The sequence below is a fragment of the Nansenia antarctica genome (assembly GCF_963989245.1).
Source record: "Nansenia antarctica genome assembly, chromosome: 3".
NCBI classification, from domain to species: Eukaryota; Metazoa; Chordata; class Actinopteri; order Argentiniformes; family Microstomatidae; genus Nansenia; species Nansenia antarctica.
The window spans coordinates 81,763,505-81,834,909 of record NC_137688.1 but is presented as its reverse complement, the minus strand read 5'-3'; the positions used below and the strand labels follow the sequence as shown (position 1 = coordinate 81,834,909).

At 47.3% G+C, this 71,405-nt stretch overlaps 3 protein-coding genes and 4 pseudogenes across 7 annotated transcripts; 2 read left to right on the top strand and 5 right to left on the bottom strand.

Moving 5' to 3' along the window:
• Nucleotides 1-4,649: 4,649 nt before the first annotated feature.
• LOC308154500 (uncharacterized protein) lies at nt 4,650-7,834 on the top strand (the record flags this gene model as incomplete). Its single annotated transcript, XM_080527650.1, has 3 exons — nt 4,650-5,531; nt 5,749-6,465; nt 6,683-7,834. The coding sequence occupies 3 exons, from the start codon at nt 4,650-4,652 to the stop codon at nt 7,832-7,834; spliced, it is 2,751 nt and encodes a 916-aa protein (XP_080383776.1).
• Nucleotides 7,835-17,993: 10,159 nt separating this feature from the next.
• Nucleotides 17,994-18,485, bottom strand: LOC308154665 (transcription factor MafG-like; the record flags this gene model as incomplete). The annotated part of the gene is made up of 1 exon (XM_080527841.1): nt 17,994-18,485. One exon carries the CDS (start codon nt 18,483-18,485, stop codon nt 17,994-17,996), a length of 492 nt encoding a protein of 163 aa, XP_080383967.1.
• A 2,429-nt stretch (nt 18,486-20,914) lies between these two features.
• LOC308154499 (protein regulator of cytokinesis 1-like) lies at nt 20,915-46,806 on the bottom strand (annotated as a pseudogene). The gene is made up of 4 exons: nt 46,365-46,806; nt 45,785-46,018; nt 44,872-45,652; nt 20,915-20,987 (listed from the first exon to the last, which is right to left on the bottom strand). The product of its transcript is annotated as a protein regulator of cytokinesis 1-like (transcript).
• Nucleotides 21,015-22,901, bottom strand: LOC308153175 (protein regulator of cytokinesis 1-like; annotated as a pseudogene). The gene is made up of 5 exons: nt 22,464-22,901; nt 21,911-22,065; nt 21,566-21,736; nt 21,146-21,523; nt 21,015-21,059 (listed from the first exon to the last, which is right to left on the bottom strand). The product of its transcript is annotated as a protein regulator of cytokinesis 1-like (transcript).
• On the bottom strand, nt 23,021-31,414 carry LOC308153173 (polyadenylate-binding protein 1A-like; annotated as a pseudogene). The gene is made up of 6 exons: nt 31,317-31,414; nt 28,444-28,636; nt 26,405-26,583; nt 25,888-26,266; nt 25,501-25,771; nt 23,021-23,026 (listed from the first exon to the last, which is right to left on the bottom strand). The product of its transcript is annotated as a polyadenylate-binding protein 1A-like (transcript).
• On the top strand, nt 33,718-35,729 carry LOC308153172 (leucine-rich repeat-containing protein 28-like; the record flags this gene model as incomplete). Its single annotated transcript, XM_080526260.1, has 2 exons — nt 33,718-34,666; nt 34,884-35,729. Exons 1-2 carry the CDS (start codon nt 33,785-33,787, stop codon nt 35,727-35,729), a joined length of 1,728 nt encoding a protein of 575 aa, XP_080382386.1. The 5' UTR covers nt 33,718-33,784.
• A 3,912-nt stretch (nt 46,807-50,718) lies between the features above and the next one.
• Nucleotides 50,719-53,754, bottom strand: LOC308154497 (protein regulator of cytokinesis 1-like; annotated as a pseudogene). Its single transcript has 3 exons — nt 53,331-53,754; nt 52,995-53,140; nt 50,719-51,393 (listed from the first exon to the last, which is right to left on the bottom strand). The product of its transcript is annotated as a protein regulator of cytokinesis 1-like (transcript).
• Between the last annotated feature and the right edge of the window lie 17,651 nt (nt 53,755-71,405).

Here is a 71,405-nt window from a genome sequence, read left to right as displayed (position 1 = left end):
TGGGGTATGTCGAGCCATATGCAGCAGGTTGCTGAAGCAAAAAATCAGAATGCCAGATGTGGACGAGGCCCTGGAGATCGCACAGCGCAATTATGAGGCACACAAAATACCCCAGGTCTACGCTGCGATCGACGGGTCGCACATACCAATTCGTGGTCCGAGTGAAGGCTATCGTGATTACGTAAACAGGAAGGGGTGGACATCAATCTGCCTTCAGGTTGTATCTGATGATCGATTAATTATCAGGGACATCAACGTGGGAACGCCTGGATGCGCGCATGATGCTGCTGTGTTTGCAACATCACAGCTGTTTCTAAGGTAAAACTCCAAATCTTATACGCGAAGTGACGCGAAGTTGCGAAAAAACCGTTTCCATTACACTTTTTCGAAATACTTCAATATCGAAACGTTTCAAATACCACCTCCTGAGAGCGTGAAAACTTTTTATCGATAATTGGGAGGTTTTTCGAAAATGTGCTGTTTCCATTACCAGTAATTCTTTTCGATATGTCGGTTTTGCGAAATTCTAGGGTGTATGGAAACGCAGCTACAGATAACAATGTTTATTTTTAAAAATCTTTTACAAGTAACATAACATAACAACATAAGTAGCACACAAGTAGCAACACAACACAACAGCAACACAAGTAGCAACTGGAAGTGGGGCTGCGTTGGAAGGTGGGGGCGGCGCCCTAGCGCCCTTTATTGGCCAGCCGCCACTGGTCAGAGTCTTCGTCCGTCTGGTAGTACCCACTCAAGCCAGAAAGACCATCACTACACTGTTTACATATAATATATATTGCTGAATCCTTTTCTTCGCAGCAGTTGTGTTGCACCCTCTGGCCCACTAACTTCTCAGGTTGTTTTATGTAGTCACAGATGTTCTCTTTCTGTGTTTCTGTCTGTCTTTTCTTCCTTGATGCACTCAATTTCTCAGACAACTTCCTTTTCTCTTTAACAAGTCTTGTCATGGCTTCTTCTTGTGTCCAATAAGTTAGAGCAGGCTGCAGATCAGGGGGCGCATTTTTTGCGCCCCGACCGAGAAATAGGAGACAGCCAATTGGAGCGCTGCTACAGCTCACGTGTAAGCCAAAAGTATTTGGACTGCCATAGACTGCCATTCGGCCGGCGCCCCGACTCCTCCCCTATGTATTTTCACAGTGAATTTTACACACACACAGATAACAATGTTTATTTTTAAAAATCTTTTACAAGTAACATAACATAACAACATAAGTAGCACACAAGTAGCAACACAACACAACAGCAACACAAGTAGCAACTGGAAGTGGGGCTGCGTTGGAAGGTGGCGGCGGCGCCCTAGCGCCCTTTATTGGCCAGCCGCCACTGGTCAGAGTCTTCGTCCGTCTGGTAGTACCCACTCAAGCCAGAAAGACCATCACTACACTGTTTACATATAATATATATTGCTGAATCCTTTTCTTCGCAGCAGTTGTGTTGCACCCTCTGGCCCACTAACTTCTCAGGTTGTTTTATGTAGTCACAGATGTTCTCTTTCTGTGTTTCTGTCTGTCTTTTCTTCCTTGATGCACTAAATTTCTCGGACAACTTCCTTTTCTCTTCAACAAGTCTTGTCATGGCTTCTTCTTGTGTCCTATAAGTTAGAGCAGGCTGCAGATCAGTTTCATTTTCTTCCTCTGCTTCTGCACTTTCCAACTGGTTTATGTGCAGAACCTCTGCTAAATTTGAGGTCAACTCCTCCAAAGAGAAGACGTGAACTTTTCCATCCCTGGTCAGTTTGTTGGAAAATGTTAAACGTTGGTTATTGCGTATTGGCTAAGACCATAACGATCGGACTACACACTGAACGGAGGAATCATACGCTGTCAGACATGGTTCATGTTATCAAGGAAGCAACGTTTATTGTGGAAATGGTCACATATATAGGATCAGCTGGCTCAATCATTCATGTCACACAGCTGGTGTCAATCAACCAATTATGCCCCACTCACACTGGGATAGGGATGACTGGAGAGCACACTCATGTCAACACCCCCACTTGCTCTCACCTGACCAAGATGGAGAGAAAAATAAACAAATCAATAACAATCAGTAGCCTACAATTTCCATAACACTCTTTGGGGGTTGTCATTCCATCAATCAAACAAACAAAAGCTGGCACTGATATTGTTCCTCTCCTGTGAAACAAGAATATACATCATCATCATCATTTACAAACAGTCTTCAGTTTTTCACTGGTATTCTCTTATAACACTTTGAAAAAATAAAGCAAGAAAACCAAAAAAAAATTGACCGCTTGGTCATTACTCACACTGATGTGGTTTCTCTCCCAAACATAACCTTTGTGAACCTAACCAATTTGTCCTTAGTTACTGGTTTGGTAAACACATCAGCCACCATTTGATCTGTGGGACAATATTGCAAACAGATCTGTCCATTCTGTACTGTAGACCTGATGAAATGGTACTTTATATCTATGTGTTTGGATCTTTGTCTGCGGACTGGGTTCTTAGCTAATGCAATCGTTCCCTGATTGTCCTCATGGACAATGGGTGGTGCATACTTACATGCATCCATATGTGTCAACAGTTGAGTCAGGTGTAAACACTCTTGGGTGGTTGCAGCTAATGCCATGTACTCCGCCTCACATGTGGACAACGCCACCGTTGGTTGCTTTTTGGTCTTCCATGAGACCAATGGACCATTCTCATGTAGACTAACACAGTAACCTGTTGTGCTACGACGGTCTGTGACATCTGCTGCCCAGTCAGCATCACTGAAAGCCTGTAATCTCAAATCAGAGTTACACCTTTTGTAACACAACACTTTATCACTGGTGCCCTTTAAGAACCTCAATACATGTTTGGCAGTGGCCCAATGCTCCTCGGTTGGTTTGGTAAAATACTGGGACAGTTTACTCACTATGAAACAAAGATCTGGCCTAGTACACATAGTCAGGTAGATGAGGCTACCGACCACCTCTCTGTACCGAGTGACATCACTCATTAATCCTGCCCCTTCAGTGTAATTGAGTGTCTGCTCACAAGGCGTCGATCTGGGTTTACAGTTCTGCATGTCAAACCTCTCTAGCATGTTCTTTACACACTGCTTTTGTAACATTGTTACACATCCATCACACTGTTCAAAATCGATTCCCAGGAAATGTGTCAATTTGCCCATATCTTTCATCTGAAATTTCTTTGAGAGCACTGAGAGGACTTTGGGGGGGGGGGGGGGGGGTCACAATATGGCGGCAAACGCTAGGGGGCTATTATTTTAATATTTTATTTAGTATTCTATGGTATTATTTTCATAAGCTGACCACTTCGAATTCGAGGTTTCCGGCACAGCAATTCCATAGTAAAATATTTTAACTTGTGTTTGTCTGTTGCCAGGCCGGCCTGGGCCTAGGCCTTGGAGAGAAGGGGGAAAGAGCCCCCCACAGCCCATAGAGTGGAAGCCCCCTGTGATCCATACCCACAGAGCCGCCCCTGGTCATGGACCCACCCCACACGCCCCCAAGGCACAGAGGCCTTTTGTGACTTATATTCCCTGGACCCTTAAAGGGCCCGGCAGAGACCTGAGTTGGATTTTTATTTCCCTGTATTGCTTATTCTTTAGTAAATGTGCCGTCAAGGCTAAACTGCTCCCTGTCGTCGGTGTCTGTTCCTACCTTGTTGTGCTCATCATACCTGGTCCTACATGGTGGTCACCACATATGGTGGCAGAGTGCGGGCGACTAGAACCCACTACCGGAGCACATCCATGGTAGAGACGGCCGAGCATACAAAGAAAATATCAGGAGAAGGACTTGCGAGCCGCATGTTCATGTTCAAACCTTCCAACCGTCCATGAGAAGTTCAAAGATGTTCAAACCTTCCAACCATCCAGGAGAAGGACTCGCGAGCCGCATGTTCATGTTCAAACCTTCCAACCGTCCATGATCGTCGTTCATTCAGTTACCCAATCAGCACTCGGCAGCACCTGCCCCCAAGCCCCCTGGCCCTCCCCCCACCGCCCCAAAGCCCGCCCTCTCCTTCCTCCCACCCCCAGAGATGGGAGACAAGCCCCCCCCCCCCCCCGGGCAGAGGAGCTCAAAGCCAGAGCCACAAACCGACAGGCCAACCACAACCCTGCAGCATCCGCTCCGGCCCTTGTCGCGCAGCAGCCCGCTAAGGGCCCGGCCGTGGCCGCTCCGTTTGGCGTCGCCCCTAAACCTTCCGCTGCCACCTACCCCTCCCCCCCCTCCTCCCCTCGCCCCTCCAACCACCACAGTGGCTCCCCCAGCCTTCAATCACACAAAGGGCTCTTCTCCCATTGGCAGACCGGAGAATGTGAACCCACCCCCTCCTGCTCCTGTGGCCCCTCCTACTCCTGTGGCCCCTCCTCAGCCCAAGGCGATGACATCACCACCCTCTTCTTTCAGCCAGCCAATGAAATCTCCCCCGTCATCAAAGCCCTCACCCTCTGGCCCGTTCCGTATCCCCGGCGGGGGGGTGCCTCTCTCCATGAGGGAAGTGGAGGAGCTGGAGAGAATGACCCACGACTTCATCAAAGACATGGACACACACGCACCTGTCATCACCTCAGCACCTACAGGGGGCAACAATGTTATAGAAGGCAGAGTGACAGAGAAACCCCCCTTGGTAAGGGGCTTCTCCATAGAAATGGCCTCAGAACTCCATGAGACGATATGTATGGCCAAACAGGAACGCCACAAGAACCTGTTCCTTAACTACAGGAACCTCAACAACTTCCCTGTAGAACTCCTGAAGGATGAGGGTCTGCAGTTCTTGGAAAGGCTCTACATGGAGATGAACTCACTCACAACTCTGTCTGACAATCTTGCACAGAAGCTCCCAAACTTGATTGAGCTGTATCTACACTCCAATAACATAGCCACCATTCCTGAAGCTGTAGGAAACCTGGCCAAGCTCCAGTCATTGGACCTGAGTGACAACGCTCTGCAGGTCATCTGTCCTGAGATCGGCAGACTGAGGTCTCTACGGCACCTGAGGCTGGCCAACAACCAGCTCAAATTCCTTCCTCCAGAGGTCGGGGACCTCCGGGACCTGGAGACCCTGGACGTGTCCATGAACCTGCTGGCCTGCCTGCCGGAGCGGCTGCACCAGTGCCTGTCCCTGCAGTGCCTGACCCTGGACCGCAACCACCTGAGGGGCTTCCCCCGCCAGCTCTGTCAGCTGCACAGCCTCAACGAGCTCTCCATGGCCGCCAACCGCCTGGCCTCGCTGCCCCTGGACTTGGGTCGTTCGCGGGAGCTGCAGTTTGTCTTCGTCGAGAACAACGTCCACCTCAAAGGCCTTCCGTCATACCTGTACAACAAAGTGATCGGCTGCAGCGGGTGTGGTCTTTCGCCGCAGGTCTCTGACGGTACGCTGCTCTCCCTGGCCCTAGGCGAGGTCACTGTGCCTCTACCTGTCAAGGTCAAGTCCATAGGCTCAGAGGCAGAGCGCGTGGTCCCCCTGGAGGAGCTCGCCATGAGGGCCCTCTATGGCATATACCGCCAGCCCCTCAAGGCTGAGGAGAGGGCAAACACAGCTACCGCGAAGCATAGACATGGAGAGCCGAGTCTCCTGCCGCCCTTCCCGTGGCTCGCGAGCCGCATGTTCATGTTCAAACCTTCCAACCGTCCATGATCGTCGTTCATTCAGTTACCCAATCAGCACTCGGCAGCACCTGCCCCCAAGCCCCCTGGCCCTCCCCCCACCGCTCCAAAGCCCGCCCTCTCCTTCCTCCCACCCCCAGAGATGGGAGACAAGCCCCCCCCCCCCCCCCCTGGGCAGAGGAGCTCAAAGCCAGAGCCAGATTGAGCTGTATCTACACTCCAATAACATAGCCATCATTCCTGAAGCTGTAGGAAACCTGGCCAAGCTCCAGTCATTGGACCTGAGTGACAACGCTCTGCAGGTCATCTGTCCTGAGATCGGCAGACTGAGGTCTCTACGGCACCTGAGGCTGGCCAACAACCAGCTCAAATTCCTTCCTCCAGAGGTCGGGGACCTCCGGGACCTGGAGACCCTGGACGTGTCCATGAACCTGCTGGCCTGCCTGCCGGAGCGGCTGCACCAGTGCCTGTCCCTGCAGTGCCTGACCCTGGACCGCAACCACCTGAGGGGCTTCCCCCGCCAGCTCTGTCAGCTGCACAGCCTCAACGAGCTCTCCATGGCCGCCAACCGCCTGGCCTCGCTGCCCCTGGACTTGGGTCGTTCGCGGGAGCTGCAGTTTGTCTTCGTCGAGAACAACGTCCACCTCAAAGGCCTTCCGTCATACCTGTACAACAAAGTGATCGGCTGCAGCGGGTGTGGTCTTTCGCCGCAGGTCTCTGATGGTACGCTGCTCTCCCTGGCCCTAGGCGAGGTCACTGTGCCTCTACCTGTCAAGGTCAAGTCCATAGGCTCAGAGGCAGAGCGCGTGGTCCCCCTGGAGGAGCTTGCCATGAGGGCCCTCAAGGCTGAGGAGAGGGCAAACACAGCTACCGCAAAGCATAGACATGGAGAGCCGAGTCTCCTGCCGCCCTTCCCGTGGCTCGCGAGCCGCATGTTCATGTTCAAACCTTCCAACCGTCCATGATCGTCGTTCATTCAGTTACCCAATCAGCACTCGGCAGCACCTGCCCCCAAGCCCCCTGGCCCTCCCCCCACCGCTCCAAAGCCCGCCCTCTCCTTCCTCCCACCCCCAGAGATGGGAGACAAGCCCCCCCCCCCCCCCCTGGGCAGAGGAGCTCAAAGCCAGAGCCACAAACCGACAGGCCAACCACAACCCTGCAGCATCCGCTCTGGACCTTGTCGCGCAGCAGCCCGCTAAGGGCCCGGCCGTGGCCCCTAAGGGCGGTCTCCCCCCCGTCAGTCCAAGTGGGACCAGTTTCGGGGTCCGAGCGGTCACCACGGCGCCCACCGTGGCACCAAACCAGAACCAGAACCAGAACCACACCCCTGCTCCGTTTGGCGTCGCCCCTAAACCTTCCGCTGCCACCTACCCCCCCCCCCCTCCTCCTCCCCTCGCCCCTCCAACCACCACAGTGGCTCCCCCAGCCTTCAATCACACAAAGGGCTCTTCTCCCATTGGCAGACCGGAGAATGTGAACCCACCCCCTCCTGCTCCTGTGGCCCCTCCTACTCCTGTGGCCCCTCCTCAGCCCAAGGCGATGACATCACCACCCTCTTCTTTCAGCCAGCCAATGAAATCTCCCCCGACATCAAAGCCCTCACCCTCTGGCCCGTTCCGTATCCCCGGCGGGGGGGTGCCTCTCTCCATGAGGGAAGTGGAGGAGCTGGAGAGAATGACCCACGACTTCATAAAAGACATGGACACACACGCACCTGTCATCACCTCAGCACCTACAGGGGGCAACAATGGTATAGAACAATGGTATAGAAGGCCCCCCTTGGTAAGGGGCTTCTCCATAGAAATGGCCTCAGAACTCCATGAGACGATATGTATGGCCAAACAGGAACGCCACAAGAACCTGTTCCTTAACTACAGGAACCTCAACAACTTCCCTGTAGAACTCCTGAAGGATGAGGGTCTGCAGTTCTTGGAAAGGCTCTACATGGAGATGAACTCACTCACAACTCTGCCTGACAATCTTGCACAGAAGCTCCCAAACTTGAAACCCCCCTTGGTAAGGGGCTTCTCCATAGAAATGGCCTCAGACCTCCATGAGACGCTATGTATGGCCAAACAGGAACGCCACAAGAACCTGTTCCTTAACTACAGGAACCTCAACAACTTCCCTGTAGAACTCCTGAAGGATGAGGGTCTGCAGTTCTTGGAAAGGCTCTACATGGAGATGAACTCACTCACAACTCTCAAGTGTTTTGTGTTTTTTTGATGAAAAAAATAAATGAATAAACAGATTATAAAAAATAAAAAAAAGAGAGGAACTTACACAAAGAAGAAGGAAAACTCTCAACGGTCAAATTCAAAGGTGGCGTCTGCGCGGGGTTCTTTTCAACAAAAAAAAAACAGTCAACGGTTTCTTCTAAGAATACGTTTTTAGCATAGATAGATAGTAACAACTTCATCTAAGTGTTTAACTTGTGACTGGATCTTCTTCAAATTGGGTTTCTGGACGTCATGGACAAGGCAGTTGAGACCAGATTCGCTCATTTGTTGCGGCCGATCCGCGATCTCAAGGACAACTGGGCCATTGACGTCGCCTCGGAGCTGACGCTTTACCTAGAGGAGTTGGATGATATAACTATGACTTTTGACGGAGGGAGAACCACTCTGAACTTTGCAGAGGCAGCACTGGTCATCCAAGGCTCAACATGTATTTACAGCAAGAAGGTGGACCACCTGTACAACCTGGTGTTCCAAACGCTGGACTACATCTCCGACAGAGACAAGCGGAATAAAGAGGATGCTGCATCTGGAGAGGATGGTGCGAAGAAGACCAGAAAGACCAGAAAGCACATGGATGATACTGAGTTGGACTCCCTCGACCACGTCTCCACTATGGTCTCTCAGAACACGGACATGAAGGAGTCGACCACGAGAGTGGAGGAGTGGAGGTCTGCTGAGGGACGCGCTGACGGAGGGCAGGCCCTTCATCCCCATGACTCTGTTTGAGTCCAACGAGGGCGCAGGGCAAGCAGCAGGGGATGCTGGGATGGCTGTTGCCAGGGACGACGGTGACGAGCCTGACGGCGGGGAGGACTTCCTGCCCCTGGAGGACTTCCTGCCCCTGGAGGACCAGGGGATGGACCAGAGAGTGGAGGTGGCTCCTCTGGTCCCCGTGTCTCTGCTTCCTACTGAGCCCCTGGAGAAGCAGAAGCTGCCTCTCATCAGTCTGAGAGGCGACGTGCTGGGGGAGCTGTAAGGACTACCGGATGAACACGTTCACGCCAGACCCCCTGGGCATCATCCGTCTGAACCAGGGCTCCCTGCTCTGCTCCCTGCTGAGGGACGCAGACTGTTAAGTAACTATTCTTATGATTGTTACTCTCTTCGCACTAAGTATTAATAATATACTGAGAATGTAAGTCAGATTTTTTTAGAGTGAATGTCTCTTTAGCTTCCCCCCGTAGGGATTCATCCAAAATATATCAGTTAGGAAAACACAAAAACAGTTGATCATAGGAAAGGAATATTAAGAATATCCATGGAAGCTGAAAGTCTTCCCCTAACACGTTCCAGTGGCTACTGTGGAAGATGACACTAAGCTTCTCACTACGGCTGTGTTCGTAAATTTGCTCAGAGCAACCGGAGTGCACCCTGGGTCCAATGTCATAAAGGGACCGAGTGATTTGATTAGACAAGACGCATTCTTCTCACAGTCAGTGCTGATCAGATTTCCAGAGCGAATTTACGAACACAGCCCCAGTCTCTCACGTGCACTCTTAGTAGCTCACTGATGCATCTTAAGAGAGGTTTTAAAAACCACTTCCTGTTCATTAAGCCAATCAGGTGTAACGTCAGGGTCGTCAGGGTAGTCAGAGAACACAACCTTCCTGTTTGACCGGGGAAGAGACTAAAGGGAGCGACTTGGTGCTTTACTGTTTACTGACTAAAGAAATAGACCCTACAAAATGGCTGCCTGGGTCTTCAGTACAAAGACTGGTAACATGGTCACTCTAAAGGTTATGATACAACATCAATGTGGTTTACAGGTTTGTGACACCTCAGTGCTTTAAAGATACTATGCCAAATGTTAGCGTACCTCTCTCGGTCAATACAGTTATATCTGCTTATGAGACAGGATACAAGGTAAAAACTAAATGTGAAATTATTTGATGTTCCATGTTACTTGAATTACTTTTAGTTATCCAGTGGTATTTATTGTTAAGTTGTTGAGATACCTAAGTACTCTATGAAATGCATTAAACGATGCATGCATTATATGTTAGCCTCTCGAATCATTTTGAGAGTAATTGAGGATAGTAATGTTCTATCTCATAGTTCTAATGTAATGTTAATGATAGTAATGATATTGATAGTTAATATCAATATGATATTATATTGATATTATTAATATGATATGATTAATGATAGTAATGTTCTATCTGATAGTTCTAATGTTCAAATCATCTACTTGAACCTGTGGATGTGTAGCTTAAATGTACAGTCATCTTTTTTATTTTACTAGTAACTATTTTTGTATATTGTATTCATATATTTTCCCATCATTACTTCGATGCCTTGAGATGTGGAATGTTTGTTAATTTAATGCTGCTTCCCGCAGTATCGTTTATTAATTGCACTGCTAGTTTTAGTAGTTTCTGTTACTGTTCTGTTCTGTTTACTGTTCCTTTAGCTGTGCTTGTTTGCTATATGTAACAGATTACAGGCCAAAATGTTTTTTCTGTATATATTTTCAAACGTTGTAATAAAAAAAATGCAGAACTGCATTTAAAAATAAATAAAAAATAAATAAAGAACAGTTCAGTAGTGGTGCCTAATATTTGATTGGATCATTTTATCTTAAGAAGTTATATCAAGGACGTCTCGTTGAGATTAAACGAACTCGCTTGACGACTCAATTAACTCAATTCTGGAGAAGTTGATCGCCTTACAACGACACGTTCTTGGGTATGTATGTATGTATGTATCAGTATGTACTGTATGTATACTGATACGTTTTTAAGTTTTTCCTTTCAGGATGCCACCGGCAAAAAAAGATAACTTTCTTGAGTTATACCTCCACATATGCCTGTGGTAGACACTGGTATCTGTTACTGTTACCTGGTACTATCTTATGAAAGGTGGCGTCTTTTCTACGCGACATTATGTTAGATACTTTACAGTAATTCCCCAAATGACCAGAAAAAGTAGCTAGATTTGTCGCTGGTCGCTTTTGACTAGTTAAGTCGCCAAGGGAGTTTGGAAAGTCACCAGCAGTGTTGCCAACTCCAATGTAATGGAAGTACTCCATGGAAGTGGCTCTCCCAAAAGTAGCTAGAAGTAGCTAGATGACATAATCAACTAATTTGCATAATATGCAATTCTGAAAGGCTAAATGAATTTAAAAAGGCTGAGCAGGCTCAGAGCGTCACATTGGGGTCTGTCTGCTGCGTTTGTTGAGGGAGAGAGGAGGAGACAGCAATCCTCGCTGTACGCTAACCTCGCTGTAGGCTAACCTCTCTGTAGGTTAACCCTGCTGTAGGCTAACCTCTCTGTAGGCTAACCCTGCTGTAGGCTAACCTCTCTGTAGGCTAACCTCTCTGTAGACTAACCTCTCTGTAGGCTAACCTCTCTGTAGGCTAACCTCTCTGTAGGCTAACCTCTCTGTAGACTAACCTCTCTGTAGGCTAACCTCTCTGTAGGGTAACCTCTCTGTAGGCTAACCTCTCTGTAGACTAACCTCTCTGTAGGCTAACCTCTCTGTAGGCTAACCCTGCTGTAGGCTAACTTCTCTGTAGGCTAACCTCTCTGAAGACTAACCTCTCTGTAGGCTAACCTCTCTGTAGACTAACCTCTCTGTAGGCTAACCTCTCTGTAGGCTAACCTCTCTGTAGACTAACCTCTCTGTAGGCTAACCTCTCTGTAGGCTGACCTCGCTGTAGACTAACCCTGCTGTAGGCTAACCTCTCTGTAGACTAACCCTGCTGTAGGCTAACCTCTCTGTAGGCTAACCTCTCTGTAGGCTAACCCTATTGTAGACTAACCTCTCTGTAGGCTAACCTCTCTGTAGGCTAACCTCTCTGTAGGCTAACCTCTCTGTAGGCTAACCTCTCTGTAGACTAACCTCTCTGTAGACTAACCCTGCTGTAGGCTAACCTCTCTGTAGACTAACCTCTCTGTAGACTAACCTCTCTGTAGGCTAACCTCTCTGTAGACTAACTTCTCTGTAGGCTAACCTCTCTGTAGGCTAACCTCTCTGTAGACTAACCGTAGGCTAACCTCTCTGTAGACTAACCTCTCTGTAGACTAACCTCTCTGTAGGCTAACCTCTCTGTAGGCTAACCTCTCTGTAGACTAACCTCTCTGTAGACTAACCTCTCTGTAGACTAACCTCTCTGTAGGCTAATCTCTCTGTAGACTAACCTCTCTGTAGGCTAACCTCTCTGTAGGCTAACCTCTCTGTAGACTAACCTCTCTGTAGGCTAACCTTTCTGTAGGCTAACCTCTCTGTAGACTAACCGTAGGCTAACCTCTCTGTAGACTAACCTCTCTGTAGACTAACCTCTCTGTAGACTAACCTCTCTGTAGGCTAACCTCTCTGTAGACTAACCAGAAAAACCAGAAAAAGTAGCTAGATTTGTCGCTGGTCGCTTTTGACTACGTTTTTGACTAAGATTTGTCGCGTGGACGTCCGCTTTGAGGCCACACAAAACAAGGGATGAGGAAGGGGAGTTCATCATGTGAAGGGACATGCGAAGTATTGATGAAGAGAAACATTTTAATTACTTCAGTTACTTTTGTTATTTCAATTCCATTAATTTCATTGTTTGTTTTATTCACGTTTCAATAAATCATTGTGATCTAATTATTTCCGTCCATTCATTTATGAGTTTAAATTAGCTGGGTACAATCTATCCAGCAAGCACTACAATATACCGCAATGCATTTTGAATACTAAATAACTTCCAATGACCTAGAAAATATTATGAGAGATCTGGATTCGAGTGTAGGCTACAGCACTGTGGAACGCCTTGAGGTTGGGTAGGGCCGAACCTCAAATCCGAACCCCCCCCCCACACACACACTAATTAAGCCGCCACGGGGGTCTGGAAAGTCGGCAGATATAGCGACAAAGTCGCCAAGGTGGCAACACTGGCGGTAACAAGTGCAACGACTTGAGCTAAATTCCCGGTCATATGCCATCAAAGGGGGGAAAATGCGACATGGAAATATGTCAAAATGCGGGACTGTCATGCACAAGTCAGCCTCGAAATAATGTTGTAACGTTAGCTAGCTAGCTAGCATACTAGCGATGTTTTTGTTACGCTTGTGTGACAGCCCTCTGGCCTTGGCTGTGTTCGGAATAGCATACTAGCATACTACTCATACTAGATATGACGTAGATTTTGAGTATGTAGTGCGTTCACACTGTAGCCTACAGTATGCAAGATTTGAGTATGCGAGAAATTTAGTATGTGAGCAATTACTTCGGGGAAAATTTAAGTCAGTTACGATGGACACTAGCTCGGGTACTGTTTCCCAAAATGCATTTCGCGTCCAGGGTTGCCAGATGGGGCGGGTTACCGCCGAATGGGCTACTTGATTTTGAGGTTATAGAAAGTTTAGGCCAGGGGTCGGCAATTAGGTTTGGCCTCGGGCCCAAAAAAAATTTGCCACTAGATGGCGGGCCCGAACATAATCAAAGGATAATTTAAGTAATTGATTGTTAAAAAATGTGACACGTTCTAATGCTTTGACTTTTCTTTCGAGAAATGTACACATCGCTAGTCAACTAACACAGCTTGTTTTGTGAGCCTGCTAACAATGTAAAGTAGTGTTATAATTAACTAGGTAGCAGTCCAATCCATTTCGTTGCAGTATTAGGCTTGACTAGTGAGTTTGTGTTGTGATTCTCAACAACGTTGAAACGTAGTTTCACCCTTTTCCATAGTTTTGAATAATAAATGTGTGGACTGACGATGTATCGCAGCCTAACTTATTCTAATAATTATTTAACATACTTTTATTCTGAATGATTCCCCCCTCCTCCAGACAAGGTCACATTATTTATTATTGAATTGGTTGTTTGCGTGTCGGGTGAAGTTAGCTAAACATTTAACCTGCTAACTAGCAAGAGATACATAATGTCACTCTCCAAAGGTCTAAAGAGGAAAGTTGACGGTGAAAACAGGGCATTTAAAGAGGAATGGACAGCGAACTATACGTTCATCCTACCTGGTTTCATCAATGCAAAGCCGTTGTGTGAGACTCACATCTTCCCTGCTCACAATGTTCCCTTTCTATACATGCGAGTCGTCCTTTTCCTCAATGAATGTGATAAAGACGCACGAGAGGAATCGATAGATGCATAACAAATAAAAAAAACTGCCTGCGGATTAAAGAGACGTCAATATCACCAGATATCAAGCAAATAGTGACCGATGGGAGATGCCACTTTTCACATTAAGTGAGTACCAAGCCTGTCGTTATTGTATTTAATAACCTAATTGTATTTTGTATATTTTGAATGAATGGCTTATGGCTCATTGTACTTATTATCCCTAATAGCGCGTTTGCTCTGTCGTTTCAGGAGCATAGGCCTACCACCACTTTTGCGCCGATTTTGTTGTCAATGTTTTTCAGAAAATTAAACAGAATTTGCTTTGTTACTGTTCATATGTGTGTTGCAGTCACATACGTAAACATTACGTTTGAATGATTTAATGAGCTGATGTTATTTTTTTCAAACCACACCGCATGTCGGCTATTTCAGCACCACGCCTTGTCCACCTACTTATGATTCACTCTGAGGGGTTCAGCGTCAGTGCGCTTCGGTGCACCCCGCTGCCTGATTGTCTGTCCCTGTGTCATTCACTCTCAACATGAATAAAAGTACAATAAGCATTATTCAGGTGGTGGTAGATTCTCGATTCGGACATTATAGGCGCGGTGTGGGTCTGTTGGTCCGATATTGTAAAAAAAAAAAAAAAAAAAAGAAAAGAAAACTGGATTCTCTAAATAATCAGCTGGGCCAAATATTATTGGTGACGGGCCAGCAATGGCCCACGGGCCGCCTATTGCCGACCCCTGGTTTAGGCTGTAAATTGTCAATCCCATCTGGCAACCCTGTGCGCTTTCAGCCTCGTCAAACTGCGTCATACAAACTTGTCATACAGCTTTTGTTTACATTGTCCGATAGCCTGGGAACCGAAAGCTTGCAATAAACATCGTTTTTTGCACAGATTTGAGTGTGCAGATGCTGCTTTCTTGCACTCTATTTGATACTCTTCAGCTGCAGCACCCCAGCTAAGTCTGATCACGGATGAGCGGTGGTATTTTCACTATACTGGGAATTAACATGGTGAAATGCATTCTTAGACCAGGCTAGTCGTCATGATTACAAATATGCCACTTGAAATGCATGAAATCCAAGTTTATTTGTGTCTTACACACATGTTCACCTAGTATTTGACTGATTGTAGCCCAATCACGAATGATCCCAGTATTGTAGCTTCAGACGGACAAGTTGGTTGTAGTGCTTGCCCACGATATGTTATTGCTCATATATATTTACTTTAATCATGTTATTTTACCAACTGTTAAGACAACAATATAGTAAGCTAGTTACTTGAGCTAGCTAAAGATATTGGCCCCCCAAATCATTTTACAACGTGTTGTAATTATGTTACGATATTTCTGTCGAGTGAGTGAAGGTAAGGGTGTGTTCGTAAAATTGCTCTGAAAGCGCCGGAGCGCACACTGGGTGCAACGTCATAAAGGGACCAGGTAATTTGACTGGACAAGAGGCATTGCATGAGTGCTGATCATATTTCCAGGGCGAATTTACGAACGCAGCTAGCGAACAGAAGACGCTAAAAATCGTCAGATCCGATATATAAACGGGTTATTTTGGTAAACTGGACACATTTTGGGAATATACAGTATGTGGTTACTTTCTCGCCTGAAAACATATTAAAACTTCATAAAATGACATGTTAACACTTGTAAAGCCAAAATTACATATTTTAGCTAATGGAGGTTTAAATTCGACGCTCCCGGCGAAATGCATTCTGGGAAGCAGTATGCATACAGTGTAAATGGTCGGCTGGTTTTCACATACATATTATGAATTTAGTAGGCAGTAAGCAGCATATACTCATTGAGTATGCTAGTATGCAGTATGCTAGTATACCATTCAGAACACAGCCCTTGTCAGGCCTACTAACATGTGTTTGTCCAGGTACCTGGTGGGCGGGGCTGGAGCCCAATCAGGCAGATTAGGGGCAGCTGGCGCTGCCTCCTGGAGATTGCTTAAAAGAGGCTCCAGTCTCCAGGTCAGAGTTGCCAACTCAATTCTGAAAGGCTAAATGAATAGAAAAAGGCTGACCAGGTTTACAAACTAACTATTTATGTATTTACAAACGTGTTTGTTTGGTTCTCTTTCATAGTATTAGTTTCGTATGTCACTATGGGAACGCCCCCTGCGTGACCTCATCAGAAACTGAATTACACTGCGCCAGCCCATTGGCTGGCCCAGGCGACGCTTGTGTCACGAGGGACAGGACCCTCCGCCTATATAAAGCGTACACACGCTAGCATAGCGTACACATAGCTCGCTAAACTGACAGAGAGTGTGCGAGAGCCCGACTGAGACAGAGTGAACCGTTTGAGGGAATTTGAGTGTGAAACTAAAAGACAGAATGAATATTATTTAAACAAAAACATATCTACAAATATTACTCAACTGTACAAAATCATTCTTGATTTTCTTGATAGGTACGCACGCGCGATTCATTTGCAGGCAGCTCTTGCTCAGAGCGGTCCGTGACCGTGATAGAGTGTTGAGTAGTGTGCTTGCACCGTAGGCTACTGTACTTGATCAACTGTAAATCAATGTGTGCGGGGTGTCCTCTGATATACATCGCATTGGAAACGTGTTTGATGGATGCAAACAAAAGTAGGACCATGGATATGAACTGAAACATAAAGAAAATAATTTGAACCCCACCCTAGTTTATACAGGCCCGCCCTTAAGTACATTGCTGCTACTGCTCCATGTCAGACTGCTACCAACTATTTTTCCCTCATGAGCTTGTGGATTTCTATCCTAATTAGAATAGACCCCTCGCCCCTTCCTCAATTTGTCTTGTGATCAGCGTTGCCAGTGAACCGTTTGAGGGACTATTGAGTGAAACTAAAAGACTGAGTGAATATTATTTAAAGAAAAACATAGGCCTATCTACAAATATTATACTGAACTGTACAAAAATCATTGTGATGGGATATGTTAGATACTTTACAGTAATTCTCCAAATGACCAGAAAAAGTAGCTAGATTTGTCGCTGGTCGCTTTTGACTAGTTAAGTCGCCAAGGGTGTATGGAAAGTCGCCAGATCTAGCGACAAAGTCGCCAAGTTGGCAACACTGCTTGTGATTGGATGTATTATGTGTTTTTATTTTATTTCCTTGGTTTCTTTACTTCCTAAACTACCATTATTGATTCTTTTGTTTTTTTCCAACTCTTTCCTTTATTGTCCCTTTCATATTCATTTTCCTCCCCCTTCCCAGTGAGTGGACATAAATAGTAGGGGCTGATAGGTGAGTTACTGGTGATGGTAGAGTTGGAGTAGACAGAGCGCTTCAGAGAGTACTTCAACTGCACAACTTGTCAACAGAAAGTTGTTTGTTTTTTAAACAGACAATCAACTAAAATCACATAAACTACTCTGATTTGTATCATGGGTCCTCTCTTTGTCACTTCCTCCTTCTGCAGCTGCGTCTGTTTTGGTATCTTGATGGTGATTGGCTCCACCGAGTGGAGACATCCAGAACATAAGAGTTTGAGACCATCTCTCTCATCATCATATTAGTCAGTGCATAATAACAGGCACAGGCTTTCAACTCAGGATTACGCAGTCCCTTGTTTAGGCTCAGGAAAGGGCAAAGCATAAGGCCAACTTCTTGTGGCTAGACTGGATGTGGCTTGTTGTGAGAACTTTATTTCAACATTCAAATCCAGTGTTGGGACGGAGGAGACTTGACATGGCCAATCTTGAGGAAACAGACGCTCATAAATAACAAAAACACATTTAAAAGTATAATGTACAACACAAATCAATCAAGAGCTTTACTCCAATGCCAAATGGAGCGACATCAATTAGGACTGGGCATCAAAAGGTCTACCTTGATTCACAGGACCTTTAACCTCAATTCCAGCGCGTGAAATATAGAGGACGTGTACATTTCTGCGTACAGTGTTGCTCCGTTAGTGCAGAGGCCAATTGTGAGAGCATTACTAGCATGGATAAATGTAGTACCGAAAGACATGTGTTTGGGCCCAAAAGACACATATCCAATCCTGTGCTCCACTATGTATGCACTGACTATAAAGTGAAGTCTGACGACTCTCTCTGCCGCCCTGCCAGATACTACGACCTAGCCACCGTTTTGGACTTGACACTGGTGATTACGCTGGTAGCAGCCACCTTGCCCCCGGGGATGAGGGGCCCTATGACCGAGGCGATGGGGCCCCTGGCAGAGGTGACGGGGCTACGTGCCACAGTCCTGGCAAAGCTCTGGAGGGCCTCGTACTTGGAGCGCAGCGCGTCCAGCTCCACCTTCATGCTGGCGTTCTCCGTGGCCAGCTTGTCCACCTCCTGCTGTAGCTGGGCCTTCTGCTTCTCCAGCTCCTCCTTCTGGGTGACACGTTTGACACGACAGCTGGCAGCGTAACCCCTGTTTTTGAGGGTGCGACGGCGTTGCTTCAGCTGCAGGATCTCGTCCTTGGTCAGGCCCCGCAGGTGCTGGTTCAGCTCCCGCACAGACATGGTCACCAGCTCATCATCTGTGAGGCTGGTCCCATTCTCCCCTGGCTCCCGCTTCACCTTCAAGGCTTTGTTTCCCTTGTTTGTGGTAGTCATGCCCCGAGAGCCACTTCCAACTGCACCGCTGGTTGGTCAAAGTTTAAAAAGATTTTTTTTCCACTAGCTCTTGACGTCCACTATTAAGTGATAAAATGGACAGCACATGTACTAAGAAGCAGTATTCATGACTGACACACCAGCATGCACTGACTATAAAGTGAAGTCTGACGACTCTCTCTGCCGCCCTGCCAGATACTACGACCTAGCCACCGTTTTGGACTTGACAATGGTGATTACGCTGGTAGCAGCCACCTTGCCCCCGGGGATGAGGGGCCCTATGACCGAGGCAATGGGGCCCCTGGCAGAGGTGACGGGGCTACGTGCCACAGTCCTGGCAAAGCTCTGGAGGGCCTCGTACTTGGAGCGCAGCGCGTCCAGCTCCACCTTCATGCTGGCGTTCTCCGTGGCCAGCTTGTCCACCAGGTACCACACTGGAGTTTGGTCACCTTCTTCACAGCAATTGTGGCTGACTCTTTTCCCCACTAACCTCTCTGGATTCTCCAGAAACTCAGTCAGGGTGTTCTTTTGCTGGATCCTCTGTCTCTTCTCTCTGGCTGCAGCAAGTTTCTTTGCCAATTTCTGTTTCTCCTCTTCTAGCCTTTTCCTTACTTCCTCCTCGCTGCGGTATGTTATTGCAGGCTCCTGTTGATTCTCTTCTGTCTCCTCAACAACCTGGTTCTCTTTTAGAACTTCAAGCACATTCAGGCGAAGCTCCTTGAAGCTGAAAGTGTGAGATTTCCCATCTCTTGTGACCGACTGCTGGAACAGTTCTTTTGCTCCTTTTGCCTTAAGGACAGACCTGTGGAACTGCAGCTGGGTCACCAAGGCTAGAATCTTTTCTCTTTCAGTAGCCAGAGCTGAAAGTTGGTGATCTATTTCTGCTGCTGAACACCATACACCACCCAATTTTGCTATTTTATTTGTCAGCATGACCTTGTTGTTTAGTTCTTTGTTTTCTTTCTCTCTCTTCTGTTGCTGCTTTTTTCTTTTTTGCGACATTGTCCTAGCAGAAGGCTTCTGTCGCACCAGCATGTCGAGGATGGCAAAGTCACGTTCTGACACAATATTTGTTGTTGGCACATTTCAACACAGCTCCTTGTGCTCTTCAAAGTGCTGGTTCAGCCTCAGGATCTCACCCTGGTGCAGACCCAGCAGCTCCTCAGTGTACTCCTGGCTAAAGTAGGGAGCGAAGGCCTGCCGCTGTTCAGTGCTGAGGAAGCACCTCTACCATAACACAGCTACCTCTGACCGGATGGCCTCGGTGACGTGACGGATGTTCAGCAGTTTGAGTCCTAGCAGAAGGCTTCTGTCGCACCAGCATGTCGAGGATGGCAAAGTCACGTTCTGACACAATATTTGTTGTTGGCACATTTCCAGCATGCGCCCTCACCTCCTCTGAGGGGTCCCAGTACTTTCCTCCTGGAAGCTGATCTGCAGCCTGCCTTTCCAACAGAATAAGCATCCCAGACATCATCAGCTCCAGGGCCTCCTGTGTCATGGTCTGAGGGGAATAAATACAAATATATCAGAATGACCATGCTACATCCTAACATTTGCAGTTACACATAACAGATAGTGTCAAAACCTACGGGACGGCAATTATTTTTTTACCAATCAGCCCATGTACGCGTTTCATGGGATAATCTTTCACTGTGTGTGGGTACAGTGTTTCATGAGTGTGACTGTACTGTGCATGCATGCTCACACGCGTGTAGTATGTTTGTACTCATACACACAGTAGGGTCTATGTACAGTTGTCATTCAATATATTTAAATTTGACAGATGCACAATATAAAAAATCACCTGAAACTCTTCATCGCCACTTTCACTGAAGAGTTCCTCGTACAGATCATCTTTGTGGACCTCAACAACTTCCTCGTTGAATAGGGCTTCTGCTTCCAGGAGTGGACTTGCATCTCGGCTCCATCTCTCAAACTGGATCTTCATATCCAACAGATGGTGGTTTAGGCTGAGGATGTTCTTGCCTTTTTGAGAGATGAGCCGCCAGAATGGTCCTGTAACCATCTTATCTATGATGCCAAGTGCTCTCACACCTGCCAAGTGGAGCTAGATGAGCCTCCAGAAGGTGTGGAATGCCCGCTTCATCAGAGCCTCTTACGGTGAATGCTTTGCATGCTGTTGGGACTAAACGCACTGCTCCTGCTTCATTGGTGGTGAAGCTGTGGGTGTTCTTCCCCTCCTGCACAACGACGTCCTCAAAGCTCTTCAAGGCTTTCTTGGCTTCCTCCTCCAGGTTTGCAACAAGGTGCATTTTGCAGTAGAAATTTGACATTGACCCAAGTTGTGCTTTGTTTTCTTCACTTAAACTGTCCCACTTCTCAATGGCAACAGGGATCTTCCCTCAACATCCTCAATCCTCTGTTGAACCCTTGGTTGATTGGTCCCTGAAAAAATCTATATCAATTCAACACATTGGGGTTTGAGTTTGAATTTGAAAAGCTGAGCGGACGGTGCTGTTAGAGTTGGCGCTAGAGATGCTGGAGGTGGCATTGAGCTTTCGTGTTTTACTGGGGGTCACAGTGCCAAGGAACCTCCTTTGAGTTGGTGTTCTGACGGACGTTCCATAGAGCATATCCATTTCTGTCTGCTTGCTTTTCTTCAATTGTCTCTCCAGTTTCTCCTGCTCCTTCTCTACGCGGTGCGTCTCCCACTGCTCCTCCACAAACTGCAGGAACTGCTGTCCGTTGACCAGGAAGTCCCACCCCTGCTCCTGCTCCCACACGTCTATCTGGGCTTTCAGCTTCTTCTCAAGCTTGGGCAGGCTTTTGTGCAACTCTGACCTCTGTCTCTCCTCTTTGAGGAGGGCCCCTCCTCTGTTGGTCAACCTGGTGGGGTCTGTGGCTTTTCTCTCTAGATCCAGGAAGAGCCTCCAGCTGTCCTCCCAGTGGTGGACCCCCTCAAACAGCTCCTTGTGCTCTTCAAAGTGCTGGTTCAGCCTCAGGATCTCACCCTCGTGCAGACCCAGCAGCTCCTCAGTGTACTCCTCGCTAAAGTAGGGAGCGAAGGCCTGCCGCTGTTCAGTGCTGAGGAAGCACCTCTACCATAACACAGCTACCTCTGACCGGATGGCCTCGGTGACGTGACGGATGTTCAGCAGTTTGAGCTCCTCCAGACGCCTGATCTCCTCTTGTAACGCCTCCAGGTTCTTCTTCTTCTTGGACTGGACCATGTGATCAGAGAAGGCCCCTCTCTCCTCCTCCGGGACCTGCAGCCGGTCCCACAGCTTCTGGACCCTCTCACGGTGGGGTTCATGGATGACTGTGAGGCTGTTTGAACTTCAATAGACTCTCTGGTAATTTACACACAAGACCCACGTTGATCTCTACTTAGCACACACACACACACACACACGCACACACACACCTCCGGGTTGGTCCTCCAGGCTGGCTGCTCCCTGGGCCTGGTAGGCTCCTCGCTGGGCCTGGTAGGCTCCTCTTTGGGCCTGGTAGGCTCCTCTTTGGGCCTGGTAGGCTCCTCTTTGGGCCTGGTAGGCTCCTCTTTGGGCCTGGTAGGCTCCTCTTTGGGCCTGGTAGGCTCCTTGCTGGGCCTGGTAGGCTAAAACATGAACTAAAACTGTAATATTCTGCGTTGATGTTATAAACATGTTGGTAAACATCAGCAACATTCATGGATGTATTTTATATGGATTCCATGTCAGGGATATTATACTACCCCAATACATTATACTACCCCTCTACCCCCATATATTATACTACCCCTCTACCCCAATATATTATACTACCCCTCTACCCCTATATATTATACTACCCCTCTACCCCCATATATTATACTACCCCTCTACCCCTATATATTATACTACCCCTCTACCCCTATATATTATACTACCCCTCTACCCCTATATATTATACTACCCCTCTACCCCTATATATTATACTACCCCTCTACCCCCATATATTATACTACCCCTCTACCCCAATATATTATACGCATACGGACGTCCTTGGGGGCGATGGAGAAGGGCTGGGAGCAGAGGATGTCACACAGGTCCTGGTCCTGCTTGACCAGGGCTTTGAGCCGCTGCATCCTCTGGTTCTTCTCCTTCAACAGAACCTCCACCCGAGTCCGGATGTCCTTCTCCTGCTGGAGCATACTGTTCCCCCGCTCCTCCTCAACATGGGGTGTGTGCAGTTCCAGACAGAGTGTGTCCAGATCTTTCCTGCATTTCTCCATGCTTATCAGGAGTCTCTTCCTTCGGGACTCCTCCTCAGCAATCATCGTGATGTTTCATCGTGATGTTTCTTGACCACATGATCTCTCTCCAGTCTCTGGTCTTCTGGGATGCCGATCTCATCCCAGATGCCCTTCAAGTGGCACAGGGCTTTATTCAAGCATGCCACAGACTCCGCTGCGAGCACCTCACTCTTCCTCATCGTGAATTCCAATAATGTTATTATTCCTTTTCCAGTCGTGTTCTTGTCCCTGGTAAAGCAGGAAAATCTATCAAAATCTAATATGTTTTTTTACTATGATGTTCTCTGGTAACATCTAGCTAAACCTTGTCAATAAAGTTCATCAAAGAAAGAGGCGTAGAGACATTAGGCTGATTTGTGCATGATAGTCGCGCGTTTTGACCTAGTTCCATGTTCCCCCCCTTGATGGTATATGACGATATAGCTGTATAGCGGCACTTATTAAACAAAAACAACCCGCAATCTAATCCGAGCAGAACTTTGTTCTTATGTAATATTATTGATGGATGTGCCATTTTTGATGGAGAGCGGTGGATTTGAGCATGTAGTTGACCAATGCCGTGGACAGCCAGCGTTCCTGTCACATCGTATTTCGGAACGCCATAACAATAAATGTCTGCTCCCTGTCTAATGTTAGATATTTACTTTACAAGTTTTAAGGGTGATCTGTGCATGATAGTGCTGCTTTTTGATATAATTCATGTCGCATTTCCCCCCGTTGAGCTGTATAGCAGCACTTATTAAACCAAAACAACTGTTATCTATCTATTAAGTTAAGTAATGTATAAATAAATGTGCTGAATTGATATGCCCTTTTGTGTTTTCATGTATATACCGGTATATGCAGGGATGTTCAAAGTATTTTACTTTCAACCAGGTATCTGATTCTGATCACCTGTAGTCACTTACTTAACTTAATCATAGGAACTAGTTAACCCAATTATTGTTGCACTGAAGCAGGTGGTTGATTGACTGTGTCCCCTTGTCTAAATGTAAGAGGTATCCTATGGTTGTCTATTGGTGATGTTAGGACTGACTGTGTGTACCCTTGTCTAAATGTAAGGGGTATCCTATGGTTGTCTAGTGGTGATGTTAGGATTGACTGTGTGTACCCTTGTCTAAATGTAAGAGGTATCCTATGGTTGTCTAGTGGTGATGTTAGGACTGACTGTGTGTACAGTCTAAATGTAAGGGGTATCCTATGGTTGTCTAGTGGTGATGTTAGGATTGACTGTGTGTACCCTTGTCTAAATGTAAGGGGTCTCCTATGGTTGTCTAGTGGTGATGTTAGGATTGACTGTGTACCCTTGTCTAAATGTAAGGGGTATCCTATGGTTGTCTAGTGGTGATGTTAGGATTGACTGTGTGTACAGTCTAAATGTAAGAGGTATCCTATGGTTGTCTAGTGGTGATGTTAGGATTGACTGTGTGTACCCTTGTCTAAATGTAAGGGGTATCCTATGGTTGTCTAGTGGTGATGTTAGGATTGACTGTGTGTACCCTTCTCTAAATGTAAGGGGTATGGTTTGTGGACGGTGGGGTGGGGGTGGACGGTGGGGTGGGGGGGCGGCCCGGGGGCGTGCCGGGGATATCCCTTATTTTCGGGAAAATATCCCTTATTTTCAAATCCCAATGTTGACAGGTATGCTCTGGCTCCGTTTTCACCCCTAATCTCCGTTTTGCGCGTTCACGTGTAGCCTGGTCCAACCAGTGCTTTTACATTCATCATCGAGGTACAGCTTACCCTTTTTTTAGACATAGCTGAGTCAATCGATTTCATTTTGTGATGAAGTCATTTATTCGTTTTGCATAGTTATCGGTGAAGTAGGTTTCAAAGTCCGCGTCTCCTTTTTTACGCGTTAGCCGCTTGAAACTCAAACTGGGACGTGGCCAGATTTCTGTACAGCCTCCTCAGCCCAGTGGGCCTCCAGCGCAGCGACCGCTTCGTCCACCTTGGAGCGCAGGAACTGTGGAGACTCCAGCATGCGGAGCAGGTCAGAGTTGTCCATCTCCAGCAGCATGCCAGTGACCTTGGGAGCGATGCTGGGGTGCATGCTGTGGATAGATGAGAAGAGACGCTCACCTGGAGGGAGGGGGAGAATAAATATCAGTAACAGTAATTATACTAACCTAATGGGGGATTCATTGAAACAAACAAATAGACTCGCCTATCATTTGCTTCAGGTCCTCATGGGGAACGGCAGCCAAAATGGAGTCAGTCCGAAGCTCCTGGTCATGGATAGCAGGCTGCTGCATGGGGATCTGTGGCTGGGGAGCCATGTGCTGCAGGAGGTGTACACCAGCTGTGTACTTGTTACGGGGCACAGTGTGCATCCGTGCTGTAGCTGCGTCTGCACTGGCAGGGTGCTTTCTCAAGGCCTGGGTAGCTGAGAGGGAAGATAATCATAATCAAAGGGATATTTATGGCAAATGTTTGGATAGTGCTCTTTGGGGCAGGATTACTTCACTAAATATACTGACCCGCGCGCTGAGAGGTCATCATAGGGGGAACCAGGGAGGGCGTGGCCTTCATAGCGTTGAAGGTCTTAGGCCTGGTAGCCGACGGACACATGGCGTTGGTGGGCGTGTTCTGGAAGTGCTGAGGAGGTGTGTCTAGGAGATGAGTGGGTCTCAGCTGAGCCAGCTGGTTGGTGAAGTCCGGTGCAGCACAGTTCTGGGCCTGTGGAATGGCCGCCATGAAGAACCCAGGTGGGGGAGCAACCTGGTAGGGGTTGATGCCTGGGTTGGGAACGGCGCAGCCGCTGGCCATACTCTGCACGTGCTGGTTGGTTGCGCGAGCCTGGCGCTCCTCCTTGCCCTGGGCCAGGGCCACGTACAGGGGCTTGGTGGCCACGATGCAGCCGTTCATCTCGGTCACGGCCTTGGTGGCGTCCTCGGGGGAGGAGAAGCACACGAAGCCGAATCCCTTGCTGCGTCCGCCCTCCGTCATCACCTTTGCGCTGGTGATTGTTCCGAAGTGGGAGAACTCTTTGTGCAGCTGCTTGTCGTCCAAAACAATCGTGCAAGTTCTTGACATAAAGATTGACACCCTGGTAGAGAGAAACTGTGTTTTACTAAGATGTTTTTCATGCCTCAAATACATCAACAATGCTTACCAAGATTATGAGCTTTCTGATACAGTATATGTTTGTTCATATACACACACCTGGTATCTGGTCCTGTGGCCCTGATTTATATGCTCAAACTGGCGCTTCAGCACAGTCTGGCGCTCTCCTCTCTTCTGGGCACGGCCCACGTAGACCCGCCTCCCATTTAGCTCCTGGCCGTTCATCTCATCAACGGCCCTTTTGGCATCCTCATGCCTTTCGAAGTCGACAAATCCAAAACCCATGGATTTACCAGCGTCATCGGTCATGACACGGACACTCAGGACTGGTCCAAATCTTTCAAACCTCTCCTGAAGGCGTCGGTCGTCCATATCCTCTCCGAAGTTCTTGACATACACGTTGGTGAACTCTCCGGTCCTGGATCCGAGTTCAGCCTCTTGTTCTTTGCGTGATTGGAAGTGTCCGACGAACACTTTTCTGCCCTTCAATAACGTGCCGTTGAGTCTCTTAATCGCTCTCTCAGCAGCCTCCTGGGTGTTATACTGCACAAAGCCATAGCCTTTAGCATTACCATTCGCGTCAGACGCTACCTTGCAGGAAAGGATGCTCCCAAACTCCGAGAACGTGTCGTAGAGGTGCTTGCTGTTGAACGTCTCCACTAAATCCTTAACGAAGATGTTGCCGACCCCACTGTTCCTCCGAGAAGGGTCACGCTGAGACCACATGATGCGCATAGGTCTTCTGTTGACGACATCAAAGTTCATGGTGTCCAGGGCACGCTCTGCGTCAGCTTGCTGTTGAAAGTTGACATAGGCATACCCAAGAGATTGTTGTGTTAGCATGTCCCTGCACACCCTTGTAGAGACGATCGGGCCAGAAAGGCTGAATTTCTCATGCAGCATTTCCTCAGTGGTATCCCTGTGGAGATCTCCTACATACAAGGAGGCCATCCATTGAATAGGCGCACTAGGATTCATGTCTTCAAATTTTTTGGGGAAAAGAACGAATAACGTTTATCTATCTAGCTCTTCACAGATGAATTGCAGGTAAATGAACGGCATGTGTACTCTAGCTGGATTCTAGAACTCCAGCTGCATGTTCTACATGGTTGTCATCACTTTGGCAATTGTGACATCCACAAGGACTGTATGTGATGTGTGTAATGTTTTAGAAGAATTCTAACTTCAGACATTGTGACCTCACAGTCCATAGCCAGGGTCCATTTTATCAGCAAACCTATTTAGGGGTTCATGAGGAATTCCTTCTCCAGCAGATGTATTTAACATGAATAAGGACATTGGAGAGAGGGGTGGGGGGGGGAAATAATTAAATTGTAGAGTTGACCTATATTCATCACAAATCATGTCATCGCAATCAGACAAGTTGAAATATGACTCAAAACTTCCAAGTAGCATAGAACAACTTATTATAGAAATTAATTAATAGAATTAATTAAACTAATTTGTTTGTTCATTTTCTACAACAACTGTTCAACGTAGAAACATACAGCACATTGTCACATGTTTAAATAACCTTTTTCTTATACATTACTGTGTATAGACATAAAGCTACAGATTTCATATATTGCTTCTAGCCGTTTCCCTTTTTCTTTTCAGTAAAACTCTTTTATGGTTTATGGATACCCAAGTGTATCAAAGTTCGCATTTTGGTGGCAAAAATACCAGAACTGTCCCATCTCAATGCTTTGTAATATAACTACAGTAAACAGATAATAATAATAATAATAATAATAACTTTTTATTTGTATAGCGCTTTTCCTGCAAACGTTGCAGCTCAAAGTGCTCCAATCATTACATAGACGGATCATGAAAAAATGGGCCCCTGGGCCTGGACGTGTAGAAAGGCCCCCCCTCCCCAGCGCAAACACATATATTTTTTTTTAGAGCGCAAGTAAACACAATGCCAACAGCATATAAGACATAGCCTACGTTTACCTGCATCTCAACAGGTTTTACAGCGGAGGAACACTCAAAGCCAACAGCACAATAACTAGAAAAAAATCACCTGTATTTCAACGACACAGGATTTACAACACAGGCATGCCACACTCAATTGAAGCCAACAACAGTACATGTACAGTAACAAAATACACCGCTTTCAAACAAAAACAATTGGCAACACTATGGTGTCTTATATAGCAACCACAGGATGGCTTTATAAGACTAAATTAATCATAAAATAGTCTTACCTTATGCAATGCATTTTTTCCTGGCTCTGCTTCGTGCAAAATCATCCACGATATCATCAAAGTCCAGTGATTTGGTCAGTTCGCTCTCAATTGCCATGAGAGAAAGAGCCTTGAGACGGTGTTGCCTCATTTTAGTCTGCAGTTCGTTTTTAATCCTGGACAGCACAGAGAATGACCGCTCCCCTTCGCAATTGGTTACAGGCAGAGTCAAAAATAGCCGCAGCGCAACATAAACATTTGGAAACATAGATTGCAGGCCACAATCGATAATTACGCGGAGTAGTCCTTGTGGGCTTTTATCATCTTCAGCCTTAATAAAAGATCTGAGCTGAATTAGTTCATCGGCTAAACTGCCATCTAGGTCAGATGGGTATGCAGATGCCAGAACTTTTGCCTTTTCAATGAGTGAGGCATTGGACTCATTGGATTTGACATAGAAAAGCACATTGAACAAACTGCACAGGTGTCCGTAGGCCTCCAGACGGTGTCCGAGGCTCTGAATAAGCGTGTCGATGGCAACATTGAAGGTCTCTATCTGAAACTTGCGTCTTCCATCAAGCTCAATATCCTGCTCTCCATTCTCGTCAGCAAAAGTCTTGCGTCTCTTTCTGCGATGGCTATCATGTCTGTAAGTCTGGCTGACACCCGGTATACTCAGAGCTGCGCTTTCAAAACTGTCAAAAAGGTCTCTTTGTGCAGCCACAAAATCACGCAACGATTCAAGTGCCCTAACCGCAACCCTAATGTTGTTCTCTTCATTTGTTTTAATATTCTTGAAAAATTTTGAAATTCGAGGAACATGATGTAAAATATCAGATTGTTTTGCTTCTTTTTCTTTTTTTATCTTTCGTTTAGCTGCTCCACTTAATGTGTGACGGTGCTCCATTTTACCTGTGCGTTGTCAGTCTCAAGTTCGTTGTTAATGACATTGACCTCGCGACCTGCACCAGTGTGACCTCGTGACCTGTCCCCAGTACACAAACTTTAATGGCGCCCTCTAGTGTCTAGTTTCTATAGCCTACTCATTAATCTAATGGGAATGTAGCCTGTATTCGCATTAGAATCTGAGTAGGCTATAGAAACTATGTAGCCCACACAAGCTTCTCTTTTTTTTGCAAGACGTGGGCCCCTATAAAATTGTTCAAAATAGTATATTCAAAAGTATATTCAAAATAGTTTTTTTACGTTCATATAAGGAATCTCATTTGTCCCAGTTACAGTAGGACATTTTCTACCGGCATCCCTGCGACAAGAAATGCAAAGGGCCCCCTGATCTCTGGGGCCCCTGGGCCTGGGCCCGGTAGGCCCGTTCAGTAATATGTCTTTGCGTAGAGTGGCTTTTCAAATCAGGTGTATTGAACTGGTAAAAACAAAAATTTGAAATAATCACACACAAATACATAGTCCTGGCCTTCACAAAGTCAGAGAACCTCATGGGGAGAAATATCACATACTTGGACAAGCTGCCGTGATGTTGGGCTCCACATCATGTGAAAATGCCCACTTTTCTTCATTTTAAACAAAGATATCCACAGTAATTACACTTTAAATAAATTACAAAACTATACAAAGAGGGGAATATTTCATACATTTCAATGTTAGAGATTCCAAGAAATGCACCATTGTGATGTAAATGTTGTAGTTAAATGTATAATTTGTAACTGCAGAATGTGTATATTTGATACATTGTCAGTCTACATCTATATCAATTCAACACATTGGGGTTGAGTTCATTCAAAAAACACTTTTATTTAATTTACAATTACTTTAATTGTTTTAAAATGTATGCATGCTGACAGAAATCTTATCTTAATATTATTACTACTACCGTATTTTCCGCACTATAAGGCGCACTTAAAAGCCTTTAATTTTCAAAAAAAAACGACAGTGCGCCTTATAACCCGGAGCGCCTTATATATGGATCAATTGGTTAATTTGTTGATCCATACTGGTTGTTCAAGGCGCTCTGTCAAAATGTTTCAGTACGACTGGTAAACTACAAAGCCGCACCGCTTGCAGCATTACGGTAATCAGTAAACACCAAGTAGAAGCGTCTCTACAGTCAATCGAATGAAGGCAACAGCGCGAGCACGGGACATGAACATCGATGAATTTCGAGGCGGTCCTTCTTGGTGCTTTCAACTTGAAGTTTTAAAGTACCCACTCGATATAATAAACAACAGTTTAACGATCACTAAACACTTATAATTTGTGTATTGGATTCATTATTCTCGTTTGCCGGAGGCTACCGGTAAGGGAGGGTTGACTTGTAAACATACGTACTTTCGTTTTAGCTCGTGTTCAAAAGCAAGAACTGTGTGTTCATCTAGTTATGTGTAGTTATGTGTTTTTAGCATGTCGATGTTCTCCCAGTATGTTGTCATGTTATTAAAATACAGTTGAGACCTTCGTAGCGATGTGTTTTGTTAGGAGCGTTCGTAGCTGTGGCTGCGTTCATAGCTGGGGCTGCGTTCAGAGTCACTTTTCTCCCATTCAGTGTTTGAGGTGAACCAACATTCAAATACGCCTGTCGTGTTCAATCTTTCTCTGATTTGAATGTATGACACATCATTTAAAAGCTTACCATCTGTAGTTTAAGCATGTGTAAAAACTGAAAAATTACGTTGCACATTTCACCAGGAGCTGTCACATATTGGTTGTTGGTTATAATTGTATAGCCTATTGGTTGTTTTCTGGTGTTGTTTTGCTCTGTTTGTAGTCTACTTGATGTATTTTTTATCAGCTGTTAAATCACCACAGCGGTTAATCCACTAATAGAGAAGATACCAGATTGAAAATGCTTTTAGCTAACTACTCTATATCTCGTGGTCGCAGCTATTGCGAATTGCTATTCACGCGAGTCAGCTGTGAATCACCGCAGGTCCTTGACGCTTGTTGCAAAAATGGATGACGAACGGCTGATACTTGAGGTGGAAAAATATATATTTTTGACAGTGGAGCAGGTAGAACGTTGACGGTGACAACGCTCAGGTGGAGCATGGACAACGGGAAGTTGACACAACACCGATGGAGAGGTGACGCAACGCAGTAGGTGGAGCTTGGGCGTAACGCAACCCCAGTCAAACGTTTGACTGCAGTATTCTATATTCTATTCTATGCGCCTTATAATCCGGTGCGCCCTATATATGAAAACAGTTCTAAAATAGGCCATTCATTGAAGGTGCGCCTTATAATCCAGTGCGCCTTATAGTGCGGAAAATACGGTACTTCATAAATCTATATCAATTCAACACATTGGGGTTGAGTTCATTCAAAGTAGAGGAGGGATCGAGCTGTCAGTCAGAGGTGGAGAGTTACTAGTCTGTGACAGACAGGAAGCCCATATCCGCAATCAGATCCTCCTCCTTCCTCTCCTCGGTACCGAACCACCAGTCTGTGACAGACAGGAAGCCCATATCCGCAATCAGATCCTCCTCCCTCCTCTCCTCGGTACCGAGCCACCGCTGGTCAGACCACCGCTGGTCGTATGAACTGCTCTGTCGCCTGTACAGTATCACTCTTGTGCTTAAGAAAGTAGAAAAACCCACGTCCCTTTGCTTAGTCGTGCTGGCCCTTTGTGGCACATCACAGTCCTCCTCTGATCCTACCATACGCGGCGGTGTCAGCTATGAACTGCTCTGTCGCCTGTACAGTATCACTCTTGTGCTTAAGAAAGTAGAAAAACACTACTAGTATAGTCATCTGTGAACGAAAGTGCAAATCTATGTCCATCTATGGACACTGGGTCAATTGGACCCGCTAGGTCTGTGTGCACCAACTCTAGAGCATTTTTGGCCCTTCTATCAGGCTTCCTGTTGAAGCTCTGTACAAACTTTCCCCGAGTGCACACTTCACAGTTCAGGTTAGACCAGTGGTTCTCAACCTTTTTTGGGCCAGCGCCCCCCTGTCCATTATCCAGGCCTCTTACCGCCCCCCCCATCAAAAAAAGTTGGCTTATTTTCTTCCCTAAATATTAATGTTGACTAATATTCTGTGTTATATAATTTAAAAAGCATGTCACTGAATGCCAAATAATAGATTGGATTTAACTGGGCAGTTGGAATATCATTATCATTAGTTTACCAGAGAGCAGAAAAGCCATGTGAATGTGAATAAAAATGCTGTTTCTGAGTGTTAAACAAACTCAGACAACATCAGAGAATACAAACAGACTGCTACGGAACAGCAGCAATTTCACACATGTCCGATGCAGAACAAACAGTAGGATGCAGAACTGTACATTACAACTAACATTGTTAGTTTTTTTTAAGTGTGCTGGTGTTGCATTTCTCCAAATTGCAATTTTATGATGCTAATATGTATTCATTTTTTATTGGACTTGGGGGGGGGGTGGTGTCACAATATGGCGGCAAACGCTAGCGGGCTATTATTTAAATATTTTATTTAGTATTCTATGGTATTATTTTCATAAACTGACCACTTCGAATTCGAGGTTTCCGGCACAGCAATTCCATAGTAAAATATTTTAACTTGTGTTTGTCTGTTGCCAGGCCGGCCTGGGCCTCGGCCTTGGAGAGAAGGGGGAAAGAGCCCCCCACAGCCCATAGAGTGGAAGCCCCCTGTGATCCATACCCACAGAGCCGCCCCTGGTCATGGACCCACCCCACACGCCCCCAAGGCACAGAGGCCTTTTGTGACTTATATTCCCTGGACCCTTAAAGGGCCCGGCAGAGACCTGAGTTGGATTTTTATTTCCCTGTATTGCTTATTCTTTAGTAAATGTGCCGTCAAGGCTAAACTGCTCCCTGTCGTCGGTGTCTGTTCCTACCTTGTTGTGCTCATCATACCTGGTCCTACGTGGTGGTCACCACATATGGTGGCAGAGTGCGGGCGACTAGAACCCACTACCGGAGCACATCCATGGTAGAGACGGCCGAGCATACAAAGCAAATATCAGGAGAAGGACTTGCGAGCCGCATGTTCATGTTCAAACCTTCCAACCGTCCATGAGAAGTTCAAAGATGTTCAAACCTTCCAACCGTCCAGGAGAAGGACTCGCGAGCCGCATGTTCATGTTCAAACCTTCCAACCGTCCATGATCGTCGTTCATTCAGTTACCCAATCAGCACTCGGCAGCACCTGCCCCCAAGCCCCCTGGCCCTCCCCCCACCGCCCCAAAGCCCGCCCTCTCCTTCCTCCCACCCCCAGAGATGGGAGACAAGCCCTCCCCCCCCCCCGGGCAGAGGAGCTCAAAGCCAGAGCCACAAACCGACAGGCCAACCACAACCCTGCAGCATCCGCTCCGGCCCTTGTCGCGCAGCAGCCCGCTAAGGGCCCGGCCGTGGCCGCTCCGTTTGGCGTCGCCCCTAAACCTTCCGCTGCCACCTACCCCTCCCCCCCCCCTCCTCCCCTCGCCCCTCCAACCACCACAGTGGCTCCCCCAGCCTTCAATCACACAAAGGGCTCTTCTCCCATTGGCAGACCGGAGAATGTGAACCCACCCCCTCTTGCTCCTGTGGCCCCTCCTACTCCTGTGGCCCCTCCTCAGCCCAAGGCGATGACATCACCACCCTCTTCTTTCAGCCAGCCAATGAAATCTCCCCCGTCATCAAAGCCCTCACCCTCTGGCCCGTTCCGTATCCCCGGCGGGGGGGTGCCTCTCTCCATGAGGGAAGTGGAGGAGCTGGAGAGAATGACCCACGACTTCATCAAAGACATGGACACACACGCACCTGTCATCACCTCAGCACCTACAGGGGGGCAACAATGGTATAGAAGGCAGAGTGACAGAGAAACCCCCCTTGGTAAGGGGCTTCTCCATAGAAATGGCCTCAGAACTCCATGAGACGATATGTATGGCCAAACAGGAACGCCACAAGAACCTGTTCCTTAACTACAGGAACCTCAACAACTTCCCTGTAGAACTCCTGAAGGATGAGGGTCTGCAGTTCTTGGAAAGGCTCTACATGGAGATGAACTCACTCACAACTCTGCCTGACAATCTTGCACAGAAGCTCCCAAACTTGATTGAGCTGTATCTACACTCCAATAACATAGCCACCATTCCTGAAGCTGTAGGAAACCTGGCCAAGCTCCAGTCATTGGACCTGAGTGACAACGCTCTGCAGGTCATCTGTCCTGAGATCGGCAGACTGAGGTCTCTACGGCACCTGAGGCTGGCCAACAACCAGCTCAAATTCCTTCCTCCAGAGGTCGGGGACCTCCGGGACCTGGAGACCCTGGACGTGTCCATGAACCTGCTGGCCTGCCTGCCGGAGCGGCTGCACCAGTGCCTGTCCCTGCAGTGCCTGACCCTGGACCGCAACCACCTGAGGGGCTTCCCCCGCCAGCTCTGTCAGCTGCACAGCCTCAACGAGCTCTCCATGGCCGCCAACCGCCTGGCCTCGCTGCCCCTGGACTTGGGTCGTTCGCGGGAGCTGCAGTTTGTCTTCGTCGAGAACAACGTCCACCTCAAAGGCCTTCCGTCATACCTGTACAACAAAGTGATCGGCTGCAGCGGGTGTGGTCTTTCGCCGCAGGTCTCTGACGGTACGCTGCTCTCCCTGGCCCTAGGCGAGGTCACTGTGCCTCTACCTGTCAAGGTCAAGTCCATAGGCTCAGAGGCAGAGCGCGTGGTCCCCCTGGAGGAGCTCGCCATGAGGGCCCTCTATGGCATATACCGCCAGCCCCTCAAGGCTGAGGAGAGGGCAAACACAGCTACCGCGAAGCATAGACATGGAGAGCCGAGTCTCCTGCCGCCCTTCCCGTGGCTCGCGAGCCGCATGTTCATGTTCAAACCTTCCAACCGTCCATGATCGTCGTTCATTCAGTTACCCAATCAGCACTCGGCAGCACCTGCCCCCAAGCCCCCTGCCCCTCCCCCCACCGCTCCAAAGCCCGCCCTCTCCTTCCTCCCACCCCCAGAGATGGGAGACAAGCCCTCCCCCCCCCCTGGGCAGAGGAGCTCAAAGCCAGAGCCAGATTGAGCTGTATCTACACTCCAATAACATAGCCACCATTCCTGAAGCTGTAGGAAACCTGGCCAAGCTCCAGTCATTGGACCTGAGTGACAACGCTCTGCAGGTCATCTGTCCTGAGATCAGCAGACTGAGGTCTCTACGGCACCTGAGGCTGGCCAACAACCAGCTCAAATTCCTTCCTCCAGAGGTCGGGGACCTCCGGGACCTGGAGACCCTGGACGTGTCCATGAACCTGCTGGCCTGCCTGCCGGAGCGGCTGCACCAGTGCCTGTCCCTGCAGTGCCTGACCCTGGACCGCAACCACCTGAGGGGCTTCCCCCGCCAGCTCTGTCAGCTGCACAGCCTCAACGAGCTCTCCATGGCCGCCAACCGCCTGGCCTCGCTGCCCCTGGACTTGGGTCATTCGCGGGAGCTGCAGTTTGTCTTCGTCGAGAACAACGTCCACCTCAAAGGCCTTCCGTCATACCTGTACAACAAAGTGATCGGCTGCAGCGGGTGTGGTCTTTCGCCGCAGGTCTCTGACGGTAAGCTGCTCTCCCTGGCCCTAGGCGAGGTCACTGTGCCTTTACCTGTCAAGGTCAAGTCCATAGGCTCAGAGGCAGAGCGCGTGGTCCCCCTGGAGGAGCTCGCCATGAGGGCCCTCTATGGCATATACCGCCAGCCCCTCAAGGCTGAGGAGAGGGCAAACACAGCTACCGCGAAGCATAGACATGGAGAGCCGAGTCTCCTGCCGCCCTTCCCGTGGCTCGCGAGCCGCATGTTCATGTTCAAACCTTCCAACCGTCCATGATCGTCGTTCATTCAGTTACCCAATCAGCACTCGGCAGCACCTGCCCCCAAGCCCCCTGGCCCTCCCCCCACCGCTCCAAAGCCCGCCCTCTCCTTCCTCCCACCCCCAGAGATGGGAGACAAGCCCTCTTCCCCCCCTGGGCAGAGGAGCTCAAAGCCAGAGCCACAAACCGACAGGCCAACCACAACCCTGCAGCATCCGCTCCGGCCCTTGTCGCGCAGCAGCCCGCTAAGGGCCCGGCCGTGGCCCCTAAGGGCGGTCTCCCCCCCGTCAGTCCAAGTGGGACCAGTTTCGGGGTCCGAGCGGTCACCACGGCGCCCACCGTGGCACCGAAGCAGAACCAGAACCAGAACCACACCCCTGCTCCGTTTGGCGTCGCCCCTAAACCTTCCGCTGCCACCTACCCCTCCCCCCCCCCTCCTCCCCTCGCCCCTCCAACCACCACAGTGGCTCCCCCAGCCTTCAATCACACAAAGGGCTCTTCTCCCATTGGCAGACTGGAGAATGTGAACCCACCCCCTCCTGCTCCTGTGGCCCCTCCTACTCCTGTGGCCCCTCCTCAGACCAAGGCGATGACATCACCACCCTCTTCTTTCAGCCAGCCAATGAAATCTCCCCCGTCATCAAAGCCCTCACCCTCTGGCCCGTTCCCTATCCCCGGCGGGGGGGTGCCTCTCTCCATGAGGGAAGTGGAGGAGCTGGAGAGAATGACCCACGACTTCATCAAAGACATGGACACACACGCACCTGTCATCACCTCAGCACCTACAGGGGGCAACAATGGTATAGAAGGCAGAGTGACAGAGAAACCCCCCTTGGTAAGGGGCTTCTCCATAGAAATGGCCTCAGAACTCCATGAGACGATATGTATGGCCAAACAGGAACGCCACAAGAACCTGTTCCTTAACTACAGGAACCTCAACAACTTCCCTGTAGAACTCCTGAAGGATGAGGGTCTGCAGTTCTTGGAAAGGCTCTACATGGAGATGAACTCACTCACAACTCTCAAGTGTTTTGTGTTTTTTTGATGAAAAAAATAAATGAATAAACAGATTATAAAAAATAAAAAAAAGAGAGGAACTTACACAAAGAAGAAGGAAAACTCTCAACGGTCAAATTCAAAGGTGGCGTCTGCGCGGGGTTCTTTTCAACAACAAAAAACAGTCAACGGTTTCTTCTAAGAATACGTTTTTAGCATAGATAGATAGTAACAACTTCATCTAAGTGTTTAACTTGTGACTGGATCTTCTTCAAATTGGGTTTCTGGACGTCATGGACAAGGCAGTTGAGACCAGATTCGCTCATTTGTTGCGGCCGATCCGCGATCTCAAGGACAACTGGGCCATTGACGTCGCCTCGGAGCTGACGCTTTACCTAGAGGAGTTGGATGATATAACTATGACTTTTGACGGAGGGAGAACCACTCTGAACTTTGCAGAGGCAGCACTGGTCATCCAAGGCTCAACATGTATTTACAGCAAGAAGGTGGACCACCTGTACAACCTGGTGTTCCAAACGCTGGACTACATCTCCGACAGAGACAAGCGGAATAAAGAGGATGCTGCATCTGGAGAGGATGGTGCGAAGAAGACCAGAAAGACCAGAAAGCACATGGATCATACTGAGTTGGACTCCCTCGACCACGTCTCCACTATGGTCTCTCAGAACACGGACATGAAGGAGTCGACCGCGAGAGTGGAGGTGGCTCCTCTGGTCCCCGTGTCTCTGCTTCCTACTGAGCCCCTGGAGAAGCAGAAGCTGCCTCTCATCAGTCTGAGAGGCGACGTGCTGGGGAGCTGTAAGGACTACCGGATGAACACGTTCACGCCAGACCCCCTGGGCATCATCCGTCTGAACCAGGGCTCCCTGCTCTGCTCCCTGCTGAGGGACGCAGACTGTTAAGTAACTATTCTTATGATTGTTACTCTCTTCGCACTAAGTATTAATAATATACTGAGAATGTAAGTCAGATTTTTTTAGAGTGGATGTCTCTTTAGCTTCCCCCCGTAGGGATTCATCCAAAATATGTCAGTTAGGAAAACACAAAAACAGTTGATCATAGGAAAGGAATATTAAGAATATCCATGGAAGCTGAAAGTCTTCCCCTAACACGTTCCAGTGGCTACTGTGGAAGATGACACTAAGCTTCTCACTACGGCTGTGTTCGTAAATTTGCTCAAAGCAACCGGAGTGCACCCTGGGTCCAATGTCATAAAGGGACCGAGTGATTTGATTGGACAAGACGCATTCTTCTCACAGTCAGTGCTGATCAGATTTCCAGAGCGAATTTACGAACACAGCCCCAGTCTCTCACGTGCACTCTTAGTAGCTCACTGATGCATCTTAAGAGAGGTTTTAAAAACCACCTCCTGTTCATTAAGCCAATCAGGTGTAACGTCAGGGTCGTCAGGGTAGTCAGAGAACACAACCTTCCTGTTTGACCGGGGAAGAGACTAAAGGGAGCGACTTGGTGCTTTACTGTTTACTGACTAAAGAAATAGACCCTACAAAATGGCTGCCTGGGTCTTCAGTACAAAGACTGGTAACATGGTCACTCTAAAGGTTATGATACAACATCAATGTGGTTTACAGGTTTGTGACACCTCAGTGCTTTAAAGATACTATGCCAAATGTTAGCGTACCTCTCTCGGTCAATACAGTTATATCTGCTTATGAGACAGCATACAAGGTAAAAACTAAATGTGGATAAACTTTTAGTTATCCAGTGGTATTTATTGTTAAGTTGTTGAGATACCTAAGTACTCTATGAAATGCATTAAACGATGCATGCATTATATGTTAGCCTCTCGAATCATTTTGAGAGTAATTGAGGATAGTAATGTTCTACTATGTTCTAATGTTCAAATCATCTACTTGAACCTGTGGATGTGTAGCTTAAATGTACAGTCATCTTTTTTATTTTACTAGTAACTATTTTTGTATATTGTATTCATATATTTTCCCATCATTACTGCGATGCCTTGAGATGTGGAATGTTTGTTAATTTAATGCTGCTTCCCGCAGTATCGTTTATTAATTGCACTGCTAGTTTTAGTAGTTTCTGTTACTGTTCTGTTCTGTTTACTGTTCCTTTAGCTGTGCTTGTTTGCTATATGTAGCAGATTACAGGCCAAAATGTTTTTTCTGTATATATTTTCAAACGTTGTAATAAAAAAAATGCAGAACTGCATTTAAATTTAAAAAAAATAAAAATAAAGAACAGTTCAGTAGTGGTGCCTAATATTTGATTGGATCATTTTATCTTAAGAAGTTATATCAAGGACGTCTCGTTGAGATTAAACGAACTCGCTTGACGACTCAATTAACTCAATTCTGGAGAAGTTGATCGCCTTACAACGACACGTTCTTGGGTATGTATGTATGTATGTATGTATGTATGTATCGGTATGTACTGTATGTATACTGATATGTTTTTAAGTTTTTCCTTTCAGGATGCCACCGGCAAAAAAAGATAACTTTCTTGAGTTATACCTCCACATATGCCTGTGGTAGACACTGGTATCTGTTACTGTTACCTGGTACTATCTTATGAAAGGTGGCGTCTTTTCTACGCGACATTATGTTAGATACTTTACAGTAATTCCCCAAATGACCAGAAAAAGTAGCTACATTTGTTGCTGGTCGCTTTTGACTAGTTAAGTCGCCAAGGGGGTTTGGAAAGTCACCAGCAGTGTTGCCAACTCCAATGTAATGGAAGTACTCCATGGAAGTGGCTCTCCCAAAAGTAGCTAGAAGTAGCTAGATGACATAATCAACTAATTTGCATAATATGCAATTCTGAAAGGCTAAATGAATTTAAAAAGGCTGAGCAGGCTCAGAGCGTCACATTGGGGTCTGTCTGCTGCGTTTGTTGAGGGAGAGAGGAGGAGACAGCAATCCTCGCTGTACGCTAACCTCGCTGTAGGCTAACCTCTCTGTAGGCTAACCCTGCTGTAGGCTAACCTCTCTGTAGGCTAACCTCTCTGTAGACTAACCTCTCTGTAGGCTAACCTCTCTGTAGACTAACCTCTCTGTAGGCTAACCTCTCTGTAGACTAACCCTGCTGTAGGCTAACCTCTCTGTAGGCTAACCTCTCTGTAGGCTAACCCTGCTGTAGGCTAACCTCTCTGAAGACTAACCTCTCTGTAGGCTAACCTCTCTGTAGGATAACCTCTCTGTAGGCTAACCTCTCTGTAGGATAACCTCTCTGTAGGCTAACCCTGCTGTAGGCTAACCTCTCTGTAGGCTAACCTCTCTGTAGGGTAACCTCTCTGTAGGGTAACCTCTCTGTAGGCTAACCTCTCTGTAGGCTAACCTCTCTGTAGACTAACCTCTCTCTAGGCTAACCTCTCTGTAGGCTAACCTCTCTGTAGGCTAACCCTGCTGTAGGCTAACCTATCTGTAGGGTAACCTCTCTGTAGGCTAACCTCTCTGTAGGCTAACCTCTCTGTAGACTAACCTCTCTGTAGGCTAACCTCTCTGTAGACTAACCTCTCTGTAGGCTAACCTCTCTGTAGGCTAACTTCTCTGTAGGCTAACCTCTCTGTAGGCTAACCTCTCTGTAGGCTAACCCTGCTGTAGGCTAACCTCTCTGTAGACTAACCTCCCTGTAGGGTAACCTCTCTGTAGGCTAACCTCTCTGTAGACTAACCTCTCTGTAGGCTACCCTCTCTGTAGACTAACCCTGCTGTAGGCTAACCTCTCTGTAGGCTAACCCTGCTGTAGGCTAACCTTGCTGTACCAAGGCTCTCTCTGGGGAGACTGTAGGCCTACTCGTCTCTCTTGAGCTCGGTTTTAACATGAATTGTGGAACACAGGACATGTTAGATGCTTTACAGCACATGTGTCAAAGCCAGATCAGGCCCGTGAATGAGTTCTCTCTTGCCCGCGGGATGATATTTAATTACTATTAAAACCGGCCCGCAGTATTCTGTGCCCTTAGCACCATAATACTACAAGTCCCAAGATGCACTGCGAGTGCATTGGCGAGTACCGAGTGCCCGCGAGCGAGCGCGACCCCGCGTCTTCTCTTCACTTCAGTTCTCGTCATGAGCAGAGCAGCAGCACAGTGAAAAGTAGACGCTGTAAACAGACAGGGGGTTTCAAGACAGGTGGGAGGCAAAAAGTAAGAAAAGAAGTAAAAGGAAAGCCTGTGTGTCTTGTGTGTGGAGACAGCGTGTCTGTTATGAAAGAATATAACTTAAGAAGGCACTGTGAAAATCAGTTGTTTTCCTATGGATAGCCACTATGGTGGCTGAGCAAAAGTGTCTGACTCTCCTTCTCCTCAAAAATAAAAAAATACAGTAGGGTAACCTCTCTGTAGGCTAACCTCTCTGTAGGCTAACCTCTCTGTAGACTAACCTCTCTGTAGGCTAACCCTGCTGTAGGCTAACCTCTCTGTAGGCTAACCTCTCTGTAGGCTAACCTCTCTAGACTAACCTCTCTGTAGGCTAACCCTGCTGTAGGCTAACCTCTCTGTAGGCTAACCCTGCTGTAGGCTAACCTCTCTGAAGACTAACCTCTCTGTAGGCTAACCTCTCTGTAGGATAACCTCTCTGTAGGCTAACCCTGCTGTAGGCTAACCTCTCTGTAGGCTAACCTCTCTGTAGGATAACCTCTCTGTAGGCTAACCCTGCTGTAGGCTAACCTCTCTGTAGGCTAACCCTGCTGTAGGCTAACCTCTCTGTACGCTAACCTCTCTGTAGGCTAACCTCTCTGTAGGGTAACCTCTCTGTAGGGTACAGAGAGGTTACCCTACAAAAATAAAAAATACAGTAATTCCCCAAATGACCAGAAAAAGTAGCTAGATTTGTCGCTGGTCGCTTTTGACTAATTAAGTCGCCATGGGGGTCTGGAAAGTCGCCAGATATAGCGACAAAGTCGCCAACCAGTCTACGGGTTGTCTGCTTTACAGTAATTCCCCAAATGACCAGAAAAAGTAGCTAGATTTGTCGCTGGTCGCTTTTGACTAATTAAGTCGCCATGGGGGTCTGGAAAGTCGCCAGATATAGCGACAAAGTCGCCAACCAGTCTACGGGTTGTCTGCTTTACAGTAATTCCCCAAATGACCAGAAAAAGTAGCTAGATTTGTCGCTGGTCGCTTTTGACTAATTAAGTCGCCATGGGGGTCTGGAAAGTCGCCAGATATAGCGACAAAGTCGCCAACCAGTCTACGGGTTGTCTGCTTCAGAGCGCTGTGTTTATGACAGAAAGAAGAGGGGGTGGGCAGTGGGAGATGTTGGAGGAGGCGGGCTAGTCTGCCCACCCAATCAGAAGTTAGAAACGGTACCGGTATTTTCTGACCTCTGTTGGTCAACCTGGTGGGGTCAATTCAACACATTGGGGTTGAGTTCATTCAAAAAAACACTTTTATTTATAATTGTTTTAAAATGTATGCATGCTGACAGAAATCTTATCTTAATATTATTACTACTACTTCATAAATCTATATCAATTCAACACATTGGGGTTGAGTTCATTCAAAGTAGAGGAGGGATCGAGCTGTCAGTCAGAGGTGGAGAGTTACTAGTCTGTGACAGACAGGAAGCCCATATCCGCAATCAGATCCTCCTCCTTCCTCTCCTCGGTACCGAACCACCAGTCTGTGACAGACAGGAAGCCCATATCCGCAATCAGATCCTCCTCCCTCCTCTCCTCGGTACCGAGCCACCGCTGGTCAGACCAGCTCCCACCTCGTCTCCTCCGTGCAGGCCCCAACTCTTCCTCTACCTTCCTCTACCTTCCTCTTCCTCTTCTGTGACGCCAGGGTCTCTTCTGTTCTCTGGTTCTCAAGGTCTCTCTGTGTGCCCTGTGGACACACTATGCCCTGTCGATCAGAAGATCCCTGTAGTGGCACGCCCCTTGCCACCCTCTCATCCTCTGATACGGATCTGTCCCGAATGAGGGACATGGTGTGCCGGTGGCTCCAAAAGGTTGATGAAGTTTCGCAGGAGGAATTCTCCTCCGCCTGCGCTGGCGTGTGAGGCTGTTGATCAGACATTGTTGTCTTGATTGAGGCAATCAGTTTTGCGATTGTTAAACGTTGGTTATTGCGTATTGGCTAAAACCATAACGATCGGACTGCACACTGAACGGAGGAATCATACGCTGTCAGACAGGGTTCATGTTATCAAGGAAGCAACTTTTATTGTGGGAATGGTCACATATATAGGATCAGCTGGCTCAATCATTCATGTCACACAGCTGGTGTCAATCAATCAATTATGCCCCACTCACACTGGGATAGGGATGACTGGAGAGCACACTCATGTCAACACCCCCACTTGCTCTCACCTGACCAATCTAAGATGGAGAGAAAAATAAACAAATCAGTAACAATCAGTAGCCTACAATTTCCATAACACTCTTTGGGGCTGTCATTCCATCAATCAAACAAACAAAAGCTGGCACTGATATTGTTCCCCTCCTGTGAAACAAGAATATACATCATCATCATCATCATCATCATCATCATTTACAAACAGTCTTCAAATTTTCACTGGTATTCTCTTATAACACTTTGAAAAAAATAAAGCAAGAAAACCAAAACAAAAATTGACCGCTTGGTCATTACTCACACTGATGTGGTTTCTCTCCCAAACATAACCTTTGTGAACCTAACCAATTTGTCCTTAGTTACTGGTTTGCTAAACACATCAGCCACCATTTGATCTGTGGGACAATATTGCAAACAGATCTGTCCATTCTGTACTGTAGACCTGATGAAATGGTACTTTATATCAATGTGTTTGGATTTTTGTCTGCGGACTGGGTTCTTAGCTAATGCAATCGTTCCCTGGGCCATATTCCACTAACGGTGGCTTAATATAGCTGCGCTATAATTAAATGCGGCGCTCAGGGACCTCGAGATTGGTATTCAAGCCTCAGGTGATTCCTCGAATGAGGATCAGCCTTGTGTCATCAGTGTTCACAGAAGACAGGCTTACAAATCTTCGATATGGGCGCGTGCACGCAGACATACGCAGCCCAGTAGAGTCGATCTGTCGAAATGAAGATACTCCACTCTGCAGGGGTACTACATTTGCGCAGCATTCCGAATTATTGATTTTTTATGAAGACGGAAAAATAAGATGTAAAATAGTGCAATACTGCCGCAATTAACAAGGCGAGGGAAATGGTTTGGCAAGAAATTGCTGACCGATTAAATGCGTAGGTCATACTAGCCCCAGTTATTGTTATATGTTCATATTTTAATAAATGAATATTTACTACTGTGGTGATATGAGCAGCAGGCTACAAACCGTCATATTGCCACAATGGCCTAGTGGTATCCACCGCTGCCATAGGATTTATTCGTCATTTTATATCGGTGGTTCAAATCCCTCTTCAGGCGCACTTTTTACTGCATTTCGTGGTCTGAATCTAATCTAAAATCTCATCTACAAAAGTATTGTAGGCTATAAAATTATGGTGCAGGCTAATTTACAAGAACTGACACGATTACAATGGTGTTTGAAACCTTTGCATGAAATCTTCGGTTAAATAAAAAAAAAAAAAATGAATGACTTAGTCAAGTCTCGAACTCACAACCTTTGGAACTCGAGTCCGCAGCCTTAACCACTACGCCAGCGAGACCGCTGTCATGACGGCAATGCAAGTTGAGACAATTACTTCTTTTTTTTTTTTACACTCTTTTCTTTATCTATCTATCACACTTTCAAAATATCAAGTTATCTATCACACAATCAAACTATCTATCGATCGATCACACTTTCAAAATATCAAATTATCTATCTACCACACAGTCAAACTATCTAATCTATCTATCTCATGTGAAGTGGGAACTAATATTTCCTAAAAGACACATGAGGAACTTTCGTTCAGGGTTTAGTTTCCGCCTGTGAGCCTTTTTTGACGCACGGATGACTATAGCCTGTGTTTTAGCCTGGTCGGGACCAGGCTAATTATATCTGACTCAGAAGGAGCTCAACCAAGCAGCGAATTATTTGAGCCACATTGATGGCACCGAACACAAGCTAACATTTCCGAGGCTTAGAACTTTATCGAGGCTTAGAACTTTATCGAGCTTTGTGGAATATGGCCCTGATTGTCCTCATGGACAATGGGTGGTGCATACTTACATGCATCCATATGTGTCAACAGTTGAGTCAGGTGTAAACACTCTTGGGTGGCATTGAGCTTTCGTGTTTTACTGGGGGTCACAGTGCCAAGGAACCTCCTTTGAGTTGGTGTTCTGACGGACGTTCCATAGAGCATATCCATTTCTGTCTGCTTGCTTTTCTTCAATTGTCTCTCCAGTTTCTCCTGCTCCTTCTCTACGCGGTGCGTCTCCCACTGCTCCTCCACAAACTGCAGGAACTGCTGTCCGTTGACCAGGAAGTCCCGCCCCTGCTCCTGCTCCCACACGTCTATCTGGGCTTTCAGCTTCTTCTCAAGCTTGGGCAGGCTTTTGTGCAACTCTGACCTCTGTCTCTCCTCTTTGAGGAGGGCCCCTCCTCTGTTGGTCAACCTGGTGGGGTCTGTGGCTTTTCTCTCTAGATCCAGGAAGAGCCTCCAGCTGTCCTCCCAGTGGTGGACCCCCTCAAACAGCTCCTTGTGCTCTTCAAAGTGCTGGTTCAGCCTCAGGATCTCACCCTCGTGCAGACCCAGCAGCTCCTCAGTGTACTCCTCGCTAAAGTAGGGAGCGAAGGCCTGCCGCTGTTCAGTGCTGAGGAAGCACCTCTACCATAACACAGCTACCTCTGACCGGATGGCCTCGGTGACGTGACGGATGTTCAGCAGTTTGAGCTCCTCCAGACGCCTGATCTCCTCTTGTAACGCCTCCAGGTTCTTCTTCTTCTTGGACTGGACCATGTGATCAGAGAAGGCCCCTCTCTCCTCCTCCGGGACCTGCAGCCGGTCCCACAGCTTCTGGACCCTCTCACGGTGGGGTTCATGGATGACTGTGAGGCTGTTTGAACTTCAATAGACTCTCTGGTAATTTACACACAAGACCCACGTTGATCTCTACTCAGCACACACACACACACACACACACACACACACACACACCCCTCCGGGTTGGTCCTCCAGGCTGGCTGCTCCCTGGGCCTGGTAGGCTCCTCGCTGGGCCTGGTAGGCGCCTCTTTGGGCCTGGTAGGCTCCTCTTTGGGCCTGGTAGGCTCCTCTTTGGGCCTGGTAGGCTCCTCTTTGGGCCTGGTAGGCTCCTCTTTGGGCCTGGTAGGCTCCTCTTTGGGCCTGGTAGGCTCCTCGCTGGGCCTGGTAGGCTCCTCTTTGGGCCTGGTAGGCTCCTCTTTGGGCCTGGTAGGCTAAAACATGAACTAAAACTGTAATATTCTGCGTTGATGTTATAAACATGTTGGTAAACATCAGCAACATTCATGGATGTATTTTATATGGATTCCATGTCAGGGATATTATACTACCCCAATACATTATACTACCCCTCTACCCCCATATATTATACTACCCCTCTACCCCTATATATTATACTACCCCTCTACCCCTATATATTATACTACCCCTCTACCCCCATATATTATACTACCCCTCTACCCCTATATATTATACTACCCCTCTACCCCTATATATTATACTACCCCTCTACCCCTATATATTATACTACCCCTCTACCCCGATATATTATACGCATACGGACGTCCTTGGGGGCGATGGAGAAGGGCTGGGAGCAGAGGATGTCACACAGGTCCTGGTCCTGCTCGACCAGGGCTTTGAGCCGCTGCATCCTCTGGTTCTTCTCCTTCAACAGAACCTCCACCCGAGTCCGGATGTCCTTCTCCTGCTGGAACATGCTGTTCCCCCGCTCCTCCTCAACATGGGGTGTGTGCAGTTCCAGACAGAGTGTGTCCAGATCTTTCCTGCATTTCTCCATGCTTATCAGGAGTCTCTTCCTTCGGGACTCCTCCTCAGCAATCATCGTGTCCAGCAAACTTTTGATATGGTTCTTGACCACATGACCTCTCTCCAGTCTCTGGTCTTCTGGGATGCCGATCTCATCCCAGATGCCCTTCAAGTGGCACAGGGCTTTATTCAAGCATGCCACAGACTCCGCTGCGAGCACCTCACTCTTCCTCATCGTGAATTCCAATAATGTTATTATTCCTTTTCCAGTCGTGTTCTTGTCCCTGGTAAGGCAGGAAAATCTATCAAAATCTAATATGTTTTTTTACTATGATGTTCTCTGGTAACATCTAGCTAAACCTTGTCAATAAAGTTAATCAAAGAAAGAGGCATAGAGTGGCTTTTCAAATCAGGTGTATTGAACTGGTAAAAACAAAAATTTGAAATAATCACACACAAATACATAGTCCTGGCCTTCACAAAGTCAGAGAACCTCAGGGGGAGAAATATCACATACTTGGACAAGCTGCCGTGATGTTGGGCTCCACATCATGTGAAAATGCCCACTTTTCTTCATTTTAAACAAAGATATCCACAGTAATTACACTTTAAACAAATTACAAAACTATACAAAGAGGGGAATATTTCATACATTTCAATGTTAGAGATTCCAAGAAATGCACCATTGTGATGTAAATGTTGTAGTTAAATGTATAATTTGTAACTGCAGAATGTGTATATTTGATACATTGTCAGTCTACATCTATATCAATTCAACACATTGGGGTTGAGTTCATTCAAAAAACACTTTTATTTATAATTGTTTTAAAATGTATGCATGCTGACAGAAATCTTATCTTAATATTATTACTACTACTTCATAAATCTATATCAATTCAACACATTGGGGTTGAGTTCATTCAAAGTAGAGGAGGGATCGAGCTGTCAGTCAGAGGTGGAGAGTTACTAGTCTGTGACAGACAGGAAGCCCATATCCGCAATCAGATCCTCCTCCTTCCTCTCCTCGGTACCGAACCACCAGTCTGTGACAGACAGGAAGCCCATATCCGCAATCAGATCCTCCTCCCTCCTCTCCTCGGTACCGAGCCACCGCTGGTCAGACCACCGCTGGTCAGACCAGCTCCCACCTCGTCTCCTCCGTGCAGGCCCCAACTCTTCCTCTACCTTCCTCTTCCTCTTCTGTGTTGCCAGGGTCTCTTCTGTTCTCTGGTTCTCAAGGTCTCTCTTGCTTCTTCAGGCTTTCAGCTTCTTCTCAAGCTTGGGCAGGCTTTTGTGCAACTCTGACCTCTGTCTCTCCTCTTTGAGGAGGGCCCCTCCTCTGTTGGTCAACCTGGTGGGGTCTGTGGCTTTTCTCTCTAGATCCAGGAAGAGCCTCCAGCTGTCCTCCCAGTGGTGGACCCCCTCAAACAGCTCCTTGTGCTCTTCAAAGTGCTGGTTCAGCCTCAGGATCTCACCCTCGTGCAGACCCAGCAGCTCCTCAGTGTACTCCTCGCTAAAGTAGGGAGCGAAGGCCTGCCGCTGTTCAGTGCTGAGGAAGCACCTCTACCATAACACAGCTACCTCTGACCGGATGGCCTCGGTGACGTGACGGATGTTCAGCAGTTTGAGCTCCTCCAGACGCCTGATCTCCTCTTGTAACGCCTCCAGGTTCTTCTTCTTCTTGGACTGGACCATGTGATCAGAGAAGGCCCCTCTCTCCTCCTCCGGGACCTGCAGCCGGTCCCACAGATGTATTTTATATGGATTCCATGTCAGGGATATTATACTACCCCAATACATTATACTACCCCTCTACCCCCATATATTATACTACCCCTCTACCCCTATATATTATACTACCCCTCTACCCCTATATATTATACTACCCCTCTACCCCTATATATTATACTACCCCTCTACCCCTATATATTATACGCATACGGACGTCCTTGGGGGCGATGGAGAAGGGCTGGGAGCAGAGGATGTCACACAGGTCCTGGTCCTGCTCGACCAGGGCTTTGAGCCGCTGCATCCTCTGGTTCTTCTCCTTCAACAGAACCTCCACCCGAGTCCAGATGTCCTTCTCCTGCTGGAGCATGCTGTTCCCCCGCTCCTCCTCAACATGGGGTGTGTGCAGTTCCAGACAGAGTGTGTCCAGATCTTTCCTGCATTTCTCCATGCTTATCAGGAGTCTCTTCCTTCGGGACTCCTCCTCAGCAATCATCGTGTCCAGCAAACTTTTGATATGGTTCTTGACCACATGACCTCTCTCCAGTCTCTGGTCTTCTGGGATGCCGATCTCATCCCAGACCTCTCTAGCCTTTTCCTTACTTCCTCCTCGCTGCGGTATGTTATTGCAGGCTCCTGTTGATTCTCTTCTGTCTCCTCAACAACCTGGTTCTCTTTTAGAACTTCAAGCACATTCAGGCGAAGCTCCTTGAAGCTGAAAGTGTGAGATTTCCCATCTCTTGTGACCGACTGCTGGAACAGTTCTTTTGCTCCTTTTGCCTTAAGGACAGACCTGTGGAACTGCAGCTGGGTCACCAAGGCTAGAATCTTTTCTCTTTCAGTAGCCAGAGCTGAAAGTTGGTGATCTATTTCTGCTGCTGAACACCATACACCACCCAATTTTGCTATTTTATTTGTCAGCATGACCTTGTTGTTTAGTTCTTTGTTTTCTTTCTCTCTCTTCTGTTGCTGCTTTTTTCTTTTTTGCGACATTGTCCTAGCAGAAGGCTTCTGTCGCACCAGCATGTCGAGGATGGCAAAGTCACGTTCTGACACAATATTTGTTGTTGGCACATTTCAACACAGCTCCTTGTGCTCTTCAAAGTGCTGGTTCAGCCTCAGGATCTCACCCTGGTGCAGACCCAGCAGCTCCTCAGTGTACTCCTGGCTAAAGTAGGGAGCGAAGGCCTGCCGCTGTTCAGTGCTGAGGAAGCACCTCTACCATAACACAGCTACCTCTGACCGGATGGCCTCGGTGACGTGACGGATGTTCAGCAGTTTGAGTCCTAGCAGAAGGCTTCTGTCGCACCAGCATGTCGAGGATGGCAAAGTCACGTTCTGACACAATATTTGTTGTTGGCACATTTCCAGCATGCGCCCTCACCTCCTCTGAGGGGTCCCAGTACTTTCCTCCTGGAAGCTGATCTGCAGCCTGCCTTTCCAACAGAATAAGCATCCCAGACATCATCAGCTCCAGGGCCTCCTGTGTCATGGTCTGAGGGGAATAAATACAAATATATCAGAATGACCATGCTACATCCTAACATTTGCAGTTACACATAACAGATAGTGTCAAAACCTACGGGACGGCAATTATGTTTTACCAATCAGCCCATGTACGCATTTCATGGGATAATCTTTCACTGTGTGTGGGTACAGTGTTTCATGAGTGTGACTGTACTGTGCATGCATGCTCACACGCGTGTAGTATGTTTGTACTCATACACACAGTAGGGTCTATGTACAGTTGTCATTCAATATATTTAAATTTGACAGATGCACAATATAAAAAATCACCTGAAACTCTTCATCGCCACTTTCACTGAAGAGTTCCTCGTACAGATCATCTTTGTGGACCTCAACAACTTCCTCGTTGAATAGGGCTTCTGCTTCCAGGAGTGGACTTGCATCTCGGCTCCATCTCTCAAACTGGATCTTCATATCCAACAGATGGTGGTTTAGGCTGAGGATGTTCTTGCCTTTTTGAGAGATGAGCCGCCAGAATGGTCCTGTAACCATCTTATCTATGATGCCAAGTGCTCTCACACCTGCCAAGTGGAGCTAGATGAGCCTCCAGAAGGTGTGGAATGCCCGCTTCATCAGAGCCTCTTACGGTGAATGCTTTGCATGCTGTTGGGACTAAACGCACTGCTCCTGCTTCATTGGTGGTGAAGCTGTGGGTGTTCTTCCCCTCCTGCACAACGACGTCCTCAAAGCTCTTCAAGGCTTTCTTGGCTTCCTCCTCCAGGTTTGCAACAAGGTGCATTTTGCAGTAGAAATTTGACATTGACCCAAGTTGTGCTTTGTTTTCTTCACTTAAACTGTCCCACTTCTCAATGGCAACAGGGATCTTCCCTCAACATCCTCAATCCTCTGTTGAACCCTGGGTTGATTGGTCCCTGAAAAAATCTATATCAATTCAACACATTGGGGTTTGAGTTTGAATTTGAAAAGCTGAGCGGACGGTGCTGTTAGAGTTGGCGCTAGAGATGCTGGAGGTGGCATTGAGCTTTCGTGTTTTACTGGGGGTCACAGTGCCAAGGAACCTCCTTTGAGTTGGTGTTCTGACGGACGTTCCATAGAGCATATCCATTTCTGTCTGCTTGCTTTTCTTCAATTGTCTCTCCAGTTTCTCCTGCTCCTTCTCTACGCGGTGCGTCTCCCACTGCTCCTCCACAAACTGCAGGAACTGCTGTCCGTTGACCAGGAAGTCCCGCCCCTGCTCCTGCTCCCACACGTCTATCTGGGCTTTCAGCTTCTTCTCAAGCTTGGGCAGGCTTTTGTGCAACTCTGACCTCTGTCTCTCCTCTTTGAGGAGGGCCCCTCCTCTGTTGGTCAACCTGGTGGGGTCTGTGGCTTTTCTCTCTAGATCCAGGAAGAGCCTCCAGCTGTCCGCCCAGTGGTGGACCCCCTCAAACAGCTCCTTGTGCTCTTCAAAGTGCTGGTTCAGCCTCAGGATCTCACCCTCGTGCAGACCCAGCAGCTCCTCAGTGTACTCCTCGCTAAAGTAGGGAGCGAAGGCCTGCCGCTGTTCAGTGCTGAGGAAGCACCTCTACCATAACACAGCTACCTCTGACCGGATGGCCTCGGTGACGTTTGATTGATTGAAAACTTTATTAGAAGATTTGCAGAAGTAGGTACATGAAAGTACATATTACATACAAGGTCAACTAACAGGATAAAAACCCAAGAAAGCCACTGGCTTATTTCAATTGGGGTCCTTGATTCTCAATTCATCGTTACATGTAAGACAGACAAAAAAAAACTAGTACTATCTACAAGATAATACAGACAAATAACTATTACTATCTACAAGATAAACATCCATCCATCATGGGAAGAACAATACAACAAAACATAAGGTATGTACAGCGGGTAGGACAGGTGGGGACATACACCACAGGTGGGGGCGGGGGACAAAACACAAAGTATGTACAGTGGGTAGTTCGGGTCTTTTAATCTGATTTTTGATTTAGAGGGTCCAGTTACGGATTGCAGCCTCCTGTAAATGTTTTTTGAGAGTGGTTTTGAAGGTGGGCAGTGTTTTGCACTCCTTTAAGATTATAGGAAGGGCGTTCCACATTTTTACTGCATAGTTTGCAAACGAGTTTAACCCCTTGTTTGTGGTGCAACGCGGTTGAACGTGGTTCGTGGAGCTTCCTCTGGTGTTGTATGTGTGGACGTTGTTCACTTTCTGGAAGTATGTTGACAGGTACTTGGGTGTCTTTGTGGTGTAGCGTATCTTGAAGACCAGGCCCAGTGCAAGCTGCTGCACTCTGTCAACTACTCGTAGCCAATCAAGGCTAAAAAAATGAGCAGCGGTTAGATGTGTCCTAGGGTTGAGGCCTAGCAGAAGCCTAACCAGTTTATTTTGGGCTGTCTGGAGTCTTGTTTTATGGGCCTTTGTGGTTCTATAGTACCATGATGTTACGGCATAGTCGACACTCCACACTCCACACTCCACACTTCGCTTCGCGCTGTGCCATCGCTGGAGAATAATACAAGGTTTTGCGCGAGTGTGTGCGCGTGACGAGAGAGTTTTTGCAGGGTGAGATGTCTTCAGCAGGCTTAGTCTCAGCACCCAGACCTCCCAGCACTCTGTAGGCGTCGGCGTGGACAGCATCCACTCTGACGGCGTAAATCTTTGTACTGGCGTCCAGCGTCCCAGCAGCCACCTTGAAGTTTGTGGCCTCAGAATCCTTCTGCTTGAGGATGTCAGCCATGTAATCAATCAGGTGGAGACCAAAGGCGTTCTTGGTTGTAATATTATTTTCCGTGGACAGCTTGATGCAGGTGGAGTAATGCTCTGAGATCTGTGCGTTTGACAGCTTGGGCACAGCAGCGGGGGTCCCTGTGGTGCTATGAGAGGCAGACTCCTTAAACGGCGATTCAGGCGCACTTTGTAGGTCAATGACCCGGGATTGACGCCTCTGCCGCCGCTCCAGCTCATCGTCGTTGCCAGGAAAAGACGCCAGTAGCGGGGTGCTGGTGGTCGGAGAGGCGCCCATGTGCTTCAGGGACGGCGAGGCCCACTGACGTACCCGGGAGACGGGCGTTGACAATGCGCTCATCTTGACTGCCTGATGTAATGAGTTGCAGCTGATAGTTGAGAAGACAGGAGTAGTTTGGTAACGGCCGTTATCTTCGAGAGCGCCCGCGTGACTGACACTAATGTCCAATCATCTTCTTCGTGACGTGACGGATGTTCAGCAGTTTGAGCTCCTCCAGACGCCTGATCTCCTCTTGTAACGCCTCCAGGTTCTTCTTCTTCTTGGACTGGACCATGTGATCAGAGAAGGCCCCTCTCTCCTCCTCCGGGACCTGCAGCCGGTCCCACAGATGTATTTTATATGGATTCCATGTCAGGGATATTATACTACCCCAATACATTATACTACCCCTCTACCCCCATATATTATACTACCCCTCTACCCCTATATATTATACTACCCCTCTACCCCTATATATTATACTACCCCTCTACCCCTATATATTATACTACCCCTCTACCCCTATATATTATACGCATACGGACGTCCTTGGGGGCGATGGAGAAGGGCTGGGAGCAGAGGATGTCACACAGGTCCTGGTCCTGCTCGACCAGGGCTTTGAGCCGCTGCATCCTCTGGTTCTTCTCCTTCAACAGAACCTCCACCCGAGTCCGGATGTCCTTCTCCTGCTGGAGCATGCTGTTCCCCCGCTCCTCCTCAACATGGGGTGTGTGCAGTTCCAGACAGAGTGTGTCCAGATCTTTCCTGCATTTCTCCATGCTTATCAGGAGTCTCTTCCTTCGGGACTCCTCCTCAGCAATCATCGTGTCCAGCAAACTTTTGATATGGTTCTTGACCACATGACCTCTCTCCATGCCGATCTCATCCCAGATGCCCTTCAAGTGGCACAGGGCTTTATTCAAGCATGCCACAGACTCCGCTGCGAGCACCTCACTCTTCCTCATCGTGAATTCCAATAATGTTATTATTCCTTTTCCAGTCGTGTTCTTGTCCCTGGTAAGGCAGGAAAATCTATCAAAATCTAATATGTTTTTTTACTATGATGTTCTCTGGTAACATCTAGCTAAACCTTGTCAATAAAGTTCATCAAAGAAAGAGGCGTAGAGTGGCTTTTCAAATCAGGTGTATTGAACTGGTAAAAACAAAAAATTGAAATAATCACACACAAATACATAATCCTGGCCTTCACAAAGTCAGAGAACCTCAGGGGGAGAAATATCACATACTATGACAAGCTGCCGTGATGTTGGGCTCCACATCATGTGAAAATGCCCACTTTTCTTCATTTAAAACAAAGATATCCACAGTAATTACACTTTAAATAAATTACAAAACTATACAAAGAGGGGAATATTTCATACATTTCAATGTTAGAGATTCCAAGAAATGCACCATTGTGATGTAAATGTTGTAGTTAAATGTATAATTTGTAACTGCAGAATGTGTATATTTGATACATTGTCAGTCTACATCTATATCAATTCAACACATTGGGGTTGAGTTCATTCAAAAAACACTTTTATTTATTTATTTACACTTTTATTTAATTGTTTTAAAATGTATGCATGCTGACAGAAATCTTATCTTAATATTATTACTACTACTTCATAAATCTATATCAATTCAACACATTGGGGTTGAGTTCATTCAAAGTAGAGGAGGGATCGAGCTGTCAGTCAGAGGTGGAGAGTTACTAGTCTGTGACAGACAGGAAGCCCATATCCGCAATCAGATCCTCCTCCTTCCTCTCCTCAGTACCGAACCACCAGTCTGTGACAGACAGGAAGCCCATATCCGCAATCAGATCCTCCTCCTTCCTCTCCTCAGTACCGAACCACCAGTCTGTGACAGACAGGAAGCCCATATCCGCAATCAGATCCTCCTCCCTCCTCTCCTCGGTACCGAGCCACCGCTGGTCAGACCAGCTCCCACCTCGTCTCCTCCGTGCAGGCCCCAACTCTTCCTCTACCTTCCTCTACCTTCCTCTTCCTCTTCTGTGACGCCAGGGTCTCTTCTGTTCTCTGGTTCTCAAGGTCTCTCTGTGTGCCCTGTGGACACACTCTGCCCTGTCGATCAGAAGATCCCTGTAGTGGCACGCCCCTTGCCACCCTCTCATCCTCTGATACGGATCTGTCCCGAATGAGGGACATGGTGTGCCGGTGCCTCCAAAAGGTTGATGAAGTTTCGCAGGAGGAATTCTCCTCCGCCTGCGCAGCTTCTTCTCAAGCTTGGGCAGGCTTTTGTGCAACTCTGACCTCTGTCTCTCCTCTTTGAGGAGGGCCCCTCCTCTGTTGGTCAACCTGGTGGGGTCTGTGGCTTTTCTCTCTAGATCCAGGAAGAGCCTCCAGCTGTCCTCCCAGTGGTGGACCCCCTCAAACAGCTCCTTGTGCTCTTCAAAGTGCTGGTTCAGCCTCAGGATCTCACCCTCGTGCAGACCCAGCAGCTCCTCAGTGTACTCCTCGCTAAAGTAGGGAGCGAAGGCCTGCCGCTGTTCAGTGCTGAGGAAGCACCTCTACCATATATATATAAAGCTAACAATCCAACACTTGATATTTCGTACTTACAACATTGCTTTGTGTAAAACTGAACATGGATGTTGAATGATGAACAAACGTAACGTCTCGGTCTCTCTCTGGCAAAGAACGAACTCCCAAACCGGAAGTAGATTAACCGGAAGTAGATTTGCGGTAAACCGAAAGTGGTGTCACTACATCAAATATTAAGAAAATAAAGAAAGTGTTGCCGGACAACACAGGGAGAAATATCACATACTTGGACAAGCTGCCGTGATGTTGGGCTCCACATCATGTGAAAATGCCCACTTTTCTTCATTTAAAACAAAGATATCCACAGTAATTACACTTTAAATAAATTACAAAACTATACAAAGAGGGGAATATTTCATACATTTCAATGTTAGAGATTCCAAGAAATGCACCATTGTGATGTAAATGTTGTAGTTAAATGTATAATTTGTAACTGCAGAATGTGTATATTTGATACATTGTCAGTCTACATCTATATCAATTCAACACATTGGGGTTGAGTTCATTCAAAAAACACTTTTATTTATTTATTTACACTTTTATTTAATTGTTTTAAAATGTATGCATGCTGACAGAATCTTTTACAAGTAACATAACATAACAACATAAGTAGCACACAAGTAGCAACACAACACAACAGCAACACAAGTAGCAACTGGAAGTGGGGCTGCGTTGGAAGGTGGGGGCGGCGCCCTAGCGCCCTTTATTGGCCAGCCGCCACTGGTCAGAGTCTTCGTCCGTCTGGTAGTACCCACTCAAGCCAGAAAGACCATCACTACACTATTTAACTATAATATATATTGCTGAATCCTTTTCTTCGCAGCAGTTGTGTTGCACCCTCTGGCCCACTAACTTCTCAGGTTGTTTTATGTAGTCACAGATGTTCTCTTTCTGTGTTTCTGTCTGTCTTTTCTTCCTTGATGCACTCAATTTCTCGGACAACTTCCTTTTCTCTTCAACAAGTCTTGTCATGGCTTCTTCTTGTGTCCTATAAGTTAGAGCAGGCTGCAGATCAGGGGGCGCATTTTTTGCGCCCCGACCGAGAAATAGGAGACAGCCAATTGGAGCGCTGCTACAGCTCACGTGTAAGCCAAAAGTATTTGGACTGCCATAGACTGCCATTCGGCCGGCGCCCCGACTCCTCCCCTATGTATTTTCACAGTGAATTTTACACACACACAGATAACAATGTTTATTTAAAAAAAATCTTTTACAAGTAACATAACATAACAACATAAGTAGCACACAAGTAGCAACACAACACAACAGCAACACAAGTAGCAACTGGAAGTGGGGCTGCGTTGGAAGGTGGGGGCGGCGCCCTAGCGCCCTTTATTGGCCAGCCGCCACTGGTCAGAGTCTTCGTCCGTCTGGTAGTACCCACTCAAGCCAGAAAGACCATCACTACACTGTTTACATATAATATATATTGCTGAATCCTTTTCTTCGCAGCAGTTGTGTTGCACCCTCTGGCCCACTAACTTCTCAGGTTGTTTTATGTAGTCACATATGTTCTCTTTCTGTGTTTCTGTCTGTCTTTTCTTCCTTGATGCACTCAATTTCTCGGACAACTTCCTTTTCTCTTCAACAAGTCTTGTCATGGCTTCTTCTTGTGTCCTATAAGTTAGAGCAGGCTGCAGATCAGGGGGCGCATTTTTTGCGCCCCGACCGAGAAATAGGAGACAGCCAATTGGAGCGCTGCTACAGCTCACGTGTAAGCCAAAAGTATTTGGAGAGGAGTATCCGTTACATTTTTTTATTTTTTTTGATGCCCCTAAGTGACGACTTTTTAATTGCTCATTAGAGGTGTGAACATATTAAAGGAAATAACACTTGAGAAGTAATACTCAAAACTGTACACCAAATATTACAAAATCATAACAGAACATGTGAGCTAAACCGAGCAAAAAAAAACTGAACAGAAACAAAACACAAACACGAACAGCTACAAGCGTGTGCGGTCTCAACAATACTTTCTCCCAAAGTGTTTGTTAACTTTGGCCACGGCGATGAAGACTACCAGTTTGATGAGGAAGAAATGCCTGTCCTCCTCCAGCCAGACCAGCTGCATCTTCACCCTGCCCTCCGCGTCCAGGTAGTCGATGTAGAACTGGTCTCCCTCGTGGTGGTAGGAGAGGTTCTCCATCTGCACCATGGAGACGGGGCTGCTGACGCACCAGAACGGCGTCTGGAACTCATCCAGCAGAGTCAGACTCATCATGCAACAGTCCGCCACAGTACCCCCCGCAGTGTGGTCAGTTTTCCAAGGCAGGTTGATCTTGCCGGAGAAGGGTCTGTGCTGGGACAGGTTCTTCACGTGGATGGCAATCAGCGGAACGAAGCCGTCCTGGACATGACCTTTCCGACAGTGGAGATGACGGAAACATTCCGAGACGAGTTGGGTGACCGTGTTGTGAAGGACGAAGTGTAGTGAGTAACCATGGAGACCGTAGTTGGGGTCGCCATGGTTGACACAGGCCCTGTCTTCTAGCACCGGGTACGGCCAAATGGGAGAGCCCAGCAGACTCCTCTCCACCAGTTTGCGGAAGTGGAGGTTGACCATGGCAAAGGCAATGGCCTGGCTCTCGCTTCTCCAGAAGCCTATGAGGAGACCAGGAGGGAAGAGCACCAGCCTGACCAGTTTGTCTTTGCCAACGAGGACCCCATTCCCAGAGAAGGTGCTTTGGTCAAACGTGGCTACCAGTGATGGCCAGCCAGGTCTGAGGCTGTTGGGGGCACCTCTAATGACCCCGTGGACCTGCAGGGTAGAGAGTTTATGGAAGAGAGGCTTTGTGTAAAACTGAACATGGATGTTGAATGATGAACAAACGTAACGTCTCGGTCTCTCTCTGGCAAAGAACGAACTCCCAAACCTAGAGCAGGCTGCAGATCAGGGGGCGCATTTTTTGCGCCCCGACCGAGAAATAGGAGACAGCCAATTGGAGCGCTGCTACAGCTCACGTGTAAGCCAAAAGTATTTGGACTGCCATAGACTGCCATTCGGCCGGCGCCCCGACTCCTCCCCTATGTATTTTCACAGTGAATTTTACACACACACAGATAATAATGTTTATTTTTAAAAATAATTTACAAGTAACATAACATAACAACATAAGTAGCACACAAGTAGCAACACAACACAACAGCAACACAAGTAGCAACTGGAAGTGGGGCTGCGTTGGAAGGTGGGGGCGGCGCCCTAGCGCCCTTTATTGGCCAGCCGCCACTGGTCAGAGTCTTCGTCCGTCTGGTAGTACCCACTCAAGCCAGAAAGACCATCACTACACTGTTTACATATAATATATATTGCTGAATCCTTTTCTTCGCAGCAGTTGTGTTGCACCCTCTGGCCCACTAACTTCTCAGGTTGTTTTATGTAGTCACAGATGTTCTCTTTCTGTGTTTCTGTCTGTCTTTTCTTCCTTGATGCACTAAATTTCTCGGACAACTTCCTTTTCTCTTCAACAAGTCTTGTCATGGCTTCTTCTTGTGTTCTATAAGTTAGAGCAGGCTGCAGATCAGGGGGCGCATTTTTTGCGCCCCGACCGAGAAATAGGAGACAGCCAATTGGAGCGCTGCTACAGCTCACGTGTAAGCCAAAAGTATTTGGAGAGGAGTATCCGTTACATTTATTTATTTTTTTTGATGCCCCTAAGTGACGACTTTTTAATTGCTCATTAGAGGTGTGAACATATTAAAGGAAATAACACTTGAGAAGTAATACTCAAAACTGTACACCAAATATTACAAAATCATAACAGAACATGTGAGCTAAACCGAGCAAAAAAAAACTGAACAGAAACAAAACACAAACACGAACAGCTACAAGCGTGTGCGGTCTCAACAATACTTTCTCCCAAAGTGTTTGTTAACTTTGGCCACCGCGATGAAGACTACCAGTTTGATGAGGAAGAAATGCCTGTCCTCCTCCAGCCAGACCAGCTGCATCTTCACCCTGCCCTCCGCGTCCAGGTAGTCGATGTAGAACTGGTCTCCCTCGTGGTGGTAGGAGAGGTTCTCCATCTGCACCATGGAGACGGGGCTGCTGACGCACCAGAACGGCGTCTGGAACTCGTCCAGCAGAGTCAGACTCATCATGCAACAGTCCGCCACAGTACCCCCCGCAGTGTGGTCAGTTTTCCAAGGCAGGTTGATCTTGCCGGAGAAGGGTCTGTGCTGGGACAGGTTCTTCACGTGGATGGCAATCAGCGGAACGAAGCCGTCCTGGACATGACCTTTCCGACAGTGGAGATGACGGAAACATTCCGAGACGAGTTGGGTGACCGTGTCGTGAAGGACGAAGTGTAGTGAGTAACCATGGAGACCGTAGTTGGGGTCGCCATGGTTGACACAGGCCCTGTCTTCTAGCACCGGGTACGGCCAAATGGGAGAGCCCAGCAGACTCCTCTCCACCAGTTTGTGGAAGTGGAGGTTGACCATGGCAAAGGCAATGGCCTGGCACTCGCTTCTCCAGAAGCCTATGAGGAGACCAGGAGGGAAGAGCACCAGCCTGACCAGTTTGTCTTTGCCAACGAGGACCCCATTCCCAGAGAAGGTGCTTTGGTCAAACGTGGCTACCAGTGATGGCCAGCCAGGTCTGAGGCTGTTGGGGGCACCTCTAATGACCCCGTGGACCTGCAGGGTAGAGAGTTTGTGGAAGAGAGGCTTTGTGTAAAACTGAACATGGATGTTGAATGATGAACAAACGTAACGTCTCGGTCTCTCTCTGGCAAAGAACGAACTCCCAAACCTAGAGCAGGCTGCAGATCAGGGGGCGCATTTTTTGCGCCCCGACCGAGAAATAGGAGACAGCCAATTGGAGCGCTGCTACAGCTCACGTGTAAGCCAAAAGTATTTGGACTGCCATAGACTGCCATTCGGCCGGCGCCCCGACTCCTCCCCTATGTATTTTCACAGTGAATTTTACACACACACAGATAACAATGTTTATTTAAAAAAATATTTTACAAGTAACATAACATAACAACATAAGTAGCACACAAGTAGCAACACAACACAACAGCAACACAAGTAGCAACTGGAAGTGGGGCTGCGTTGGAAGGTGGGGGCATTGGCCAGCCGCCACTGGTCAGAGTCTTCGTCCGTCTGGTAGTACCCACTCAAGCCAGAAAGACCATCACTACACTGTTTACATATAATATATATTGCTGAATCCTTTTCTTCGCAGCAGTTGTGTTGCACCCTCTGGCCCACTAACTTCTCAGGTTGTTTTATGTAGTCACAGATGTTCTCTTTCTGTGTTTCTGTCTGTCTTTTCTTCCTTGATGCACTACATTTCTCGGACAACTTCCTTTTCTCTTCAACAAGTCTTGTCATGGCTTCTTCTTGTGTCCTATAAGTTAGAGCAGGCTGCAGATCAGGGGGCGCATTTTTTGCGCCCCGACCGAGAAATAGGAGACAGCCAATTGGAGCGCTGCTACAGCTCACGTGTAAGCCAAAAGTATTTGGACTGCCATAGACTGCCATTCGGCCGGCGCCCCGACTCCTCCCCTATGTATTTTCACAGTGAATTTTACACACACACACAGATAACAATGTTTATTTTTTAAAATATTTTACAAGTAACATAACATAACAACATAAGTAGCACACAAGTAGCAACACAACACAACAGCAACACAAGTAGCAACTGGAAGTGGGGCTGCGTTGGAAGGTGGGGGCGGCGCCCTAGCGCCCTTTATTGGCCAGCCGCCACTGGTCAGAGTCTTCGTCCGTCTGGTAGTACCCACTCAAGCCAGAAAGACCATCACTACACTGTTTACATATAATATATATTGCTGAATCCTTTTCTTCGCAGCAGTTGTGTTGCACCCTCTGGCCCACTAACTTCTCAGGTTGTTTTATGTAGTCACAGATGTTCTCTTTCTGTGTTTCTGTCTGTCTTTTCTTCCTTGATGCACTCAATTTCTTGGACAACTTCCTTTTCTCTTCAACAAGTCTTGCCATGGCTTCTTCTTGTGTCCTATAAGTTAGAGCAGGCTGCAGATCAGGGGGCGCATTTTTTGCGCCCCGACCGAGAAATAGGAGACAGCCAATTGGAGCGCTGCTACAGCTCACGTGTAAGCCAAAAGTATTTGGACTGCCATAGACTGCCATTCGGCCGGCGCCCCGACTCCTCCCCTATGTATTTTCACAGTGAATTTTACACACACACAGATAACAATGTTTATTTTTAAAAATCTTTTACAAGTAACATAACATAACAACATAAGTAGCACACAAGTAGCAACACAACACAACAGCAACACAAGTAGCAACTGGAAGTGGGGCTGCGTTGGAAGGTGGGGGCGGCGCCCTAGCGCCCTTTATTGGCCAGCCGCCACTGGTCAGAGTCTTCGTCCGTCTGGTAGTACCCACTCAAGCCAGAAAGACCATCACTACACTGTTTACATATAATATATATTGCTGAATCCTTTTCTTCGCAGCAGTTGTGTTGCACCCTCTGGCCCACTAACTTCTCAGGTTGTTTTATGTAGTCACAGATGTTCTCTTTCTGTGTTTCTGTCTGTCTTTTCTTCCTTGATGCACTAAATTTCTCGGACAACTTCCTTTTCTCTTCAACAAGTCTTGTCATGGCTTCTTCTTGTGTCCTATAAGTTAGAGCAGGTTGCAGATCAGGGGGCGCATTTTTTGCGCCCCGACCGAGAAATAGGAGACAGCCAATTGGAGCGCTGCTACAGCTCACGTGTAAGCCAAAAGTATTTGGACTGCCATAGACTGCCATTCGGCCGGCGCCCCGACTCCTCCCCTATGTATTTTCACAGTGAATTTTACACACACACAGATAACAATGTTTATTTTTAAAAATCTTTTACAAGTAACATAACATAACAACATAAGTAGCACACAAGTAGCAACACAACACAACAGCAACACAAGTAGCAACTGGAAGTGGGGCTGCGTTGGAAGGTGGGGGCGGCGCCCTAGCGCCCTTTATTGGCCAGCCGCCACTGGTCAGAGTCTTCGTCCGTCTGGTAGTACCCACTCAAGCCAGAAAGACCATCACTACACTGTTTACATATAATATATATTGCTGAATCCTTTTCTTCGCAGCAGTTGTGTTGCACCCTCTGGCCCACTAACTTCTCAGGTTGTTTTATGTAGTCACAGATGTTCTCTTTCTGTGTTTCTGTCTGTCTTTTCTTCCTTGATGCACTCAATTTCTCAGACAACTTCCTTTTCTCTTCAACAAGTCTTGTCATGGCTTCTTCTTGTGTCCTATAAGTTAGAGCAGGCTGCAGATCAGGGGGCGCATTTTTTGCGCCCCGACCGAGAAATAGGAGACAGCCAATTGGAGCGCTGCTACAGCTCACGTGTAAGCCAAAAGTATTTGGAGAGGAGTATCCGTTACATTTTTTTTTTTTTTTGATGCCCCTAAGTGACGACTTTTTAAATGCTCATTAGAGGTGTGAACATATTAAAGGAAATAACACTTGAGAAGTAATACTCAAAACTGTACACCAAATATTACAAAATCATAACAGAACATGTGAGCTAAACCGAGCAAAAAAAAACTGAACAGAAACAAAACACAAACACGAACAGCTACAAGCGTGTGCGGTCTCAACAATACTTTCTCCCAAAGTGTTTGTTAACTTTGGCCACGGCGATGAAGACTACCAGTTTGATGAGGAAGAAATGCCTGTCCTCCTCCAGCCAGACCAGCTGCATCTTCACCCTGCCCTCCGCGTCCAGGTAGTCGATGTAGAACTGGTCTCCCTCGTGGTGGTAGGAGAGGTTCTCCATCTGCACCATGGAGACGGGGCTGCTGACGCACCAGAACGGCGTCTGGAACTCGTCCAGCAGAGTCAGACTCATCATGCAACAGTCCGCCACAGTACCCCCCGCAGTGTGGTCAGTTTTCCAAGGCAGGTTGATCTTGCCGGAGAAGGGTCTGTGCTGGGACAGGTTCTTCACGTGGATGGCAATCAGCGGAACGAAGCCGTCCTGGACATGACCTTTCCGACAGTGGAGATGACGGAAACATTCCGAGACGAGTTGGGTGACCGTGTCGTGAAGGACGAAGTGTAGTGAGTAACCATGGAGACCGTAGTTGGGGTCGCCATGGTTGACACAGGCCCTGTCTTCTAGCACCGGGTACGGCCAAATGGGAGAGCCCAGCAGACTCCTCTCCACCAGTTTGTGGAAGTGGAGGTTGACCATGGCAAAGGCAATGGCCTGGCACTCGCTTCTCCAGAAGCCTATGAGGAGACCAGGAGGGAAGAGCACCAGCCTGACCAGTTTGTCTTTGCCAACGAGGACCCCATTCCCAGAGAAGGTGCTTTGGTCAAACGTGGCTACCAGTGATGGCCAGCCAGGTCTGAGGCTGTTGGGGGCACCTCTAATGACCCCGTGGACCTGCAGGGTAGAGAGTTTGTGGAAGAGAGGCTTTGTGTAAAACTGAACATGGATGTTGAATGATGAACAAACGTAACGTCTCGGTCTCTCTCTGGCAAAGAACGAACTCCCAAACCTAGAGCAGGCTGCAGATCAGGGGGCGCATTTTTTGCGCCCCGACCGAGAAATAGGAGACAGCCAATTGGAGCGCTGCTACAGCTCACGTGTAAGCCAAAAGTATTTGGACTGCCATAGACTGCCATTCGGACGGCGCCCCGACTCCTCCCCTATGTATTTTCACAGTGAATTTTACACACACACAGATAACAATGTTTATTTAAAAAAATATTTTACAAGTAACATAACATAACAACATAAGCAGCACACAAGTAGCAACACAACACAACAGCAACACAAGTAGCAACTGGAAGTGGGGCTGCGTTGGAAGGTGGGGGCGGCGCCCTAGCGCCCTTTATTGGCCAGCCGCCACTGGTCAGAGTCTTCGTCCGTCTGGTAGTACCCACTCAAGCCAGAAAGACCATCACTACACTGTTTACATATAATATATATTGCTGAATCCTTTTCTTCGCAGCAGTTGTGTTGCACCCTCTGGCCCACTAACTTCTCAGGTTGTTTTATGTAGTCACAGATGTTCTCTTTCTGTGTTTCTGTCTGTCTTTTCTTCCTTGATGCACTAAATTTCTCGGACAACTTCCTTTTCTCTTCAACAAGTCTTGTCATGGCTTCTTCTTGTGTCCTATAAGTTAGAGCAGGCTGCAGATCAGGGGGCGCATTTTTTGCGCCCCGACCGAGAAATAGGAGACAGCCAATTGGAGCGCTGCTACAGCTCACGTGTAAGCCAAAAGTATTTGGAGAGGAGTATCCGTTACATAATTTTTTTTTTTTGATGCCCCTAAGTGACGACTTTTTAATTGCTCATTAGAGGTGTGAACATATTAAAGGAAATAACACTTGAGAAGTAATACTCAAAACTGTACACCAAATATTACAAAATCATAACAGAACATGTGAGCTAAACCGAGCAAAAAAAAAACTGAACAGAAACAAAACACAAACACGAACAGCTACAAGCGTGTGCGGTCTCAACAATACTTTCTCCCAAAGTGTTTGTTAACTTTGGCCACGGCGATGAAGACTACCAGTTTGATGAGGAAGAAATGCCTGTCCTCCTCCAGCCAGACCAGCTGCATCTTCACCCTGCCCTCCGCGTCCAGGTAGTCGATGTAGAACTGGTCTCCCTCGTGGTGGTAGGAGAGGTTCTCCATCTGCACCATGGAGACGGGGCTGCTGACACACCAGAACGGCGTCTGGAACTCGTCCAGCAGAGTCAGACTCATCATGCAACAGTCCGCCACAGTACCCCCCGCAGTGTGGTCAGTTTTCCAAGGCAGGTTGATCTTGCCGGAGAAGGGTCTGTGCTGGGACAGGTTCTTCACGTGGATGGCAATCAGCGGAACGAAGCCGTCCTGGACATGACCTTTCCGACAGTGGAGATGACGGAAACATTCCGAGACGAGTTGGGTGACCGTGTCGTGAAGGACGAAGTGTAGTGAGTAACCATGGAGACCGTAGTTGGGGTCGCCATGGTTGACACAGGCCCTGTCTTCTAGCACCGGGTACGGCCAAATGGGAGAGCCCAGCAGACTCCTCTCCACCAGTTTGTGGAAGTGGAGGTTGACCATGGCAAAGGCAATGGCCTGGCACTCGCTTCTCCAGAAGCCTATGAGGAGACCAGGAGGGAAGAGCACCAGCCTGACCAGTTTGTCTTTGCCAACGAGGACCCCATTCCCAGAGAAGGTGCTTTTGTCAAACGTGGCTACCAGTGATGGCCAGCCAGGTCTGAGGCTGTTGGGGGCACCTCTAATGATCCCGTGGACCTGCAGGGTAGAGAGTTTGTGGAAGAGAGGCTTTGTGTAAAACTGAACATGGATGTTGAATGATGAACAAACGTAACGTCTCGGTCTCTCTCTGGCAAAGAACGAACTCCCAAACCTAGAGCAGGCTGCAGATCAGGGGGCGCATTTTTTGCGCCCCGACCGAGAAATAGGAGACAGCCAATTGGAGCGCTGCTACAGCTCACGTGTAAGCCAAAAGTATTTGGACTGCCATAGACTGCCATTCGGCCGGCGCCCCGACTCCTCCCCTATGTATTTTCACAGTGAATTTTACACACACACAGATAACAATGTTTATTTAAAAAAATATTTTACAAGTAACATAACATAACAACATAAGTAGCACACAAGTAGCAACACAACACAACAGCAACACAAGTAGCAACTGGAAGTGGGGCTGCGTTGGAAGGTGGGGGCGGCGCCCTAGCGCCCTTTATTGGCCAGCCGCCACTGGTCAGAGTCTTCGTCCGTCTGGTAGTACCCACTCAAGCCAGAAAGACCATCACTACACTGTTTACATATAATATATATTGCTGAATCCTTTTCTTCGCAGCAGTTGTGTTGCACCCTCTGGCCCACTAACTTCTCAGGTTGTTTTATGTAGTCACAGATGTTCTCTTTCTGTGTTTCTGTCTGTCTTTTCTTCCTTGATGCACTAAATTTCTCGGACAACTTCCTTTTCTCTTCAACAAGTCTTGTCATGGCTTCTTCTTGTGTCCTATAAGTTAGAGCAGGCTGCAGATCAGGGGGCGCATTTTTTGCGCCCCGACCGAGAAATAGGAGACAGCCAATTGGAGCGCTGCTACAGCTCACGTGTAAGCCAAAAGTATTTGGACTGCCATAGACTGCCATTCGGCCGGCGCCCCGACTCCTCCCCTATGTATTTTACAGTGAATTTTACACACACACACAGATAACAATGTTTATTTTTTAAAATATTTTACAAGTAACATAACATAACAACATAAGTAGCACACAAGTAGCAACACAACACAACAGCAACACAAGTAGCAACTGGAAGTGGGGCTGCGTTGGAAGGTGGGGGCGGCGCCCTAGCGCCCTTTATTGGCCAGCCGCCACTGGTCAGAGTCTTCGTCCGTCTGGTAGTACCCACTCAAGCCAGAAAGACCATCACTACACTGTTTACATATAATATATATTGCTGAATCCTTTTCTTCGCAGCAGTTGTGTTGCACCCTCTGGCCCACTAACTTCTCAGGTTGTTTTATGTAGTCACAGATGTTCTCTTTCTGTGTTTCTGTCTGTCTTTTCTTCCTTGATGCACTCAATTTCTTGGACAACTTCCTTTTCTCTTCAACAAGTCTTGCCATGGCTTCTTCTTGTGTCCTATAAGTTAGAGCAGGCTGCAGATCAGGGGGCGCATTTTTTGCGCCCCGACCGAGAAATAGGAGACAGCCAATTGGAGCGCTGCTACAGCTCACGTGTAAGCCAAAAGTATTTGGACTGCCATAGACTGCCATTCGGCCGGCGCCCCGACTCCTCCCCTATGTATTTTCACAGTGAATTTTACACACACACAGATAACAATGTTTATTTTTAAAAATCTTTTACAAGTAACATAACATAACAACATAAGTAGCACACAAGTAGCAACACAACACAACAGCAACACAAGTAGCAACTGGAAGTGGGGCTGCGTTGGAAGGTGGGGGCGGCGCCCTAGCGCCCTTTATTGGCCAGCCGCCACTGGTCAGAGTCTTCGTCCGTCTGGTAGTACCCACTCAAGCCAGAAAGACCATCACTACACTGTTTACATATAATATATATTGCTGAATCCTTTTCTTCGCAGCAGTTGTGTTGCACCCTCTGGCCCACTAACTTCTCAGGTTGTTTTATGTAGTCACAGATGTTCTCTTTCTGTGTTTCTGTCTGTCTTTTCTTCCTTGATGCGCTCAATTTCTCGGACAACTTCCTTTTCTCTTCAACAAGTCTTGTCATGGCTTCTTCTTGTGTCCTATAAGTTAGAGCAGGCTGCAGATCAGGGGGCGCATTTTTTGCGCCCCGACCGAGAAATAGGAGACAGCCAATTGGAGCGCTGCTACAGCTCACGTGTAAGCCAAAAGTATTTGGACTGCCATAGACTGCCATTCGGCCGGCGCCCCGACTCCTCCCCTATGTATTTTACAGTGAATTTTACACACACACAGATAACAATGTTTATTTTTAAAAATCTTTTACAAGTAACATAACATAACAACATAAGTAGCACACAAGTAGCAACACAACACAACAGCAACACAAGTAGCAACTGGAAGTGGGGCTGCGTTGGAAGGTGGGGGCGGCGCCCTAGCGCCCTTTATTGGCCAGCCGCCACTGGTCAGAGTCTTCGTCCGTCTGGTAGTACCCACTCAAGCCAGAAAGACCATCACTACACTGTTTACATATAATATATATTGCTGAATCCTTTTCTTCGCAGCAGTTGTGTTGCACCCTCTGGCCCACTAACTTCTCAGGTTGTTTTATGTAGTCACAGATGTTCTCTTTCTGTGTTTCTGTCTGTCTTTTCTTCCTTGATGCACTCAATTTCTCGGACAACTTCCTTTTCTCTTCAACAAGTCTTGTCATGGCTTCTTCTTGTGTCCTATAAGTTAGAGCAGGCTGCAGATCAGGGGGCGCATTTTTTGCGCCCCGACCGAGAAATAGGAGACAGCCAATTGGAGCGCTGCTACAGCTCACGTGTAAGCCAAAAGTATTTGGACTGCCATAGACTGCCATTCGGCCGGCGCCCCGACTCCTCCCCTATGTATTTTACAGTGAATTTTACACACACACAGATAACAATGTTTATTTTTAAAAATATTTTACAAGTAACATAACATAACAACATAAGTAGCACACAAGTAGCAACACAACACAACAGCAACACAAGTAGCAACTGGAAGTGGGGCTGCGTTGGAAGGTGGGGGCGGCGCCCTAGCGCCCTTTATTGGCCAGCCGCCACTGGTCAGAGTCTTCGTCCGTCTGGTAGTACCCACTCAAGCCAGAAAGACCATCACTACACTGTTTACATATAATATATATTGCTGAATCCTTTTCTTCGCAGCAGTTGTGTTGCACCCTCTGGCCCACTAACTTCTCAGGTTGTTTTATGTAGTCACAGATGTTCTCTTTCTGTGTTTCTGTCTCTCTTTTCTTCCTTGATGCACTCAATTTCTCGGACAACTTCCTTTTCTCTTCAACAAGTCTTGTCATGGCTTCTTCTTGTGTCCTATAAGTTAGAGCAGGCTGCAGATCAGGGGGCGCATTTTTTGCGCCCCGACCGAGAAATAGGAGACAGCCAATTGGAGCGCTGCTACAGCTCACGTGTAAGCCAAAAGTATTTGGACTGCCATAGACTGCCATTCGGCCGGCGCCCCGACTCCTCCCCTATGTATTTTCACAGTGAATTTTACACACACACAGATAACAATGTTTATTTTTAAAAATCTTTTACAAGTAACATAACATAACAACATAAGTAGCACACAAGTAGCAACACAACACAACAGCAACACAAGTAGCAACTGGAAGTGGGGCTGCGTTGGAAGGTGGGGGCGGCGCCCTAGCGCCCTTTATTGGCCAGCCGCCACTGGTCAGAGTCTTCGTCCGTCTGGTAGTACCCACTCAAGCCAGAAAGACCATCACTACACTGTTTACATATAATATATATTGCTGAATCCTTTTCTTCGCAGCAGTTGTGTTGCACCCTCTGGCCCACTAACTTCTCAGGTTGTTTTATGTAGTCACAGATGTTCTCTTTCTGTGTTTCTGTCTGTCTTTTCTTCCTTGATGCACTCAATTTCTCGGACAACTTCCTTTTCTCTTCAACAAGTCTTGTCATGGCTTCTTCTTGTGTCCTATAAGTTAGAGCAGGCTGCAGATCAGGGGGCGCATTTTTTGCGCCCCGACCGAGAAATAGGAGACAGCCAATTGGAGCGCTGCTACAGCTCACGTGTAAGCCAAAAGTATTTGGACTGCCATAGACTGCCATTCGGACGGCGCCCCGACTCCTCCCCTATGTATTTTCACAGTGAATTTTACACACACACACAGATAACAATGTTTATTTTTAAAAATCTTTTACAAGTAACATAACATAACAACATAAGTAGCACACAAGTAGCAACACAACACAACAGCAACACAAGTAGCAACTGGAAGTGGGGCTGCGTTGGAAGGTGGGGGCGGCGCCCTAGCGCCCTTTATTGGCCAGCCGCCACTGGTCAGAGTCTTCGTCCGTCTGGTAGTACCCACTCAAGCCAGAAAGACCATCACTACACTGTTTACATATAATATATATTGCTGAATCCTTTTCTTCGCAGCAGTTGTGTTGCACCCTCTGGCCCACTAACTTCTCAGGTTGTTTTATGTAGTCACAGATGTTCTCTTTCTGTGTTTCTGTCTGTCTTTTCTTCCTTGATGCACTCAATTTCTCGGACAACTTCCTTTTCTCTTCAACAAGTCTTGTCATGGCTTCTTCTTGTGTCCTATAAGTTAGAGCAGGCTGCAGATCAGGGGGCGCATTTTTTGCGCCCCGACCGAGAAATAGGAGACAGCCAATTGGAGCGCTGCTACAGCTCACGTGTAAGCCAAAAGTATTTGGACTGCCATAGACTGCCATTCGGCCGGCGCCCCGACTCCTCCCCTATGTATTTTCACAGTGAATTTTACACACACACAGATAACAATGTTTCTTTTTAAAAATATTTTACAAGTAACATAACATAACAACATAAGTAGCACATAAGTAGCAACACAACACAACAGCAACACAAGTAGCAACTGGAAGTGGGGCTGCGTTGGAAGGTGGGGGCGGCGCCCTAGCGCCCTTTATTGGCCAGCCGCCACTGTAGTACCCACTCAAGCCAGAAAGACCATCACTACACTGTTTACATATAATATATATTGCTGAATCCTTTTCTTCGCAGCAGTTGTGTTGCACCCTCTGGCCCACTAACTTCTCAGGTTGTTTTATGTAGTCACAGATGTTCTCTTTCTGTGTTTCTGTCTGTCTTTTCTTCCTTGATGCACTCAATTTCTCGGACAACTTCCTTTTCTCTTCAACAAGTCTTGTCATGGCTTCTTCTTGTGTCCTATAAGTTAGAGCAGGCTGCAGATCAGTTTCATTTTCTTCCTCTGCTTCTGCACTTTCCAACTGGTTTATGTGCAGAACTTCTGCTAAATTTGAGGTCAACTCCTCCAAAGAGAAGACGTGAACTTTTCCATCCCTGGTCAGTTTGTTGGAAAAGTTCCCTTCTCCCATCTGCTTTAAGGACCGTCTTGTGAAACTGGAACTGAGTGAGTAAGGCTGCTTTTTTTCCCCTTATCACCTCCAAGACCTGCAAGACCAATAGTCGTGGCAGAACACACCACAAATCCAAATGTTCACAGCTAGCTGTAGTTGATCACCAGGTATGTTTTATTCATGTAGGGAGAATAATTCATATAAGAAAAACGATAGGAAAATCTTTCTTACCTTTCTCGACTGCTTAAAAAATCCGGAAACTGGTGAAACTTGCTGTGCGTGTGAACATATCCCTTGGAAACCAACTGATAGTTAGGTTGTATTGATCTGTCATTGGGACCCCCCTCCGAAATTGGTCAACATTAAACCACACATTTCGGCCGTAGCGTGACCAAATGTAGTTGATAGAATCGGACGCTCTGAGCACGGCGGACACCTCACATCTAGACTTATAATTAATGAATGGTGAAACGGATTATATTGAAACATTGTATGAGTGGTAACAACAACTATTCACACAAGTTAAAACA